The sequence below is a fragment of the Oncorhynchus gorbuscha genome, linkage group LG26 (assembly GCF_021184085.1).
Source record: "Oncorhynchus gorbuscha isolate QuinsamMale2020 ecotype Even-year linkage group LG26, OgorEven_v1.0, whole genome shotgun sequence".
Classification (NCBI taxonomy): domain Eukaryota; kingdom Metazoa; phylum Chordata; class Actinopteri; order Salmoniformes; family Salmonidae; genus Oncorhynchus; species Oncorhynchus gorbuscha.
This window is the reverse complement of record NC_060198.1, coordinates 3,358,347-3,429,157: the sequence shown is the minus strand read 5'-3', so window position 1 is coordinate 3,429,157 and position 70,811 is coordinate 3,358,347. Positions and strand designations below refer to the sequence as shown.

At 43.1% G+C, this 70,811-nt stretch overlaps 5 protein-coding genes across 9 annotated transcripts in view; 3 read left to right on the top strand and 2 right to left on the bottom strand.

Moving 5' to 3' along the window:
* s1pr5b (sphingosine-1-phosphate receptor 5b) overlaps nt 1–6,132 on the top strand; it is an 18,981-nt gene extending 12,849 nt beyond the window's left edge. Inside the window, exons 1-3 of one of the 2 annotated variants that reach the window (XM_046331843.1) lie at nt 17–173; nt 1,735–2,370; nt 2,541–6,132. In XM_046331843.1, the coding sequence (XP_046187799.1) occupies nt 2,064–2,370; nt 2,541–3,469 (1,236 nt within the window). In that variant the 5' untranslated portion in view covers nt 17–173; nt 1,735–2,063 and the 3' untranslated portion in view covers nt 3,470–6,132. Of the gene's footprint in view, nt 1–16; nt 174–1,734; nt 2,371–2,540 lie in introns of those variants that run through there. The other variant, XM_046331844.1, reaches the window with a different exon arrangement.
* A 6,101-nt stretch (nt 6,133–12,233) lies between these two features.
* keap1b (kelch-like ECH-associated protein 1b) lies at nt 12,234–33,532 on the top strand. Of its 4 annotated transcripts, none has more exons than XM_046330152.1 (9): nt 12,234–12,380; nt 21,555–22,900; nt 23,359–23,460; nt 24,953–25,198; nt 26,857–27,153; nt 27,770–28,149; nt 29,650–29,855; nt 30,132–30,308; nt 31,344–33,532. In XM_046330152.1, exons 2-9 carry the CDS (start codon nt 22,694–22,696, stop codon nt 31,619–31,621), a joined length of 1,893 nt encoding a protein of 630 aa, XP_046186108.1. In that variant the 5' UTR covers nt 12,234–12,380; nt 21,555–22,693; the 3' UTR covers nt 31,622–33,532. The 4 variants fall into 4 exon arrangements, with proteins under 4 accessions (XP_046186108.1, XP_046186107.1, XP_046186109.1 ...); XM_046330151.1 differs by lacking the exon at nt 12,234–12,380 and adding an exon at nt 12,878–13,025; XM_046330153.1 differs by lacking the exon at nt 12,234–12,380 and adding an exon at nt 13,547–13,690.
* Nucleotides 33,533–35,965: 2,433 nt separating this feature from the next.
* On the top strand, nt 35,966–46,832 carry si:zfos-323e3.4 (volume-regulated anion channel subunit LRRC8C). Its single transcript, XM_046331371.1, has 4 exons — nt 35,966–36,255; nt 38,998–39,146; nt 42,869–43,002; nt 43,271–46,832. The coding sequence occupies exons 2-4, from the start codon at nt 39,006–39,008 to the stop codon at nt 45,450–45,452; spliced, it is 2,457 nt and encodes an 818-aa protein (XP_046187327.1). The 5' UTR covers nt 35,966–36,255; nt 38,998–39,005; the 3' UTR covers nt 45,453–46,832.
* A 4,642-nt stretch (nt 46,833–51,474) lies between these two features.
* cdkn2d (cyclin-dependent kinase inhibitor 2D (p19, inhibits CDK4)) lies at nt 51,475–53,699 on the bottom strand. Its single transcript, XM_046331699.1, has 3 exons — nt 53,453–53,699; nt 52,958–53,127; nt 51,475–52,568 (listed from the first exon to the last, which is right to left on the bottom strand). Exons 2-3 carry the CDS (start codon nt 53,099–53,101, stop codon nt 52,176–52,178), a joined length of 537 nt encoding a protein of 178 aa, XP_046187655.1. The 5' UTR covers nt 53,102–53,127; nt 53,453–53,699; the 3' UTR covers nt 51,475–52,175.
* A 385-nt stretch (nt 53,700–54,084) lies between these two features.
* Nucleotides 54,085–60,842, bottom strand: ap1m2 (adaptor related protein complex 1 subunit mu 2). The gene is made up of 12 exons (XM_046332038.1): nt 60,641–60,842; nt 58,928–59,084; nt 58,635–58,702; nt 58,304–58,434; nt 57,246–57,393; nt 56,580–56,706; nt 56,345–56,487; nt 55,884–55,955; nt 55,646–55,804; nt 54,800–54,925; nt 54,523–54,598; nt 54,085–54,352 (listed from the first exon to the last, which is right to left on the bottom strand). Exons 1-12 carry the CDS (start codon nt 60,680–60,682, stop codon nt 54,327–54,329), a joined length of 1,275 nt encoding a protein of 424 aa, XP_046187994.1. The 5' UTR covers nt 60,683–60,842; the 3' UTR covers nt 54,085–54,326.
* Nucleotides 60,843–70,811: the final 9,969 nt, after the last annotated feature.

Here is a 70,811-nt window from a genome sequence, read left to right as displayed (position 1 = left end):
GAGAGAGAGAGAGAGAGAGAGAGAGAGAGATTGGGCTAAGACCAACCCCCCCCCCTGGATGTTTCAGTTAGGTTCTGCTGCTCCGGTGTCTTGCTTGTCAGTTCTCTCTTATGCGGTGGTTAGAGTGGATTCTCTTCAACGCATTGATAAGATCTCTACAAATAATATTCAAGGTAGGTTTATTTCTGTATGCAATGTCGCAGTGCTAGTCTATGTTAATAGAATGCGTTTGACCAAACACGCGGTCATTGGATGCGTTGCTTTTACGCGCTGGAATTGCGTCTTACTTTATATCTGTTGTAAAAGATAAGGGTGTCTGTCTGCAGTGTGCCGAATCTCTTCTCAGAACATGTTTGAATTCGGTTGAATCCAATTTCACTTTCTGTTTATTAGATTTCGTTTGACATGTATGTAGCCTGTTGTGTGGAATGCACAAGCCGTTAACTTATTTTTGGTCTGTGGACCGTGGGAACTTTACAAACCATGCCCATCGCAATGAGACGTTATTGGGGTAATCAGCGTACGGCAATTAGGCTGGATTTAGACAGGCAGTCTTTTGACCAATTAGATCAGTTCTGATAAAGATCTGATGTGATTGGGGTAATTACCGGTCAATGGGCTGAATTGGAAATGTAGGCATATGAGCACAAGACGTTGAAAAAACGTCTGAACCAATTTTGCTTAGTGAGATGTGATTCCATGGCAATGTGCAGTGAGATCCAACAACGATCACTATATCATATTTTTAAGAACAGTTAGACTTCTCTATATGTATCCAGGCTATATTGTGGAATTTGTGTTGGCTATGCATTTTTTAGTTGTCTGTTTGAAACATATACATCATTAAATTGAGTAATCTAATTCCTAGCAATTCTATAGTTTGAACCTTGAAACGACAAATGTGTTGCCCTAATTTCATTGGCTACAGATTAGATTCGAGTTAACGTTTCCAGACAAGGCCATTTTTTAAATCTTACCATATGACTCAAGGCAAGAAAAAAAAATCCATTCTCAAAACACAAGACTCAAAGGAATGCGACCCGGTTGACACTTAATGGGTTTCTTACATAAACATTATCTGATCAAAGACATTCTCCACTCTGGTTTCGATTTCTTTTGACAATACATTATTTATGAAAGTATATGCATTCCAGATTAAATTCCATACATTTTACATTGATTTCCTTCTGGAAACTTGAGCAACTCAAATTTACTCCAACCTACTGACATTTCACCCCGACTGTGCTATGACGAAGCTGGCAGGTGAAAGTGTCCGCGTGTGCCAACTTTACAGACGCACTGTTATGACGCTGAATGTCTAATATCGTTAACGTGATTAACTCACTCTTTAAACATAATCAAGGTAGTTAAGGAAAGAGCTTGAAACATTTCACATGGCCTCTTTAGGTACTCGCTAACTCAGTCAAAACCTTTACCCCAAGTGGTCACTATGTGTTTTAAACTAAACGCATGTGTCGCTATCTCAATGTCGACTCTGCTCCACACTTCCCATAAGCCCAATGTTTTAATAAAAAATGAATCACTATAGCAAACATTTTAGGGCAACGAAATAAAGATTGCTTTCAATAGGCTCATTTAATTAATATTAAAATGTAGATAAATGTTTTTAGTTATTTTTTAAAATGTGTTTGTTTACTTGTTTTTCATTATGTGTTTAATTAGTAATACTGTACTGTTCTCACCCTAATGTCCTCTGTATTATTTAATTCACAGGAGTTGGACAATAAGCGGCTCAGTCAAGACCCCTTCAAACAGAGCACATGAGCACCCCCTGGTGGCATTGACAAGCATAACACCTGTGATCAGAGACGTGGGGAAAGAGAACCACTACTTGACTCAGCTGCAACTAACACCTTCTTGTCTATTGGATTATAGTTCTGTCATTCTATGGAGCGAAACTCACAGAGAGCCCCCATACCAACTGGTATTGATTGGTAACTGAAGCATGACAAGTTAAACTATGCGTTAATTAATACCTAGAATAAGGTATTAAAAAGTCAACCAAAGAGTTCACTAAAGAAGACTTAACAAACAACAGAAACATGGAGATGGAAGCCTCCCGTGCTGCTTACGCTGGGACCTTCCCCACTGAATCTATAGGCTCTCTACCCACCAACACCTCCTCTCCAAGCCTGCTCCATTTCTTCTGGGATTACCAGAACAATGATGTCATTGTGACGCACTACAACTACACAGGCAAGCTCCAGACAGACCGGTATCGTGAAGGGTTAAAACCTGAAGCCATAGCCTTCCTGGTAGTGTGTCTTCTTATCGTCCTGGAGAATGCTGTGGTTCTAATAGCCATCTGGACCAATAAGAAGTTCCACCTGCCCATGTACTATCTCCTAGGTAACCGTTGTTGTTTTTGTCCTACATCCACCCCCCTTTCTTCAGAGGACAACTTGACTATACTATATTGACTATACTATATATAACTTTTAAAAAAATGTTATGTTACAATATAATTGTAAAAAATCCACCATATGCAATTCCATTAATTTTCTATATTTTCTTCCTAGGTAACCTGACTCTGTCAGACCTCCTGGCCGGTGTCACCTACATGGCCAATATCATCATGTCTGGTCCTAATACACTGAGACTAACTCCAATACTCTGGTTTCTGAGGGAAGGAGGCGTCTTTATCACATTAGCCGCCTCCGTCATCAGCCTATTGGCCATCGCGATAGAACGCCACGTTACCATGGTGACAATGAAACCATACCACGGGGCAAAGAAGGGTCGGCTGCTGGCTCTGATCGGGGGCAGCTGGGCGTTAGCAGGGCTGCTGGGGGTGCTCCCCGTCCTGGGCTGGAACTGTATGGGTCGCCTGGACCGCTGTTCCACGGTTCTCCCGCTCTACGCCAAGTCGTACATCCTGTGCTGCGTGTCCGTGTTCAGCGGCGTGCTCCTCGCCATCGTCGTTCTCTACGCCCGCGTCTTCCGTATCGTGCGCACTAACACCCAGCGCCAACGCCTCGGAGGAGCAAAGGGAAGCCTTCGCAAAGGCCTCGCCAGGAAATCCCAGAAGTACATGGCGCTCCTCAAGACAGTCACTATTGTACTCGGCGTCTTCATCGCTTGTTGGTTGCCGCTCTTCCTCCTCCTCGGCTTAGACTCATTCTGCCCTGCCCGCCGCTGCCGACTGCTCCTCAAGGCGGACTACTTCCTGGGCGTTGCCATGGTGAACTCGCTCCTCAACCCCATAATATACACCCTGACCAGCAAAGACATGCGTCGCGCTATTTTAAAACTGCTCTGCCGCCCGTGTCTCATGACCAAGGACGGGCAGGTGAAGAGGATGGGGGTGCCGTTCCTGGAGTGTAGCTTCAGTAAGACAGAGGTGGCATCGAAGAAGCTGGAAGGCCTGGAGACGACGATCTCCTCTGGGAACATCGTCACGGCTCAGTCACCCATAAAGACTCTCTACCCCAAGCTCTTCAAGGTCTAAAGAGCGTAATGTGGATAGCTCTGTGATGGACAGGGAACTAACTCCCTATGGAAGATGGACAACATAAGTTCTCCATATGGCCTCCTGAAAAGACAGACCTGAAGGACCCTTTGGGCAGCTCTGTGTTTAAGAGAGTAAACCATAGAATTACGGGCTTTGTCCCTTCCAGTAATTGTATTTCTATGGAGTGAACTTCATATTGAAGTGGTGGACAACAGGAGTGCTCAATTTGGCCACCTGAAAACTGCATTACTTCCTGTTTGGCAACTCAACTCCAATGGCCTCCGGCAGACTAGCCTACATCTATAGCTCTCTTCTGGCCAATGAACTAAGCCTACGAGCAAACCCTCAAAAAGACAGGTGAATGATCTATGATTGCGACAGATATAGCTACAGGTGTTTTTAATGAGAGCATCAAGTTCAGACATATCTCTCTTCAGCAAGTCTGTAGTGGTGCACTTGCAGCAATATCACCACATCAAAAGACTGATGTTGTAAGAATGATGACTAAACATCAAGCCAGGTGGAAGAAATGAAAATGTGAATTAAGCAACTCTTCTGGTATTCACAAAAACCTTCCAGAACTGATTTGCACTAAGTTAACTCTTCATTGAGAGCCATGGATTAAGATGGGACATTCTGTTCTAGAACTAAGACTGTAAACTGGACATTCTGTTCTAGAACTAAGACTGTAAACTGGACATTCTGTTCTAGAACTAAGACTGTAAACTGGACATTCTGTTCTAGAACTAAGACTGTAAACTGGACATTCTGTTCTAGAACTAAGACTGTAAACTGGACATTCCAACCATGTTGAGTTGTTGTGGCGAGTGCGCCTCGGTTTACTTCACCCAAAGTTTTCTATGTTGTTGTTGTTGTTGTTTGAAATGCCTTAAAGAAGGAATAATATGGACATAATAATAATATGCCTGTGGACACCTGGACTTCGCTGGCTCGAAGGTCCATGGTGTGCCTGCCTGTGTCCCAAATGGCACCCTATTCCCTATACAGTGCACTACTTTTGACATTTGGGGTACACTCCGAGACGCCGGTTGTGATAACCCCATACAGCTACACAGTGTGCCCAAACAGAAGCCTATACAGGAAGTGGATGCTGTGTCGTTCACCCACCAGTTGCTCTTTGAAACACAAACACACAATGGAAACCTACGCATGCACCTAAACATTGTGGTACCTGGATGTGGAGGGAGATGTCAAACAATATTAAGATCACAGGATGCTGGTGAGGGGAGGACGGCTCATAATAATGGCTGGAATGGAAAAAATGGAATGGTGTTAAAAGTCATATAAACGAAGTGTTTTAAACCGTTCCATTAATTTTGTTCCAGCCATCACTATAAGCCCCTCCTCCCCAATTAAGGTGCCATGAGCCACCTGTGACTAAGATTATAATTTGAGTAGAAAATCTCCACACTGTTTTAGTGGCATTGTAGCTGTAGCTGTTGTTCTGGGCTTACTCAGTCAAGTAGAAACTATCTGTTAGTTCCTGATTCGAATTCATATTTTAAATGCCATCACACACACTACAATACAAAAACACTACTATAAGAAAGCCACCATGAACCCAACTACCTGCAGCTCTAATCAGTGATGGACTTCTTCCCCAAGCAAAGGACTTCATGCAGTCCTTCGTGTTCCTCTTGTGTTAGTTATTGTATTGATACGAACCGTCTGTTGCACTTGGGGGTCTCTGTTTTGAAGACCGTGTTATAACTGATGAAACAACAGATCACCAGGTTACCATCCTAACCTGCTAGTCGGCATCATCCAGCTGCATTGGCTGTTTGGTAACGTTAGACTAGAACGTGCTTGTCGGCTATAAATCAAGATCAAAGTGGTAAGATACACAGATGTATACAGTGGGAAGATACACAGATGTATACAGTGGGATGATACACAGATGTATACAGTGGGAAGATACACAGATGTATACAGTGGGAAGATACACAGATGTATACAGTGGGAAGATACACAGATGTATACAGTGCAATTCTAAGTTACAAACCCATTGACACATCTGTTATTTCTGGCTTTAGAGAGGCTTTTCCTATACAGTCTATGGACCTGAATGTATATTTTTCTACGTTTCAACTGGTAATGTCATGTAGCAAATCCAAAATAAATTGTGTTCTGTATTTGGATGGATGAGAAGGTGCACCATACGTTTGTACTGCGTGTTGTGTATTGAGCAATTTATTTTTGTATTTCTAAAGGAATTTGTTAGGGCTTGTATTTTGTCTTTTTGTATTTGTCTTTTTTTTTACTGTCTTTTTGTACTACCAAGGTTCTACCATTATTAAAACAACTGTTTTCTGAAAAATCTGATTATAAAGTAGGTGTTCACTCTGCAGGATTATGCACAGGTGTACAGAGCCTTCAGAAAGTATTCAAACTCCTTTTCCATATGTTGTTGTTACAGCCTGGATTTAAAATGGATTCAATTGAGATTTTGTGTCACTGGCCTACACACAATACACCATAATGTCAAAGTAGAATTATGTTTTACTAATTCATTCCAAATGAAAAGCTGAAATGTCTTAAGTCAATATGTATTTTACTCCTTTGTTAAGCCTAAATAGGTTCAGGAGTCAAATTGAGCTTAACAAGTCACATGGACTCTCCAATAAAAGTGTTTAACATGATTTTTGAATGATGACCTTATTTCTGTACCCCACACATCTGGAAGGTCCCTCAGTCCAGCAGTGAATTTCAAACACAGATTCAACTACAAAGACCAGGGAGGTTTTACAAAACCTCACAAAGAAGGGCACATATTGGTAGATGGGTAAAAATATTTAAAAACAGAGGAAAACCTGGTTGTCTGCTTTCCAACAGACACTGGGAGACACATTTACCTTTCAGCAGGACAATAACCTAAAACACAGGGAGTTGCTTACCAAGAAGACAGTCAATGTTCCTGAGTGGCCTAGTTACGGTTTTGAATTAAATCAACGTGAAAACCTATGGCAAGACTTGAAGATGGCTGTCTAGCAGTGATCAACAACCAACTTGACAGAGCTTTTAATCATTTAAAAACATATGTAACCTTTATTTAACTAGGTAAGTCAGTTAAGAACAAATTCTTATTTACAATGACGGCCTACACCAGCCAAACCGGGACGACACTCGGCCAATTTTGCTCCGACCTATGGGACTCCTAATCACAGCCGGTTGTGATACAGCCGGCCGTAAAATATTGTACTATCCAGTTATTCAAAGCTCTTAGAGACCTACCCAGAATGACTCACAGCTGTAATCACTGCCAAATGTGATTCTAACAGGGGTGTGAATGCTTATGTGACTGAGATATTTATGTATTTCATTTTCAATTAAATTTGCTAAAATGTTTGTAAACATGTTTTCGCTTTGTCCTTAAGGGGTATTGTGTGTAGATGGGTGAGAAAAACAACAATTGAATACATTTTGAATTCAGGCTGTAACACAAACCGTAGATAAGTCAAGGGGTATGAATAATTACTCAAGGCACTGTATGTGTGTGTGTGCAAACCTGCGTGTACTTGTGCGTTGGCGTGCATGTCCTCCCCTCGTGGAAGAGCTGAGTGAGTGAAATAGCATTTCTTCGAGAACTGTGGCAGGAAACAATCTCAGACCCCCCCCCCCCTCTCCAACATCTGTTAATAACATTGGTCTGGATACTGTATAGCTTCTGACATGATTCAAATATTTCCGTCGTCCAGCTCCTGTCTGACTGACTGCGAACACACAAAGAGCCTATTCTTCAAAGCCAGGCCCCTGACACATGTCCTTCCTGTCTCTCTTAACCTGTCATACCAGGGTCGTATTAATACAGTACCAAACAGGAATAAAAAAAGACTGTAACAGGAAGGGATGACCACCTGAGCTTGTCCAATAAGAAAGGCTTGTTTTCATGATCCTTGGCAAAAAAGTGTGGTGCACTAATGAATACATTAGTTACATGTAGACATAATGAGGTGTTGTTTCACCAGGCTGACACATAATCCCAGCTCGTAACTCATCCAAGGCACACTAGTCTTGTCCTCTGGTTGTGCGTCATAGATACGGTCCAGAAATGGACATACACATGTATGGTAATAAAATGGTTATAGGTTTCTAAAGCTGCACTCCAGTCTCCTTTCCAGTTCATTTGTTGACTTAACAAAAGGCATTTCTCAATAGGTGGTCCAGGGATCCTCATGACATGGGCAGGCAGGCCTTTCCTCTTCTGTTTTCCTTTGCAGATGACAGAGGGCACCATCAGACCAACTCCTTGAATGGCCTCCTCCATGAACTAACACTTGTGTCTAAAAAAACACCATTTTAAGTACAAATTCTGTCTGTTCAATAGATTAGGTTTACAGTTAGGATCATTGAGTTGCCTCCTTTACAGTGAATAATATGTTTCACCCACAATCCCATGAGATCTATTTACTGGACATTTAAGTAAATCCGAATAATCTACCCGGGTTTAACATGTAAAGATCATTAACCCCGTAGAGTGAAGTGTCTTTTGTTAGTATTGTGAGACTTTAAACACCTCTGGGTTATCTGTTTCTATAGCGATGGCTTTCACGGTTCACAGTGAATAACACACACACACCAGACACGTGTGGATGATTTATGAGTCTACTATAGAAGCAGCGTAGTGTACAGCATACAGTAACATAATACCAGCTGGACTGAAAAAACTAATCTATTCAATACTAATACCACACAGTGTACTGTACATACAGTTTACCACAAAACAGATCAATCATCCCCCTCTCTGTTTCTCTCTCTCTCTCTCTCATTGTCTCGGTCTCTCCCTCTCTCCAGTTGTTACTATGGCTCTTAAAACATGAGAGAAGTATTGTGTGGTTGTAACCTGCAAGGTGATCTACGAACTTGGATACATAGATACATAATCTGACATACAGGTTTTCCACGATACGATGACCACCTAGAAGACCAACAGCAAACTTGGATACATAGATCAAACACTACCTTCATGAACATGACCATGTTCTGAAAGATGTCAAAGGTCGGTGAACCCTAACGTTAGCCTCCTTCCTGGGGCACTGACCCCTGTGCTGCAGGACTGTAAAATCGATTCCCCGCAGCTGTTCTAAGGTCTCTTATGCACAACAAAGGAGCAAGTTGTACCCAGGGTAGATGGCGAGGTAGAGACTCCCATGAATCTGTCTCAGGAATACCCAAACACTGGCCCTGGGCTACCTTTCCTTCCTGCAGTGGAATGGCAGAATGGGCCATGGATAGACTGAATTCACACAGATGAGTTGCTAGTGTCACACAAATTAAAGCTGATTTCAGAATTGTCTCCCAAGGCTCAATGTGATGTTATTGGTATGAAGGTGTATTGTTCATCACTAATGAAGTGTGAACATTCATTTTCCTTCAAGCATAGACATTGACATTTGGAATTTGGACATGAATGAGTTTCAATATGGTCTCTGCTGCAACATTACGTTTATTAAAGGTCCAATGCAGACGTTTTTATCTCAATATCAAATCATTTCTGGGTGAAAATACTGTGATTGTTTTCAATTCAAATGGTCTTTACAGAAACAAAAATAGCTTCTTAGCAAAGAGCAAATTCTCTAGCAAGAATTTTGCTAGGACTGTCTAGGAGTGGTCTGAGTGGGGAGGGGAAATCTGAAAACTAGCTGCTATTGGCAGAGAGGTTTGGAACTCTTTCTTAATGGTTTATTAACTAATTTACCGCCTGGCAGGAAAAAACTCCATCCCACCAAAACATACTTTTCAAACAGCTTTTACACTAAAAGGGCATTATCATGATTTTTACAACTTCAGAGTATTATTCAACCTAATATTGTTTAATTATATATAACACAGGGAAATCATGTTTTTGACTGCACTGGGCCTTTAAATACCTTCTCTGCAAAGAGTGGTTTCAATCACCTTAGCTCTGTGGTGGTTATTGCCAGTTAAGATGTTCTGTCTCTGAATGATCAACAGCATTGATGTGCAATTCATGTCTAAGACATGTTTTTTCCCCCTCGTAGATCCTGTTCCTAAAGGCCCCAGGTAATTGGAGAATGGAGATATGAGATAATTGGATGTTAGTCGAAAATAGGGGTGTGTTGTCAAACTTTTGTTTTGCTTTGGGGAGGATTGTGTTCTGTTTTTTTGGGCTGGGGGAGGGTAGTGCGTTTTCTTCCTGGTTTACATTCGCTCTTTTGCAGGTTTTACTACATCATTTCTTCCATCCAGCCAAATGTCCTAATCTGCTTGCCTGCACCTCCCCTCTATCAAGGTGTTTTGGTACTCCCCTTATGCATACGCTTTTCCGTGTGCTAACTTTTACTATACCACAGCTAAGTATAGTCTACCAGTCTAACGCTCTATCCTGCCCTCTATCCACCATTCATAGTGAGAATAGTGGATTGTTTAGAACCCTTTCCACAGAGGGTTCAACATGGAACCCAAAATGGTTCTACCTGAAACCAAAAAGGGTTGTTCTATGGGGACAGCCAAAGAACCCTTTTGGAACCCCTTTTCTCTAAGAGCGTAGACTCGCCTATAACACAATGAATAATTGCGTTATTGTTTTCAAGTGAGTACAACATTCTAGCCTACTCTGTGATCTGAATGTTTCATTTGATTTGGATCAGTTGTGGTTCTACTCTCGACAGTTTATAAGGTCTAGAAAGGCACAGTAGCAGGCCAGTCTGGCTTTATTTTGTACTTCTGATATTGAATGCCCTGTCTGCTGCAGATCATCATTCTCCCAAGTCATCCTATAATAATGTGACCATATGCTCCCGGCAGGCCCAGTTACTCAGGAAAGTTGAACACATGCTCTGCCTCCTCACGAATCTGAGCTATTCCTTGCACACCTAGAACCTAACGCTTCAATATATTGTGAAGAATAGCAGGCTAAGGCCTAGTTTTCTTTGACATTTTAGTGACAGAGTGCATGGCTAGGAAGGCCCCACTAACACACACACTCATGAAGAAGTTTCACTTGCACCCACGCACGAAGCATAAAGAAGAAGGAATATTGAAAGAAAATGGACATGGACTATTGGAAGATATTTATTAAGATGATTATTGAATGTTGAATGTTAAAGTTTGAATGTTAAAGGTTGAAAAATATGTTTCCGGAATTTTGAATAAAATTGCTTTATTGTTCTGAAACCCTGTGTCATCAAATATGAAAAGGCTGTTGCCAGCTGTTGGCTAAACAAAACCATCAGTGTGCCTGGAGTTGAAAATGCAATGGAAACTCAAAAGGGATTTTTATTGTGCATTGCGTATTTACACACAGACTTTCATCTGCAACAAGTCAATTCGGTGGAAACACAACTCTGATGGGAAAATGCTCCAGTTTTTTTTTGTAAGCAGATAAATAAAATTGTAGCAGGCCAAAATTGTCCAGCAGAGGCTGTCTATCATAGCCTACACCCCCAAATGTGCGCTTCAGCACCATTCTCTCCCGCCTTGCTCGCAGGTGCGCCTGCTGCTGAGGAGAGAGAGCAGCAGAGGAGCCTTGGCCTCAGCTACTGTTGATTGTCAAGATGGAGGCATTTTTCATTGAAGTAAAACAAACGTTAGAGGGAAAAGAGTATACCTATAGTGAAACGCCAACAAGGGGAATTTAATATAAGTTTTAATATTGAGGTGGACTAAGATGGGAGTAATACAGGCTACTGCGCAATTCCCTATTCAGGTAGGATGATATTTTGGAAGTTACATTATTTATATTAATTTGTTCGATTATCATTATTATTATTGTATGTCATTGTTATTATTTGAGTCATTTTCTTTGGCCGACAGATGAATCTGGGTTTCGTGGATGCCAGGAGAACGCTACCTGCCCGATTGCATAGTACCAACTGTACATTTTGGTGGAGGAAGAATAATGGTCCGGGGCTGTTTTTTAAAGTTCAAGCTAGGCCCCTTAGTTCCAGTGAAGGGAAATGTTAACGCTACAGCATACAAAGACATTCTAGACTATTCTGTGCTTCCAATTTTGTGGCAACAGTTTGAGGAAGGCCCTTTCCTGTTTCAGCCTGACAATGCCCCTGTGCAAAGAGAGGGCCATACAGAAATGGTTTGTCGAGATCGGTGTGGAAGAACTTGACTGGCCTTTACAGAGCCCTGACCTCAATCCCATCGAACACCTTAATGATGAATTAGAACGCTGACTGCAAGCCAGGCCTAATCGCTCGACCTCCCTAATGCTCTTATTGCTGAATGGAAGCAAGTCCCGCAGCAACGTTCCAACATCTAGAGGAAAGCCTTCCCTGAAGGGTGAAGGCAGTTATAGCAGTAAAGGGGGGACCAACTCCATATTAATGCCAATGATTTTGGAATGAGATGTTTGACAAGCAAGTGTCACGGTGTTCACATACTTTGGTAATGTAGTGTATTTTATATAATTGTAAATATGGCATCAAAATGTTGGAAATCTGATTTCCCTAGCTGATCTTTCATTGTCTGCAACTGTAGTATGAACATGTGCTACGACGCAATTAGACAATAACAACCGCCAATTCACTCTGTAGAACACCAGGCAGGATCAACTAGGAAATTATCGTGTAATGCGAGCACCCACGTCCTGGGGTTGTGGATGCGAAGAATAAAATATTTGGGACAAGGAAATGGGGTACGTGTATTGTGTGCCCAGCATAACAAACTAAGCTTTTAGTGCCACCTTGTGGCTCTGTTCTGGAATTTACAGTACTTGCTGGATTACGTATTTTCTCGAGGCAGAACACTGCCCAGGGGAGAACAATATGTATTGGTGTGTCAGCACCTTCCGCACCTGGAACAAGCAGTATATATTACGTGTCCAGTTGTACAATAATCATATCGTGATATCGTGAAATTGAATGGAACATGTACCCAAAGGTTCAAATCCATGGGAATATGAAGTGAGCTATATCAGGTGAGCCATATCATAATATGTTATTATGGGGTTGTTGAATGTAACAAAATGTATATTTTCATATAGGCCTATTCAACTGAACAGCTGTCCATTTCAGAATGACGTCATTCATTCAAAGAAAAATATGCATTGTCAGTAAAATATAGCTCCATTCATTCAATCTACTGTAGCTTATTGTTATGATTCATTCCGTTTTCCCTGTGCTTTGTTTCTGTGTGAACTTGTAACTCAGCTTAATTGGAAAGTGCATAGCCAGCACTTCATTCAAAGCTTTATTCCTTATTTCTGTAAAGTGCACACACGTTTATTTAACAGATTGTACAATTTCGTCGAATACTGCTTTCTAATATATATTTTGAGAAAATTGGGCTAATTGTGTCAATATTTGATTGTCAGAAGCGCGTTTAGGTCGATGCAGAACTAGTCCCGCTTCCTTTATTCTAAGAACTCCTCTTCCGTAAAAGTCCCCTCCCTCCGCTCGCGGTTCACCGCTCATGCATGTCTATGGAGGCCAGCAGACTCGTATTGAGGCCCACTCTTATTTTGGCAGCGAGAATCCGTTTCGTACAATGCTTAGTCATGGTGAGTTACAGCTTTCCCCCGTTCCTATGTGGCGCACAGACAGCGATGGAACTATTCAGCTATGTGAGTCTATTTTACTATTAAGAAAGCAGATCACGATTGATTTTGAAGATATATAATATTAGTGATTTTGTCGCGAGAATGTTAATGTTCATGAATGATGTTTCCGATTCCAATCGGCAACCGTTTTTCCCACGAATCGAGTCGACACCAATAATGCCAGGCAGTTACTGACAGCGAAGCTAATTTTGATTGTCTGACAATGTTTTTCACGGCGTTTGCTTTTAATATCCGTGGTGTTTTGTTGCTATAGCGTAATAGTACATCGACTGGTTTCCTAATGGTCATATTTGTTGTGAACGAGTAGTGAAGTATTAACGTCCGTGCATGCCAACACTTCAATGTGTTTAGCTATAACTGTTACAAGTGTGACTCACCAAGCAAGCTAAATGTATCACTGTAGCGTATTTGTTGGGAAATCGCCATCCCTTTGTCTGAAATCTGTAGCAAAATCATACGGTGCTATATAATTGCGCGGTAAGCACTTTCTTTATGTCCGTTTACATAAGGGACTCTTGACTTCTGGGTCATGTTTTGGTACACGCAGTTCCATCATTTGCTCCCTCGTCACAGTCAGTTACAGTCCACGATAAGATGAGTCACTGGCGAAGGCGCATTGCCAGTCCCCTATCAATCTGGTTTGAAATAAGCCTTCGTTCTTAATACAGGTGGGTATTGTTTCAGATAGTTTAGGAAAGGTTAGGGTACCGGTAGTCGATCGGTTTTGTCGTTCGTCTTTTGTCAATATCTATCCAAATGTGCAATGTCTGTCTAAATTAATTATTTAAGAAGCGCGAGAAAGTTATGGGATCGAGTTACTAGTGTAACTCCGATTAAGCAACAATACAGATTTCCCCAGCCTATCCAGCAATTTTGTAGTCTACATTGTTGCATGTGCGTATCTCTTATGTCGTACATCAAATTGAAACCTATAGTCGTTCTCTGCGAAGGAACGTTATCGTATTTGGCGCGGAGAAAGTGACCACTTTAGGCCGGGGACTGTAGGCCTGTTGAGGGATAGCTGTAGTGTAAATCCCAGTAATATGGATATCTTCCATACAGGGTTCCAGGGTGATCTGCCCAGAAGTGTGTAGCCTACCGCCTATAGACGTATATTGACTACGAGGGCAGTTTATCATTTAATAAAGTGGTCCCATGAATTACAAAGAGATATGGGATATTAGAACCCCGTTGTCTTAACATTGTAATCTTCAAATCTTCAACCTACACGTTAACTAGCTGGCTAGATGTTTTTTTGTTGTTGTCTTGCATTAGCTTCAATTGCAAGTTTTCACCAACCTTATGATCTGCTTCAGACCGCTTGCGTTCTGCCTAAGCAGCGGAGCTACTATGCTTGAGCTGGTCCCGTGGTTGATTCAGAGCGGTAGACCCTTTGCATTATTGTGACTCCATTGTCTTAACCTGCCTATCTTAAACCTAAGCATGGGTACACTCAACATGTGACAGTTAGTGGAGGCTCCTCAGTGGAGTGAATTTAATAAAAAAAATAGCGAAACATTAAAGGTAACCTTTTTAGATAACACTAAATATATTCACGAAAATGGATTAAAACACACCGTTTTGCAATGAAGGTCTACAGTAGCATCAAAAGCACTCTGTAGAGTAGCGCCATGGTGTTACCGAAGGACAACTAGTTTCCGTCCTCCTCTGGGTACATTGACTTCAATACAAAACCTAGGAGACTCATGGTTCTCACCCCCTTCCATAGACTTGCACAGCAACAACTTCAGGTTGGAGGACCTCGTCCGATCAGAGCTCTTGAAGCATGAACTGACATGTTGTCCACCAAATGAAAGGATCAGATAATTCATCTGATACTGGAAGCATAAGCTACAGCTAGCCAACACTGCAGTGCATAAAATGTGGGGAGTAGTTGACTGAAAGAGAAAGACAATAGTTGAACAGTTTTGAACAAATTAATTAAAAAAAAAATGAATAAGCAAGCGAGAGCTAGCTATATTTTGTTGTATTTTCTCCACTTTCACTTACTTAGTTAGCGAATGCAGCTAGATAGTTTAGCCTACTCAAACACACGGCTCAAACAGAGAGGGATGCCATGTTAGCTAGCAGGCTATGGCTATCCAACACTGGAACTTTTTTCCAAGTCAAGGTATAAGCTTTTGGTTTGATTAATTTATTGCCACTGGAGCCGGCAGGTGTAACTTCTAGACTGCTTGCTGACTGTACTGCATGATTTGTAGCGATTAATATGCGTTAGTTCTAGTAGCTATGTTGTTTATGAGTATGATGTTCGCTAATATGATGACAAAGATGTAAGCTGTGTGTAGTGGTTATGATAGAAACTAATTTGCAACTGTTGGAGTAATGTTTACACCCTAAATCAGCTAGATGCATGCAAGAGAGTGCAAGGCGGTATTGAATGTGTCAATGTCTGTAACCTTGATTACTCAAAATTTTCTCTCGACTTGTGCTCCCTACATTGTAAACTTTCATTCATAGGCTAGTCTGTAGCAACCTCATGATGGGTATAGGGACATTTTGAGTATCGTGTAGTAACCTGAACCTATCAATGTTACATTGAGCTGGGTGAATGGAATGTGAATGACAGTCATCCAATATGCTGTAATAGAAATAAGGCTATGCTCATTAAAAAAATAATTGTCCTCCCTCATCATAAATGGCACCGACAGCCACTGCTGCCAGTCCACCCATTATGACTTGAATGGGGACGCCCGTTCTATTCATTCTATTTCTATGGTACCACCACAATTCATGGGACTGATATTAGCTTTTTCTGCGCATAATGTTCAAATAATTTATTTATAAGTGACTTTGTTGAGCTTCACAATCAATTTGAGATATTTTCCCCTGATGTGAATGGGATTTGTGCCACAAATACTAAAATGCGGAATGTGGAACCAGTGCCAGGGAAACTAAACTGAAGCATGAATTGCTGTCATAACTTGTCCATAGACTGCTTACAGGGTAAGGAAACCATTGTCATTTTATCATTTGGGTCAACTAACCCTTTAATGAGTTCCCTTGTACCTATTGCTGCGTTCTTGTGCTAGTCGGATCAAAGAAACGGACATTTCCAACTTGTTAACTGCTTGAACGCAGCACGTGTATAACTACAACCAGTTAGCAAGTCGGAAATTGTGGAGTTTCCTAGTTCCAACTAGCACGTGAACGGGTCCTTTTTAACTGCAGGCTTTTCTTTGGGTGCTGAAATCTGTCGTTTTTTTTATTAAAAACGTCATTTTGTGTGACGTCTGTCAAATTGCACCCCGTAATCGACAGTCTTTCGATGGAGTAAGAAGTTACGACTTCAAGCGTGCACCACAACACGATACTTTTATCCAGTCTTTAACGCTTACTGTGTACCTGTGCTTGTCCTGATTGTTATAGAGTTGTCAGTTGAATTTGGAATGCATATTTTGATCAAATTGCATTCTATACGTCCGCTTCCAAAACTGAAAGTCTGTCCGGCCATGATGGGCTGCACCTTATCATTTAACAAGTAGCTCCCCTGGCAGGGTTTATGTAAAATGCTACTTTTATAAATAAAATACAGATCTGAGTCTTTCACTCATTATTCTTGTCACGCCTTGGTCATTGTATTTTGTGTTTTCGTTATATATTTGGTCAGGCCAGGGTGTGACATGGGTTTATTGTTGTTGTATTTCGTATTGGGGTTTTTGTATTAGGGATCGCGGCTGATTAGGGGTGTTGTATAGGCTTGGCTGCCTGAGGCGGTTCTTAATCAGAGTCAGGTGATTCTTGTTGTCTCTGATTGGGAACCGTATTTAGGTAGCCTGGTTTCGCTTTGTATTTGGTGGGTGATTGTTCCTGTCTCTGTGTAGTTTCACCAGATAGGCTGTAATTAGGTTTCACGTTCCGTTTGTTGTTTTTGTATTTGTTTAGTTATTTCATGTTACTCATGTTCTTTAATGAAGAGAATGAAGATACAACTACGCTGCATTTCGGTCCGACTCACTTTTTCCACAAACAAAGAACGCCGTTACAATTCTTGTTAAACAGAAACCCCAAACATATGGCAGCAGATCCACAAGGTCTGCCATGAGAGGTGACTTAAGGAAAAGCACCTTTAGTAAATCCGCTTTCTCTGTGAGAGCTTCCCATGTCTGGAATACACTGCCATCAGACACACATAACTGCACCACCTATCACACCTTCACAAAATGTATGAATACATGGCTAAATATTAATCAGATTTGTGATCATAATTTCTAGATGTGTATTGCCACTTTCCATGTTGTCTGTAGCTTGTGAGGTGTGGAAACACTTTGTTGCTTTTATGAATTTTGCCTTGCTGCTTTTTGTTCTGTTGCTCTGTCTGTCTGCCATGTCTTGCTTGTCCTATGTTGCTCTGTCTGTATGCTACGTCTTGCTTGTCCTATGTTGCTCTGTCTGTATGCTACATCTTGCTTGTCCTATGTTGCTCTGTCTGTCTGCCATGTCTTGCTTGTCCTATGTTGCTCTGTCTGTATGCTACGTCTTGTGTGTCCTATGTTGCTCTGTGTGTGCTCACTGCTCAATGATTGTCTATATTGTAATTGTTTTTAATAACCTGCCCAGGGACTGCGGTTGAAAATTTGCCGGCTGGCTAAAACCGGCACTTTTACTGAAACGTTGATAACTTTGCACTGTCCCTGTAAAAATAAAAAAACTCACTCAATAGTAAACCAAGAAAAGCTTGCAGCTACACAGAACAAACAGGTACAAGGAAACAATTAAATAATTTACATTTTTACAAGTATCGACTGATGGTGACTCGATGTAGTTGGAGGTAGCCTAGAGTCCACCTACACTCGTCGCAACTCGACTCCATCGAGATGTACACTGAGTGTACAAAACATCAAGAGCACCTGCTCTTTCCATGACAGATGGACCAGGTGAAAGCTATGATCCCGTATTGATGCTGCTTGTTAAATCCACTTCAGTCAGTGTAGATGAAGGTTAAAGACCAGAAGGATTTTTAAACCTTGAGACAATTGAGACATGGATTGTGTATGTCTGACATTCAAAGGGTGAATGGGCAGAAGACACAATATTTAAGTGCCTTTGAACAGGGTATGGTAGTAGGTTTGTGTCAAGAACTGCAACCCTGTTGGGTTTTTCACGCTCAACAGTTTCCCATGTGTATTAAGAATGGTCCACCACCCAAAGGACATCCGGTCAACTTGACTCCAATGCTTCTCACAGTTTTGTCAACATGGGCCAGCATCCTGTGGAACACTTTTGACACCTTTGTAGAATCCATGCTTCGACAAATTACGGCTGTTCTGAGGGCAAATCAATATTAAGGTGTTCTTAATGTGTTGTGCACTCGGTGTATATATCATCGTTGAGTAAACACCGCTAGTTGAGGGGGTGAGTTCTTCCATGATGAGTACACTATGTGAGTTGTCAGAGGGAGTGTTGAGCAACAGGCTACTATTAAACTGTGACATTTCTTTCTCAGGGAACTGTGAGGGATAGGCCTTCCATGAGATTTCACACAACAGACACACAATATAGGTCTACTTACCACTAGGCCTACTACTGCTGCTCTGTAGCCTACATCTAGGTAGAACTCCTACATCTCCTCGTTAAGCTAGAACTCCTACATCTTCTTGTTAAGCTATATTTCCTAGTTAAGCTAGAACTCCTACATCCCCTCGTTAAGCTATACTTCCTAGTTAAGCTAGAACTCCTACATCTCCTCGTTAAGCTATATTTCCTAGTTAAGCTAGAACTCCTACATCTCCTCGTTAAGCTAGAACTCCTACATCTCCTCGTTAAGCTATACTTCCTAGTTAAGCTAGAACTCCTACATATCATTGTTAAGCTATAATGGGCAACTATACATTCCTACAATGCAGTGCCTTTTCTTACCCCAGGAAGTATCACTTCTTCTTTAGTGTAAAATGTGGAATCCAAAAGGATTTAAATATAAGGTCAGGTGTCCTTTTACCTTAAATATGGATATTGAAACTGAATTTGAATGCATTTGGAACTGTTTTCCTAGTGGATGTAGGTGTTTTGACATCTCTGGGTGTTATTCATCAACTTCCACAATAAATATATGCCATAAAATAATATTTCTATAGTCCTAGTTAAATTCTCTCAACAATGTTTTTTTCATGATTATTGTATTTTATTAAAGATTGTCTGTGTGTCCCTGATATCCCTTTTCACCCTGTTAGTTTGTTGTAATTCTCCATTTAAGAAAACAACCCCTTAATTTGTTTGGTGAGGGAACAACAGCGCAAAGCTAAATAAATATAAACACTCAGTTGGATCTATTTGTATATTGTTTCATGTTAGTCTATGTCCAACTCATAAATGTCCACCCTGTTAAAATATGTTTGATGTAGAAGTAATTTAAGCTCAATCTTGCTCGCTCACAGTGCGATGGCTAATTTAGGCTCAACATTTCCACCCTGTTAGGATTATGCTCCTAACCGGTTAAAAAATAGTAATAATTAAGTGCCTGAGCTTGACCAATATGTTTATCTGAAAGTCAAAAGTCCTTTTTCCAAACTTTTTTCTAAAGTTACAAGGTCCAAAAGGCACTGCATTGTAGGAACGACCCAACTTGACTTTAGTGAGGCCTACACACTGTAGTAATATATCAGACCGTGTCCAATGTAAGCATTGTCTTCATTACAGAGAATGGTCCAACCACATAATATTAGTCTAATCTTGGTTTCACTTCAGTGAGTTGTACAGGATTTCATGTGATCTAGAGGGAGGGTAGTGTAATTACCTAGATGGAGCTGTAGGTAGGCAGACCATACAACTAAGGCTGCGCCCAAATGGCACCCTGTTCCCTACACTTTTAGAAAAAAATGGTTCCAAAAGGTTAATTCGGCTGTCCCCATAAGATGACAACCTGTTTTTGGTTCCAGGTAGAACACTTTTGGTTCCAAGTATAACTGTTTTGGGTTCCATGTAGAACCCTTTCCACAGAGGGCAATACATGGAACCCAACATGGTTATACATGGAACCAACAAGGGTTCTTCAAAGTGTTCTCTTATGGGGACAGTCGAAGAACCCTTTTATATTCTAGGTGGCACCTTCTTTTCTAAGAGTTTACATAGTGCACTACTACTAGAGTCCTATAAGCCCTGGTCAAATGTAGTACATTCTATAGGGAATAGGGTGCCATTTGGGAGGCATGTAGAACAGGTAGGCCAGAACTTGTCCTCCAGCCCTTCAGTTCAGCCAGTCAGTTCTCTTATCTGCTTGTACAGGTAATCATTATGTGCAAAACGTAACATTGCAGTTATGTTACCCACTCAGGCCAGAGCAGCTGCAATAACACGATAACAATTGTTGCTGAGTAACTATGACTCTCTATAGTGACTTTTTTGTATTGGCCTAGTTGTGAACGAACAGGCTTAACACCTGTATAGCCTGTAGCTTACTTATTCGTGTGTGTGTGTGTGTGTGTGTGTGTGTGTGTGTGTGTGTGTGTGTGTGTGTGTGTGTGTGTGTGTGTGTGTGTGTGTGTGTGTGTGTGTGTGTGTGTGTGTGTGTGTGTGTGTGTGTGTGTGTGTGTGTGTGTGTGATGGTTATTTTCCTACTCTCCACTGCTGTAGCCAGATTGGTCACAGGACAGTCCAGGGAAGAAAAAAAACACTCAGTCACGATGACTAATTCAATTCTGCCCTAATTTAAGTCACTCACTCCGTCTTCCTCAGTAGGAAAGTACGTCACTCGGATCAGACTCTCGACCAGTGGTTGGGCTATCTTACCCACTCCCCGCCAGAGCTGGGTTCAGACTATTTTACAAACCTTTCAAATACGCTGAGCATTTGCTCTAGTCTGCCTGAAGAGCCAGATGGGTGGGGTTTGCACTTTTGAGACGTCTCTATTGGTTCCATTGCAGCAGGTACGCTCAATCAAGCATAGATGCAATATTTGAAATTATTTCTAATGGTATTTGAACCCAGGTCTGGGGGAGACTCTGCATTCCCTCGTGTGGAATCTGTGGAGACACCCAAGCTCTCCTAGAGCTGTGATGTTGTCTCAAAGCACATTGACTCTAGTCACAGTGACTAAGAGAAACTGTGACTCCTCCCAAGAGGATCCATGAGTGTGACTGTAAACTCTTTGATTACCTTAAAGGTATATCTATCTATGTTGTATCTCTTCCTGTTCTAGGACACTTTTGTTCTGACTGGAGTGATTGAGGTTGGATGGCTTTGGAATGTTATTTAGCTGAGTCATTCGCTTGTCGTAGAACTTACTAAATCACTCTCGAAAATGAAAGTTCTATCTGTTTTGATCAGACATGGAAATCAGTGTTAAAAACAAATTAAAGGAAGATGGTGAACAAGCTATGAAGGTAAGATACTGACATTTTGGTGCAGGTATAGCCAACTAGCGCAAAAATATTATTTAAATATTGTCAGTACGATATATCATCAAAATGTATATCCCGATATGAAAATGTATTTCTTTCTTTCCCCCATCACTATTAGATAAACCCTATCCACCCTAACACCTAACTGTCCTGTCTTTTCTCTCTTCTCTTCTAGTTGCCAACGGCACCCAGACCTTCCCAGTAAATACAACAGTGCAATTTGAGATTCCAGAGCGGGGCGACTTCTGGGAAAGCTTCTAGAGTGGAGCAACTGATCAACCAAACTTAACTGAGCCCCCCCCCCCCCCCCCCCCATTCCTGAATCCTCAGGGCTCCTAGCTTTACGCTGACAACATTTTTGGCACCTGCTCTTTTTTTTCTCCCTCTACAGAGTTTTAGGAGTTTCCACCCCTCTACTACCCTATCCTTGTCCCTCTTCTACCCAACTCCTGGCAGAAGTGTAGCTCCATGAGCTAAGTCCTGATTTATTATTATGACCATTGACGATGCAGTAGTATATCAGTGTCTGTTTGTTGGGCCTCAGAGCGAAAAAGGAATAAGCAAGTAGTTGGACTTGAGAGAAGATGTCAGAGTACTAGACACATCGGTCTGTTTTTCTGACTGTTGCGGACTCTCTTTTGTTCAGGAAGTTCCCCTTTAGGAGAAAAACATATCAACAAGCGGACGTGAATAACAGTAATTCCCTACTGTGTCTTTTCGGACTCGCTACATACCTCCTGCCAAAAAGACCATAAGTCTTGCTGTTCCTTTAAGTAAAAGAGAAAGAGAAGAGAAGTTTACTCAAGGGCAGGTGGGAGAGAATCTAGAACACTGATGTCATAAATCGTGGTGGATAACGATTGGCCTGGTTATAACATACAACCATGACTGGCAGTTCATGTAGAATACGTATTTTTTAAAGTGTTACAATAGCACCTGATTGTGCACTATGGCTGGGCTTGTGGAATAAGTAAGACTGTACGAAAAACTCATATAGACACAATGGCTGGAATTGAAGAATAAGAAGTAAGGGATAAGAAACCGTCTTTCGGACCTTTCTAAGACAGCCGATTTAGTACTCTCTGAACTCTACAGTCACAGACATACGTTCAACCAAAAAAACAACAAAAACCCTAGGAAAAGGGTCGTAGCCTTCCACAATCCCCCAATAGCTCCTCCATTTTTCAACATTTCCCTAGTGTCTCCTTGCCTCTCAGTGAGCAAGGATGTCCGGCAGCAGTCACTCGCAACACTGTTCTTAGTTGTTGTCACAGCTTCAACAGAAGCACCAGGAAGGATCCTTCGTCAGTCAGGATGTCTAATGAGTGCCCGACGGAGTGCAAGGCGGTGGTGACGCCGTCGACGCGCAACGGCCACCGCGTCTTCAGCTACACGCTGGAGAGCCACACGGCGGCCGCCTTCGCCATCATGAACGAGCTGCGGCTGGACGGCCAGCTGTGCGACGTGACGCTTCGTGTGTGCTACAACGACCTGGAGGCCGTGGACTTCGTGGCACACAAGGTGTGTAGCATTGTGTCAATAACGGTTATGCTGTGGATGGAGTCGGGTGTAGCGGTAACGCTCCTGACTTCGGACTACTCGTGCCCCCTTGGCGATAGGGGGGTCTGTGCCCTTCTCTTCTAGTCCTCATGCTTTGTCTATCCTCAGATGTGTTTCTGTCTGTGAAACTCCCCCCAAAAATGTCGGGGGGAAAATTATGTTTGGCACTCCGATCTTTAAAGCTCCAATGCAGTTGTTTTTTAATTTATCTCAAATCGTTTCTGGGTAACAATTAAGGAACTTACTGTGATTGTTTTCAATTAAAATTGTAAAAAAATAAACAAAAATAGCTTCCTAGCAAAGAACAATTTCTCAAGCAAGAATTTTGATAGGACTGTCTGGGAGTAATCTGAGTGGGGAGGGGAAAACTGATACAGTTGATATGTTTGCGATATTAAGCTGACAGTTCACGTCTACAGGTGGTGCTGGCATCGTCCTCTCCGGTCTTCAGAGCCATGTTCACCAACGGCCTGAAGGAGTGTGGGATGGAGGTGGTGCCCATCGAGGGGATACACCCCCGGGTGAGTGTTACAACACATTTTATAAGACTTGCCACAGGCATGTCATAAACCTTTCTAGCTGTTGGTCTAAAGTAAAGTGTTAACCAATTCTATGGAAACCAACTGCATTTTCATGTGAGTAATAGTAGTGAAGACTGGATAGATGAGGGAGACCTGCATAAGTAGGCGGGTGGGAAGGCTGCCTTTCATCCAGGCGTGTCGGTAGAGCTGACTTTTAGAAGTCCCAATTGTAATTACCCACGTTGCATTCAAGATAGGAAGGCAGTCACTCCACGTTTTCCTACGAGGGACCAAAGACTGACTCCATAAGAAAGACAGTTGTGTTTCAGTGGTAAAAATATGCGCTCGCACACACACACCTGCTTTTATCGCTGGCTGCTTTGTTCCAGCTGGTGCGTACAGCCCCACTGAGTTCTCTCCCAGAGATCGTAATCATGCCGCTGCCTATAGACACGCAGACACACGCAGACACACCAGGCTCACAGAGAGCGCAGGATTAGCCATGTTGACTAATGAGGGAACTGATGAACTAGCAGCTCTCTGACTGCTCTCTGTCATAGGCTAACTCAGCACTGTGCCACAGTGCCACGGCTTTGATAGTATTTATTGTGTTACGATTTTTATTTGCGAATTGTCTTACTTTGTCTAACTCTGCATTGTTGGGAAAGGGCTCGTAACTAAGCATTTCACGGTGAAGTCTACACCTGTTGTATTCAGCGCATGTGACAAATACAATTTGATTTGATTGGTTTTATTTGATTGTGTAGTTCCTCAGTACTGAGGCAGATTGTCAGTCTGGAACCTCATGCCACAATAATGATGTAATTGAAGGGCCTCCCGGGTGGCGCAGTGGTTAAGGGCGCTGTACCACCAGAGACTCTGGGTTCGCGCCCAGGCTCTGTCGCAGCCAGCTGCGACCGGGAGGTCCGTGGGGTGATGCATAATTGGCCTAGAGTCGTCCGGGTTAGGGAGGGTTTGGCCGGTAGGGATATCCTTGTCTCATCGCGCACCAACGACTCCTGTGGCGGGCCGGGCGCAGTGGGCGCTAACCAAGGTTGCCAGGTGCACAGTGTTTCCTCCGACACGTTGGTGCGGCTGGCTTCCGAGTTGGATGCGCGCTGTGTTAAGAAGCAGTGCGGCTTGGTTGGGTTGTGTATCGGAGGACACATGACTTTCAACCTTCGTCTCTCCCGAGCCCGTACGGGAGTTGTAGCGATGAGACAAGATAGTAGCTACTAAACAATTGGATACCACGAAATTGGGGAGAAAAAAGGGGTAAAATAATCTATATATAAAAAAAAAAATAATGATGTAATTGACCCTTTCTGTCTTCCTGTCTCTTCTAACTATTCTAACTACTCTCATCTCATTCTCTCTCTCCACATCCCTCCTTCTCTCTCTCCACATCCCTCCTTCTCTCTCTCCACATCCCTCCTTCTCTCTCTCCACATCCCTCCTTCTCTCTCTCCACATCCCTCCTTCTCTCTCTCAGGTGATGGGCCGGCTGATAGAGTTTGCCTACACGGCCAGCATCTCTGTTGGGGAGAAGTGTGTGATCCACGTCATGAACGGCGCCGTCATGTACCAGATCGACAGCGTGGTCAAGGCCTGCTGCGACTTCCTGGTCACGCAGCTGGACCCTAGCAACGCCATCGGCATAGCCAGCTTCGCCGAGCAGATCAGCTGCACGGAGCTCCATCAGAAAGCTCGGGAATATATCTACATGAACTTCAGCCAGGTGTGTGGTGTAGATACTGTCTTCTGGATTTGAGCAAATATCTACTTCCCCGGGGTCGGATGACCTCATGGATACTATTTTTATGTCTCGGCATCTAGTATGAAGGAAGTTGGAGGTAGTTACGCAAGCCAAAGCTAACAAGCATGTTATGACCTCTAATATCCTTCATACTGGACACAGAGACATAAAATGGTATCCACGTGTTCATCTGACTCTGGGGAAGTAAATAACAAGCTTCATCGCCAACATCCCGAAGTATCCTTTTAAAACAGTTAGCTGTAGCCCCCTCACAACTGATTCAGGATCAGCTTTAACCCCCTCACAACTGATTCAGGATCAGCTTTAACCCCCTCACAACTGATTCAGGATCAGCTTTAACCCCCTCACAACTGATTCAGGATCAGCTTTAACCCCCTCACAACTGAATCAGGATCAGCTTTGCCTAACCTCGTTCTTTGGGTTTTGCGATTCTCCAAACCATAGCGAGAGAGAATCCTTTTAAACTCATGAGGGGAGTGAACAAGTACACACTTCGGAGAGAATGATAGTCTCTTTTCTCCCCCCGAGTTGGAAAAGTTCAGTATCCAGAGCATGCTCACTGTTGATGGTACGAAGTGTTTCACCATGACACTTTGCTCCTTGACCTTTCGATATGCCCTATGGGTTCCCCCAGGAAATAACCACGTCGCCTGACTCCGATCAGTTGAAATAATTCAAGCGGATACTGTGCGTCTCTCCTTATCTTCATTTGATATGGATGAGTCATTCAGTCAACCTTATCGTTAGTGTCACCGTCACCGTCAGGCCATTCAGCTGCTATACAGATTCATGGCTTTTCTCAGATCTGTAGTCTCTTCCTGTAACTTGAAAAGCCAGAGTCCGTTTCCTCAACTGACTCACTGTGTTTAGTTAAGGGAAACGTCAAGGCTTTGCGAGGGTGGAGCACCACCACCTGCACCACAGCGTGTCATCACTGAACAAATAGTCTCAGCTGTTACTTTGCACCATCTTCGTTTCTTTTCTTTCTTTGGCCCTTGAACCCTCAACATGAATAATCCTACTATTGTGTGGTAGTGGGTTAGGTGAGTGTGTGTTGGGTTAGTTTTGTGCGTGAGTTGGGTGAGTCGTGTGGAATCAGCGCGTTGTGTGGGCGGGCTCATGGGGGTTTACCTGTATGTTCAATGTACAGGCAGTCAGTCTGCATGACTTCACAGGGAGTCAGACTGAAACTGTAACCATGGAAGAGCTGGTTAACAGGAAGAGATGTCTCGTATATATTCTGCAAAGATCACTGATTGTCTCTCTCTCACACACACACACACACACACACACACACACACACACACACACACACACACACACACACACACACACACACACACACACACACACACACACACACACACACACAACCAAAGGAATGATCATGAGTCATAATAAGATGAATACCAAAGGTGTACTGTGTGATTCAGTGTACTCCATTGAATAAAAATGTTTTCAAAATGCTGCGTTACTCCCCCTTTTAATTCTAAAAGCCTAACGATTGCCCATGAACCATATCCAACAACCCCTTGTTATTCTCCATGACTTCATTTTAGACTGGCAACCAAGTGATGCCTTTCTTAGAACAGCCTCCTTCTCCTCCTTCTCACCTTTAGGTGGCGACCCAGGAGGAGTTCTTCAACCTCTCCCAATGCCAGCTGGTCACTCTCATCAGCCGCGACGAACTCAACGTGCGCTGTGAGTCGGTGGTCTTTCAGGCTTGTGTGGCGTGGGTCCGGTACGACCGGGAGAACCGGCGGCCCTACGTCCAGGCCCTGCTCCAGGCCGTGCGGTGCCACTCCCTCACCCCACACTTCCTCCAAGCCCAGCTGCAGTCTCTGGAGTGGGACGACCAGTGTAAAGACTACCTGGCTCAGATCTTCCAGGACCTCACCCTCCACAAGCCCACGAAGGTGAGATGGTTGGTTGGTATTTTGGGTAATAAAACCTGTTTACAGTTAAAGTTCTAAACCCTCCATTGTATCTGATGTGCATCAATGACCTTGCTGTTGTATCTAGCACTTAACGTCCAATACTGATGCCAATAACCCTGATTAAAGTTTTTAGAAAACTACAAAGCCGACCTCCCGAGTGGCGCAGCGGTCTAAGGCGTCACTACAGACCCGGGTTCAATCCCAGGCTGTTTCACAACCGGCCGTGACAGGGAGTCCCATAGGGCGGTGCACAATTGGCCCAGTGTCGTCTCTGTTAGGGGAGGGTTTGGCCGGGGGGGGGTTTACTTGGCTCATCGCTCTCTCGCCTGGGCTCCTGCAGGCTGACTTCGGACGTAAGTTGAACAGTGTTTCCTCCAACACATTGGTGAAGCTGACTTCCGGGTTAAGCGGGCGGGTGTTAAGGAGAGTGGTTTGGCGGGTCATCGACCTTCGCCTCTCCAGAGCCCGTTGGGCAGCGATGAGACAAGATCGCAATTGACATTGGGAGGGGAAAAATATATATTTCCAATGTATTTGTCTCCAAGGTAATCTCCTGATGGATCAATTGATTGATACATTTATGTGGTCCTCCTAGGTGATCTCGTGCCGCACGCCCAAAGTGCCCCAGCTCATCTACACGGCAGGGGGATACTTCCGTCAGTCCCTGTCCTATCTGGAAGCCTACAACCCCTGTACTGGGGCCTGGCTGAGGCTAGCTGACCTTCAGGTCCCCCGGAGTGGCCTGGCTGCCGTGGTCATCTCTGGGCTGTTCTACGCTGTCGGAGGAAGGAACAACGCTCCTGACGGGAATATGGACTCCAACACGTTGGATTGTTATAATCCCATGAACAACTGCTGGTTGCCTTGTGCTCCCATGAGTGTACCCAGGAACAGGATAGGAGTGGGGGTGATTGACGGGATGATCTATGCTGTCGGAGGGTCGCATGGATGTATTCATCATAACAGCGTGGAGAGGTTCGTGGAACTGAGATCTGATTGGGTGGTTTGATGAAGGGAGAGGGAGATGTGTTTTTGTGTCCTTAGGTTGGGGTTATGATTGGTTAGGTATGTAGGATTGGAACAGTGCCCTTTGCGCCATTGGACTTGGTATTTTCTGTGCGGAGCAAAGTGATGTCATACAAGGAAGTAGCTCAGCAAAAAAAGAAACACCCCTTTTTCAGGACCCTGTCTTTCAAAGATAATTTGTCAAAAAAAATCAAAATAACTTCACAGATCTTCATTGTAAAAGGTTTAAACACTGTTTCCCCATTTGGACAGCTGATCATCCTCGCAGTGGCAGACCACATGTAACAACACCTGCACAGGATCGGTACATCTGAACATCACACCTGCAGGACAGGCACATGATGGCAACAACTGCCCGAGTTACACCAGGAATGCACAATCCCTCCATCAGTGCTCAGACTGTCTGCAATAGGCTGAGAGGCTGGACTGAGGGTTTGTAGGCCTGTTGTAAGGCAGGTCCTCACCAGACATCACCGGCAACAGTGTCACCAAAGGGCACAAACACACCGTCGCTGGTCCAGACAGGACTGGCAAAAAGTGCTCTTCACTGACAAGTCGCAGTTATGTCTCACCAGGGGTGGTGGTTGGAATCGTGTTGATCGTCGAAGGAATGAGCGTTACACCGAGGCCTGTACTCTGGAGCGCTGATCGATTTGGAAGTGGAGGGTCCGTCATGGTCTGAGGCAGTGTGTCGCAGCATCATCGGACTGAGCTTGTTGTCATTGCAGGCAATCTCAACTCTGTGCGTTTTAAGGGAAGACATCCTCCTCCCTCAAGTGGTACCCTTCCTGCAGGCTCATCCTGACATGACCCTCAGCATGACAATGTCACCAGCCATACCGCTTATTCTGTGCATGATTTCCTGCAAGACAGGAATGTCATTGTTGGCCATGGCCAACGAAGAGCCCGGATCTCAATCTCATTGAGCACATCTGGGACATGTTGGATCGGAGGGTGAGGGCTAGGGCCATCCACCCCCAGAAATGTTTGGGAACTTACAGGTGCCTTGGTGGAATCTCACAGCAAGAACTGGAAAATCTGGTGCAGTCCATGTGGAGGAAATGCTGACTGTTACCCCCCCCTTCCCCCTTTGTTCACAGACACATTATTACATTAGTCACATGTCTGTGGAACCTGTTCAGTTTATGTCTCAGTTGTGTGAATATTTGTACCAAGATTCAACATGTTAAGTTTGCTGAAAACAAACGTAGTTGACAGAGAGGACTTCTTTTTTTGCTGAGTTAATATACAGTATATATATTTTTTATCTCAAGGAAAGTATTTGTTGTTTGTGCCTAAAAATAAACCAGGAAGAAATTACTTTGATGTCACGATTTTCCAACACACTAAATATAGTCCAGTTGGTTGATTTTGTGGGCGTGTCTCTATCCTGCTCCGCAGGTTTTGTCAGTGTGTTTGACTGAATGTGTCTATCTCTCCCCTCCTCAGGTATGACCCAGACAGGGACCAGTGGCACCTGGTGGCCCCCATGTTGACACGGCGTATCGGGGTGGGCGTGGCGGTCATCAACCGGCTGCTGTACGCGGTGGGCGGGTTCGACGGCACACACCGCCTCTCCTCCTCAGAGTGTTATAACCCAGAGAGGGATGAGTGGAAGAGCATGGCTGCCATGAACACTGTGCGCTCTGGGGCAGGTGAGGAACAAAGGGACCACGTTGACTTTGGACAGAATTTACGGCCTGATTCTCTATGCTTCTCTCGACGCATGTACTTACACACCCCTTAAGGCATGGACAGGAATATGGTGGAAACTCTCCAGCCATGCTTGCACAAATCCAATGTTTTCAAATCGATTTTAAATGCATTTTCCTGGGTAAAGGGTGGAGATTCAAAGTGAAACCTGCGTGTAGGCCTAAAGTTCCACCTGTGTCAAGAAGGCCCTTCTAATAATGAACTTTGACCCATATCAGGTGTGTGTGCGCTGGGGAACCGTATCTACGTAATGGGGGGCTACGACGGCACCAACCAGCTGAACACAGTGGAGCGCTACGACGTTGAGACTGACACCTGGAGCTTTGCAGCCTCCATGAGGCACCGGCGCTCTGCCCTGGGGGTCACCGCGCACCATGGGAAGATCTATGTACTGGGTGGGTATTGTAAAAGCAGGTTCTACTGCAACAATGCTTTAGCGTAATTATGAGTTATTTGCTTCGGGGGCAAGAATTCTTTCTTTGAACACCATAAACAAAACCCCGGAGTCCTCCCCAAATACCCATTTTGTTTTTTCTATTACATTATGACAGAATCAACCCCCATATGATGTGCAGTATTTAGTACCACGTTGTTTAGGTCACATTTAGTTTTCCAGTGTCGAAGTGACAGAGAGAAGCATATCTTATTGTTTTTATTTATTGATTTATTTAGTTGATTTATTTTATTTATTTTTTAAATTCATTGGTCGAGAGACCTATCTGGTGGTGTCTCACGGAATTGCAGGACTGATTATTGGCAAGTCAGTTTATAATTGGCAGCTAGCTCCATTTGAATGATACAGCAGCAACACCTGGTCAACAGCATCGGCTTTTAGGCCTCCTGCTCCGGCTCCTAGAGGGAAGCGGTGTGAGGTGATGCAGAGGCTCGCCTCGTAGGGAGCTTTTAGGCCTCCTGCTCCGGCTCCTAGAGGGAAGTGGTGTGAGGTGATGCAGAGGCTCGCCTCGCAGGACGCTTTTCAGGACTACTGCTGAGGTGTGGTGGTCTTATTTGCGCTTTTACAGTCCCCGAAGCATGACCCAGGTGGGTGCTACCAGCCTGATCTAGAGAGGAGGAGCTGTGAACATCGACAGACGAGTTATTTGATGAAGAGCTCCATGGCCTGTCTTGTCAGATGTCTCTACCTCCCTGCCTGGCTGTTCCATCAATGCTTCCTCCGGCCACAATACTACCTTTCTGAACTGCCCATGATGAAAGACCTTCGCCCAATAACTACCAGATCCTCCTACATTTTTTGTTGTTAAATTGTTTTGTTTTTAAAAGCAACTTTGCGATTCAACATGTAATGAAAAGCACCATATAAAATGCATGTATTATTATTTACATTTGAGATACAATTCTCATGTTATAAAAAGTGTTATAAATCCCATCCTATGTCCTAAAGAGTGCTTCTCTCCTCCTCCGTTCTACAGGAGGTTATGACGGGAACACGTTCCTGGACAGCGTGGAGTGTTATGACCCGGAGACGGACACGTGGTCAGAGGTGACCCGCATGATGTCGGGCCGCAGTGGCGTGGGCGTGGCCGTTACCATGGAGCCCTGCCAAAAGGACCTTGCCCAGTGTCTGAAGCATGAGAGGACGGAGGTCACTGGCGGTTGTGAGGGTGTTAGTTTGGGGTGTTCAGGGACAGGAGGGGACTCTGGATCGCACCATAACTCCAGACACGGTGCCTTCGGCAAGGGGACTTGAGTCGTACGCTCTCCACCATCCCTGGCTCAGTCCTCTTCAGTCTTCCATGGAAAAGCGCCCCGCCTTGAATAGAAGACAGAAACACGGGTCTTCTGAAAAACACAAGATCGCAGAGGCCCTCCCTAGCCATGTTGGTTTCACACAACTTCAGTCATATGTGACAAGTTGTTTAATGATAAATTGTATATAGTTTATGATCTAGCATGTCGATTCACTCACTGTTCCCGTGAAAACAATGCAGATTGGCAAAGTCATAGAAATAGGAGTTCTAGATCGTTTAATCTGTTCAAATCTACTTCTATGTGCTCCATCCCATACCACCACAGTAGCACTATAGCGCCCTCTTGGACTAATGTTTCCCTGGTCTACACCAAGAGGAGAAAGGGCTGTACAATATATTTGAAAGGCTACTAACTAACCTCTGTCTACTAAATTAGTAGTCACTTTTTTTCTACTTCAAGACCAGCCTGTGCAGATAAACCAAATATTTTGGGGAGGGGAAGAAATATACAAAATTGCATACCTTCAAACAACAAGAAAGTGTAAGACAAAGTACCTTTTGCTGAGAATTTTCCTGAACAGCAGTAAATGCAAACTTGTAGTGTATTCAAGGTTTAAAAAGGCTTCTAAAGTTTGAATTTTCCACTAAAAATGTTAGATTTGATTTTACCTAATGAAAAATGTATCAACCCTACACACAAATGTCCCTTAATTATAATCCACATAATTCACATTTCCTGTTGCTGAAGGATTATTTTCCTACTGTAGCAACCTGGCTCAAATTAAAGATCCTACATCTGTAGTACTTTTGGCAAAGTCTATGGACAAATGGGGAATTTTAGGGTTTTCCTAATATAAGTGCCATTACTATGCCTGCTGGCATGATTACCACCATCAGTATACAGACCACTCTCTGGTGGCAAGAAAGCACGTTGGTGCTTGGGCCAAGGGTTGGAGACTTAGCCTACAGTGGTCGAAGTAGGCCTAGAGAGCCCCAAGACTGAGTCTAGATACTATCGGCTCAGTGGCGTCGCAAACCAACCATAAAGAATTTGTGGGACGGGAATGTACTGAAAAGTGTTTAGAGTAGGGAACTCACAAGGACAAAAGAAGTGTCAATTAATTTTCAAACATTACACACAAATATATCTCCAATCTCCCCCCTGCGATTGCTTTTGGGTTTTGACACCCGTACACACATCTGCCCAAACCACGGGTCAAGTGACCATTGTTGTGCATTAAGTCACATTTGATAATGTCACTAATTGGGAAGATGAGAAGAAAAGGTCTGAATCCCAAATGGCACCCTATTCCCTATGTCGTGCACTACGTTTGACCAGAGCCCTATGGGCCCTTATCAAGAGTAGTGCACTAAATATTTCCCGATGACTCGTACTGAATTGAATTCCGCTGCTCTCTCGATGGAGAAGGAAGGTCAGTGGGCCGGAGCCTGCCAAAACTAAATTGGGAATAGAGTGCTATTTAGTACAGGCTACTTAAAGAAATGTATTTGTAACAGCGGTTTAATTAAACTACAAAGGTTTTTTTAAGTGATGTTTTGTACATTGATATTATATTCCAATGGAGTCTTGTACAGAAGAATTTAAGACCTGAGGTTTTTTATTTATTAATTTTGTCCCTCTTTTCTTGTTTGCTTTGACTGACTACGACTTTGTATTACAATTGGACTCTGATATTGTTTTCCTGCTAATGAGAAGCATGCATTGTATTTAGGCATGCCTGTTGAATGCCTACATTTGTAAAGAAAGGTTGCCTCTTTTGAAAGGGACTTTTTTCCTCTTCTTAGTAGTTAAAGAAATAGAATATTTAAAGAAATGCTTTGTACATTTTTCAGCAAACAAACACTGTACAAAACACATTGTATATTAAAATATGTTTATTTTAACAGTGGCATATGTTTCTTTGTCGAAAAATCCCAGTTCTGGGCTCATATTCACAGTCTGATTTAGAAGTGCTGATATAGGATACGTTTTTGCCTTTTCGATCAAAATGAAGAGTGTGATCTGAGCCTAGTTTAGCAATACTCCAATTAGCATTGAGAGAAAAGCACCTGGATCCGGTTCGTTAGAACCATCGATGAACTTGGCCTTACGATACTTTCGGGAAACCGGGCCCTGATCAGGGAGTGTCTGCACAAAGACTACTATGGGCAGAAACTGCTTCTCCAATAGAAATCCCCGATCACGCTCGTAGTTGATGTCTTGGCGACTTTGGCTGGCTAAGATCATGCGCAGAGACAAAGGCTTGTTAGTGACTGTCTGGTTCTAACAATTTGTAAGTCGCTCTGGATAAGAGCGTCTGCTAAATCAAATCAAAGGCATGCCTTCGATATATCGTTGTTTTTGACGAACATGAGAACTTGTCAGTTTGTCACTTTCAGGAGGTTAGTCATAACATGCTCAGCTACTTAAGACATTGTCTCGAATCTCGGTTGTGCCTTTCAGATTTCCAAAACGTTTACAACCAAGGAATCATTTTTCCACTTCTCTAATTTACTTTTCGAACGCCAAACTCCGGCATGGTCTGCTTCACAAGCGTCCCCAGAAGTCTGGCAATATTGCACCTCTGGGTTTAGAAACTCTGTGGTCTGCATCGTGTTGCCACAAGATGGCGCCTAAACACAGATTTTCGTCATACCACCAGATGGCCACGATATCACAAGTTATTGATGATAACATTGATGATGTGGATTTTTGATTAAATTTGCAATATTAAAATAATAGTTAACATATTTTACTATTAAGGGTTTGTTTCATATTTGTTCAATATTATTTCTTATTTTATAATAGCTGTAGGCTGTAAACCAAGTAATTAATTGTACATACTGGCCATTCATGATGACTTGACATTTCACATTCCCTTGGTGAATCTGGCAGCGGAATGCAAAATAGGGACTGGGCTACAGTAGATTTAGATAAGTAGCCTAAACTGAACTCCATATACACTACATGACCAAAAGTATGGGGACACCTGCTTGTCGAACATCTCATTCCAAAATCATGGGAATTAATATGAAGTTTGTACCCCCATTTGTTTCCACATCAGTCTCCACTCTTCTGGGAAGGCTTTCAGATGTTGGAACATTGCTGTGGGGACTTGCTTCCATTCAGCTACGAGCATTAGTGAGGTTCGACACTGATGTTGGGCAATTAGGCCGGGCTCGCACTCAGAGTTCCATTTCATCCCAATAGTGTTTGATGGGGTTGAGGCCAGTCAAGTTCTTCCACACAGATCTCGACAAACCATTTCTGTATGGACCTCGCTTTGTGCACGGGGGCGTTGTCATGCTGTAACAGGAAAGGGCCTTCCCTAAACTGTTGCCATAGAGTTGGAAGCACAGAATCATCTAGAATGTGATTGTATGCTGTTGCATTAAGATTTCCCTTCAGTGGAACTAAAGGGCCGAACCCGAACCATTATTCCTCCTCCACCAAACTTTACAGTTAGCACTATGCATTGGGGCAGGTAGCGTTCTCCTGGCATCTGCCAAAACCAGATTCCTCAGTAGTACTGCCAGATGTGGAAGAGTGATTCATCACTCCAGAGAACACTTCTCAAGAGTCCATTGGAGGCAAGCTTTACACCACTCCAGTCGACGCTTGGCATTGCACATGGTTGTGTTATTGTTATTGGGTGCTGCAATCTATAGTTTTAGCAAAAAATAGCATTTTATGTGATGCCTGTCAAATTGCGCAGCGAAATCCAATAGAGTTCGAAGTTTGCCACTTCAAGCATGCACTGCCAGTCTCATGGATAAAGATAAATTATTTAACGCTAACTGTGTACGTGTGCTTGTCCTGATTGTTATAGAGTTGTCAGTGGGTGTTGCAATCCATAGTTTTTTATATATATATTTTTTTTAAAGAAGGCATTCTATGCATCCCCTGCCAAAACTAAGCTGTTCCTTCTCTGTTAACAATGGCTCCCTTGGTGGAGGTATTTGATTTTTTTTACTACTGGTTGCAGCACCCAAAGAAAATAACTCAGTTACACAGGCCAAACAGTTACAAGGTACACATTAAAGAATGTTCAATTCTGCAAGTATCGACTGATACTGACTCAATGTAGTCGGAGGTACACTTTGCCGACCCTCATCGCAACTCGGCTCCCTTGAAAAGTATACAGTTGAGTTATATAAATGACTATACAGACCAAGGAAGAAACAAAAAATGCTGAATAATAATGATGATGCACTTCTCTTCATTCTAGATCAATGTCAAGGTGACATTCCTATTTAATAGCCTATGTAAGCAAAAAATAGACACATCCGTATATATTTTTTTGCCACACTTTCACTGGGTGGGCCAGTCAAAGGAAGATTAAGCGTCGGCGCGTCGTACGTATTTTAGAAGGCGGAAGGCTTGCATTACCTGTATGGACTTCGACAATCCTGTGTGGCGTGGTAGGCTACTGAACGACACCTCACACTCAAACAACTATCTCAAACTTAAACTTGGGTCCATGTTGTCATCGACTAAAAGCCGAAAACAATAAGTATTTCCCCGCCTCAATAGCCAATTGACTTGACTGGCAGCGATGGGTCAGAGTTCTGATACTTTTTGTTAGGAGGACAACTCGCGGACTACCCCCCCGTGGATCTCGCACGAGCTCAGGTAATTTGCCCGCTCTGAAACAATTCATATCAGAAATATTTGAGAACTGTTGGTTCTTTAAACATATTATTTTTATTTCATACATTTGAACTTAAAAAATAACTCATTAATTGTTTTGAAAATATATTATGTGAACTCATACTTTTGTAAACGAAAATTGTGTATTCAATTTTGTCTGACAGATGCTTTTCTCACAAGGAATGGCAGGAGCCATAACGAACTGTGAATTAAATTGTCTCGTGCAATAAGATGTGTTTTCCTGATTCATCGTGTAGTGTACTGTAATACATGAGTCATAAAGTGTCCGTTTAAAAAATATATAGGATAAGTTATAGGCAGGCTACCCAATAAAAGTGTAGGCTACTTTCACAAAGCATGTTGAAATGTTTATGGTTTTGGTCAATATAAGTAAAGTTTTCAGAATGAAATAGTTGCATTCTCAGTCATTAGCTGGGCTATTTGCTTTAAATACACTGACAGGGAGACACAATTACTAAGCCTGTTGTGAAATGGTCATGTACCTCTTGAATTTAAAACACCCAAAATATGATTACCTCAACTGCATCACTTTCCTTAGAGACCTCTGTTGATCAGCCATTGTTGTCTTGTCATACCGAACAAAAATATAAACACAATATGCAAACATTTCAAAGGTTTTACTGAGTTACAGTTCATATAAGGAAATCAGTCAATTGAAATAAATTCATTAGGCCCTAATCTATGGATTTCACATGACTGGGAATGCAGACATACATCTGTTGTTCACAGATACATTTAAAAAAGGTAGGGATATGGATCTTGCCTAGTTAAATAAATAAATAAAAATGTAAATAAGAAAGCCAGTCAGTATATGGTGTGACCACCATTTGCCTCATGCAGTGCGACACATCTCCTTCACATAGAGTTGATCAGTCAATTGATTGTGGCCTGTGGAATGTTGTCCAACTCCTCTTCAATGGCTGAACGAAGTTGCTGGATATTAACGGGAACTGGAACACGCTGTCGTACACGTTGATCCAGAGCATCCCAAACATGCTCAATGGGTGAAATGTCTGGTGTGTATGCAGGCCATGAGAGTGGCCTTTTATTGTCCCCAGCACATGGTGCACCTGTGTGCACACATGTTTAATCAGCTTCTTGATATGCCTCACCTGTCAGGTGGATGGATTGTCTTGGCCAAGGAGAAATGCTCACTAACAGGGATGTAAACAATTTTGTGCACAAAATTTGAGAGAAATAAGCTTTTATTGCATATGGAACATTTCTGGGATCTTTTGTTTGAGCTCATGAAACATGGGACCAACACTTTACATGTTGCGTTTATGTTTTTGTTCAGTGTACTTTGGCCACTTTGGACTACAGTTCCGGCTACAGGCCGGCCCCTCATTTTCCCATGCAAGGCTCATAGATACTGTAGGAGACACCTCAGGAGAAAGATATTCTATTCCCTCCCCAACCCCTTTTGAAAACACAAAATAAATCTTTCTTCCTAAATTATAGGTTATTATCAGGTAGAGACATGTTGCTTATAATCCAGTCTTTGTGTCAGATGAGTTTTCAAAGCAGGTTGACATTTAGTGTCATGAATCTTGCCCTGGAAGTTAGTCACGGGGCTGTGGCTTGCTGTATAAAGCAGGCAGACAGGCATTCGAGGCATTCAGTTACTGTCTGATTGAACATTAGAATTGGCTAAACGAGTGAGCTAAGAAACTTTGAGTGTAGTATGATCGTTGGTGCCAGGCGCACCGGATCCAGTATCTCAGAAACGACCGCCATCCTGGGGTTTTCACGCATGACACTGTCTAGAGTTTACAGAAAATGGTGCGACAAACAAAATGGCCCCATCCTGCCTGGTATCAACGGTACAGGCTGGTGGCGGTGGTGTACTGGTGTGGGGAATTTTTTCCTGACAAATGTTAGGCCCCTTGATAGCAATTGAGCAATAATTGAACCCCATGCACCAAAAAAGTCAGACCGTTTGGAGGCAAAGCGGGGCCCGACCCAATACTCGATGGGTGTACCTAATAAATTGGCAATGTTTGTTACTCACATTCGTTACTCACCAAATTTTCGCTGAGCAACTATCTTCATTTACTCCCATTACGGCCGGTATGCAATTCCAAAAAAGGTTGCTTGTGAATGTTTACTTAGACTTTTTTGAAAGTACCTACTGGCCGTAACAGGGGTAAATGAAGATAGTCGCTCAGCGAAACTCTTTGGTGAGTAACAAACATATTTTGACATTACAACTCTTGCAGAATTGGTGAATAAGAGTTTGAATCGGAGCTTCCTGGGTGCTAGAAAGGTCTCTAACGCAGATACTGGGGCACCCTGTAGGCAGCTCTGCAGAGTGGTCACTAGCTGGCACAGCCACAAAGACATCAAATCAGATTTTAACCCTAACCTTGACCACACTGCTAACCCTACTCCCTAACCCTAACTTTAAATACAGACCAAAAAGCTCATTTTTACAATATAGTCAATTTTGGCTTTACAGCTTGCCGATATAGCACAAATCGTTCGGTTCTGCCTCCAGGACAAAATTCATGACAGTAAACGTGAACCTGCATCTTCTAATGTGGGGCAGGCTTACTATAACCTTAAACATGGATATTTTGTAATATAGTGACTATAACTAAAGCCATACATTATGTTGCTTATGATATGCTTATTTTTGGTTTAATCCTCAACTGGTCACTTTGTCATTATTTCTGCATTCTCTTCTTCCTCACTTTGCTACAGTGATCAGGATGATACCAGTAACTGAGTTCCGGAACTTTGCCTCATCACAGAACCCCGAGTTCCGGGTTCTAAAGCCATGGTGGGATGTGTTCTCGGAATACCTATGTATCGCCATGCTCATGATCGGAGTGTTCGGATGCACCTTACAGGTAAGACTAAACTCAAACAAACTAACCACCAATGAAGGTATACATTTTCATTGAACGAAGAGTAGATTTAAGTCAAAACTGGAACATTCACTGTCTTCTTGGTAAGCATTTAACATTTACATTTAAGTCATTTAGCAGACGCTCTTATCCAGAGCGACTTACAAATTGGTGCATTCACCTTATGACATCCAGTGGGACAGTCACTTAACAATAGTGCATCTAAAACTTAAGGGGGGTGAGAGGGATTACTTATCCTATCCTAGGTATTCCTTAAAGAGGTGGGGTTTCAGGTGTCTCCGGAAGGTGGTGATTGACTCCGCTGTCCTGGCGTCGTGAGGGAGTTTGTTCCACCATTGGGGGGCCAGGGCAGCGAACAGTTTTGACTGGGCTGAGCGGGAGCTGTACTTCCTCAGTGGTAGGGAGGCGAGCAGGCCAGAGGTGGATGAACGCAGTGCCCTTGTTTGGGTGTAGGGCCTGATCAGAGCCTGGAGGTACTGAGGTGCCGTTCCCCTCACAGCTCCGTAGGCAAGCACCATGGTCTTGTAGCGGATGCGAGCTTCAACTGGAAGCCAGTGGAGAGAACGGAGGAGCGGGGTGACGTGAGAGAACTTGGGAAGGTTGAACACCAGACGGGCTGCGGCGTTCTGGATGAGTTGAAGGGGTTTAATGGCACAGGCAGGGAGCCCAGCCAACAGCGAGTTGCAGTAATCCAGACGGGAGATGACAAGTGCCTGGATTAGGACCTGCGCCGCTTCCTGTGTGAGGCAGGGTCGTACTCTGCGGATGTTGTAGAGCATGAACCTACAGGAACGGGCCACCGCCTTGATGTTGGTTGAGAACGACAGGGTGTTGTCCAGGATCACGCCAAGGTTCTTGGCGCTCTGGGAGGAGGACACAATGGAGTTGTCAACCGTGATGGCGAGATCATGGAACGGGCAGTCCTTCCCCGGGAGGAAGAGCAGCTCCGTCTTGCCGAGGTTCAGCTTGAGGTGGTGATCCGTCATCCACACTGATATGTCTGCCAGACATGCAGAGATGCGATTCGCCACCTGGTCATCAGAAGGGGGAAAGGAGAAGATTAATTGTGTGTCGTCTGCATAGCAATGATAAGAGAGACCATGTGAGGTTATGACAGAGCCAAGTGACTTGGTGTATAGCGAGAATAGGAGAGGGCCAAGAACAGAGCCCTGGGGGACACCAGTGGTGAGAGCGCGTGGTGAGGAGACAGATTCTCGCCACGCCACCTGGTAGGAGCGACCTGTCAGGTAGGACGCAATCCAAGCGTGGGCCGCGCCGGAGATGCCCAACTCGGAGAGGGTGGAGAGGAGGATCTGATGGTTCACAGTATCGAAGGCAGCCGATAGATCTAGAAGGATGAGAGCAGAGGAGAGAGAGTTAGCTTTAGCAGTTCGGAGCGCCTCCGTGATACAGAGGAGAGCAGTCTCAGTTGAATGACTAGTCTTGAAACCTGACTGATTTGGATCAAGAAGGTCATTCAGAGAGAGATAGCGGGAGAGCTGGCCAAGGACGGCACGTTCAAGAGTTTTGGAGAGAAAAGAAAGAAGGGATACTGGTCTGTAATTGTTGACATCGGAGGGATCGAGTGTAGGGTGTAGAGTTGGCCAGTGTAGAGTTGGCCTTGTGTTTTATGTTATTGTATCTCCCAGTGCCTGGTGCAAAGCAGACTGAACCAGGTTTTCCTCTAGGGTTTTGCCTGTGCTTAGCTCCATTCCATTTAATTTGTATCCTGAAAAATCCCTAGTCCTTAACAATTACAAGCATACCCATAACATGATGCAGCCACCATTATGCTTGAAAATATGGAGAGTGGTACTCAGTAATGTGTTATTGAATTTGTCCCAAACATAACAATTTGTATTCAGGGCAAAAAGTGTATTGCTTTTCCATTTTATTTGCAGTTTTACTTTAGTGCCTTGTTGCAAAACATATGCATGTTTTGGAATATTTATATTCTGCATAGGCTTCCTTCTTGTCACTCTGTCACTTAGGTTAGTATTATGGAGTAACTACAATGTTGTTGATCCATCCTCAGTTTTCTACCACAGCCATTAAACTCTGTTTTAAAGTCACCATTGGCCTCATTGTTTTCTTCTTCTCCGGCAACTGAGTTAGGAAGGACGCCTGTATCTTTGTAGTGACTGGGTGTATTGATACACCATCCAAAGTGTCATTAATAACATCACCATGCTCAAAGAGATATTCAATGTTTGTTTTTTATTGTATTTTTACCCATCTACCAATAGGTGCCCTTCTTTGTGAGGCATTGGAAAACCTCCCTGGTCTTTATGGTTTAATCTGTGTTTGAAATTTACTGCACGACTGAGGGACCTTAGAGATAATTGGATGTGTGGGGCACAGAGATGAGGTAGTCATTCCAAAATCATGTTAATCACTATTATTGCACACAGAGTGAGTCCATGCAACTTATTATGTGACTTGTTAAGCAGATTTGTACTCCTGAATTTATTTAGGCCATAACAAAGGGGTTGAATACTTATTGACTCAAGACATTTCAGCTTTTCATTTTTACTTAATTTGTAAGAAAAATAACATAATTCCTTTTTGACATTCTGGGATATTGTGTGTAGGCTAGTGACCAAAAAATCTCAATTTAATCCATTTTAAATTCAGGCTGACCCACCTGAGAAAGTCAAGCATTCGTAAGGCACCGTTCTAATTGGAGGGGGGGGGTATTTTTCTTAGAATATTTGTAGTTTTTTTGTTGTGATTTATCAGTGGGTGCTGTAGCACCCTCAGCACCTTTACTTCCTGAGGCTATGGAGGCCGATGACATCAGTCAGGGTAATTATTGAAGTTTGCAGTTTTGTCTAAAAAAAATACTATTTTGTTCAAAACATTTTTTTTTACCCTTAAATGTATGTATATTACTGTATTTATTCTTGGGATATTGTTTTTCAACAGGAAAAATTCAAAAGATAGCTGGAGTGCGTCTTTAAAGCACATAGCAGGTTAGCCCCCGGGGCATCATTGCAACAGCTGAATGTAAGCACCTAATGGAACTGTTGGATCTTGACAGATGTTGTCGGTGTGTAGCCTGTAGCAATAAGAATAGGAGTGCCTACAGTATATGAAATAAAAATACTTGGCATTACTTACTTTATGTAAATGAAATATACTTTTACCTGAATAAGTTTACCTGTTATTAGTGATATGTGAGGACAACTTAAAAAGTAAATGAATGAACAATCACATGTAGAAAGCATTTGGCCCTGGATAATGAAAACATTTTAGATTGGATTAGTGTGTCCTGTTTAAATCTACTCCCTGTCACGTAACAAAGCATTCTTATCAGTGGTGGTGACCTCCAAGTGGGAAGGGAAAAGAGAGACACATTAACTAGTGTTTTCCCTATATGCATTTAGCACCGCCGCTGCTAAATCGACCAATGTTTCCCCTGGAAGCAGGTCACTAACTCCGTATTTAATATGTCATCTTCTCATCACACGATCCTAATCATTGGTTGATATCAGACCTGGGTTCAAATGGTATTTGAAAGAAAACAAATACTATTTGAACCCATGTCTGTTAGATATCAACTGAAACAGGAAAGAAATAGATCCCAAAAATCTAAGCGTTATGTTATGTAGGTGGCTACTCTGCATGTTGTTCCATTGCCTAATCTTTCCAATAGCACTCACTCTTCTTCTGTTTCTCTTTTTCCCTCCCTCTCTCCATCATAGCTCACCCAGGAGAAGATCTCCTGCCTTCCCAGCCATTTCTCCAGCTCAACTCCAGAGGCCATCGATTGCAGCCACATCCGCAGCCACGGCGAGAACGAGACATGGGAGCACCATACCTTAGTCAAGCCCGTCAGGTAGGTAGCCTAGAGGTAGAGGTTAGAATCCTAGCTCCTAAGGTGGGAAATCATTTGGCCAGATAAAGCAAAAAGACACATGTCTATTTGGATAGTTTGGATCTGTTGATAAGCAACTTCTTGCTAAGGTTAGGGTTAGGTTTAGAATAAGGTTTACGTTTAGAGTATAGTTTTTGGGTTAGAGCGAGGTCAGTAGATAGTTAGTTGAAATGTTACTGATAGTCTGTACAGCATCTACAGAGGGACTATCCAAATTCTTCTTTTACAGCCCTATCATCCGGGAGGTGTACGGACGCAAGAACAACCTTGACATCCACCAGTACGTCTTCGTCAACCATTACTGCTACGAACGAGCCGTGCACTGGTACGGCAAGTACTTCCCCTACCTGGTGGTAATCCACACATTGATCTTCATGGTGGCCAGCAGCTTCTGGTTCAAGTTCCCTGGAACGTCGTCCAAGATCGAGATCTTTGTCACCATCCTGGGGAAGTGTTTTGACTCGCCATGGACCACCCGGGCGCTGAGTGAGGTGTCTGAGGAGCGTGGCGAGGAAAAGATGGTGATTTGGAGGAAGAATACCATTTCGAAGTCAATGGCATCGGCGTTCGCTGCCTCGCCGGACAGTGAGCCAGGGGCGGAGGAGGAGATGGTGGGACTTCTCCGGCAGTCGTCCATCAAGTCAAATCCAGAGAAGAAGAACCCAGAACTACAGGCAGCGGATTCACTCTTGGACAGGAAGGAAGGGGAGCAGGCTAAAGCTCTGTTCGAGAAGGTGAAGAAGTTCAGAACTCATGTGGAGGAGGCGGATCTGCTCTATCTGATGTACGTTCTCCAGACCTCCCTCAAGGTCTTCAAGTTCGTCCTCATCACCTGTTACAGCGCTGCATTGGTCCCCAACATTGAGATTGTAGTTCGTTGCTCAGTTCCTCCGGAGCTGACTGGCTTCGAAATCTACTGCTGCAACCACACCAAAGCCCACCTCTTCTCCAAGCTGTGCTACTGTTACATCTGCTTTGTGGGAGTCTACGGACTTCTGTGCATCTACACCCTCTATTGGCTCTTCCATCGACCTCTTAAAGAGTACTCCTTTGAGCATGTTAGGCTGGAGACGGGTATCAACGACATCCCAGACGTCAAGAACGACTTTGCGTTCCTCCTCCATCTCAGCGACCAGTACGATGCGCTCTACTCCAAACGCTTCGCCGTCTTCCTCTCCGAGGTCAGCGAGAGCCGTCTTCGCCAGGTCAACCTCAACCACGAGTGGCCCGGCAAGAAGCTACGGGGACGCCTCTCCCGGAACGCCGACAACCGTCAGGAACTCCATCTCTTCATGCTCCCGGGTCTCCCCGACACCGTCTTCGATGTCCCTGAAGTGGAATCTCTCAAACTGGAGCTGCTAAACAACGTGACTATTTCATCCAGTGTAATCCAGCTAGGTTCTCTCCAGGAGCTGTCCCTCATCCACTGCCCTGCCAAGCTCCAGCTGGCTGCCCTGACCCACCTCAGAGAGAACCTCAAGGTCCTCCGGCTAGCCTTTGAAGGACTGGAGCAGGTACCAATGTGGATGTACACACTTCAGAGTCTCGAAGAGCTCCACCTGAGTGGCACTTTGACCCACGAACTCTCCCGCAGTGCAACCTTAGACTCCCTGAGAGAACTCAAAGCTCTAAGAGTCCTGACGCTTCGCAGCCGCCTAACCAAGATCCCTCCGAGTGTTGGGGATGTGGCAGTCAACCTCCAGCGTCTCTGCATCTATAATGAGGGCCTCAAACTACAAGCCTTCAGCAGCCTAAAGAAGTTGACCAACCTGGCCTCTCTGGAGCTGATAGGATGTGAGCTGGAGCGCATCCCCAGCGCGGTCTTCAGCCTGTCAAGCCTGCAGGAACTGGACCTGAAGGAAAACAAGCTGACGACAGTAGAGGAGATCTTGAGTCTACAACATTGCCGGCGCCTGGTAACTCTTCGTCTCTGGCACAACGGCATCACCTACATTCCTGAGCACATTGCTAAGCTGAAGTCCTTAGAGACGCTGAACGTCAGTTGGAACAAGCTCCGGAAACTTCCGTCACGTCTCTTCTACTGCACCAAGCTCCGGCACTTGAACCTGTCCCACAACCAGCTCACGTCGCTACCAGCCGAGGTAGGGATACTCCAGAGTCTCCAGTTCTTCTCAGCAGCCTTTAACTCCCTGGAACAGCTGCCGGAGGAGCTGTTCTCCTGCAAGAGGCTCAAGACTCTGGCGTTGGGAAACAACTGCCTGCTCTCGCTTAGCCCCAGGGTGGTTAACTTGGCCCAGCTAGTGCGCCTGGAGCTCAAGGGGAACAGACTAGACTCTCTACCTCCGGAGATAGGGGACTGTCCCCTTTTGAAGACCAGTAATCTTGTGGTAGAGGACAACCTGCTGGATCTACTGCCGTCAGATGTACGGAGCAGGATGAAAGACAGTTGAGAGACAGTTACTTTGCTTACTTGAAAGGGCCTTTTACTCCTCCTGGTGCATAGGCCGCTGACAACAATTGAGAGATAGGATAAAGGGTCAGGTTTGGTTGCACTTGATTGGTCAGAGATGTCAGCTCCGTGGGAAAGGATTGGACCTCTGAGTGGATTAGCAGTTGTGATGACATGAGGGATTCACTTTTTTAAAGGCAAATAAGAGCCCAAAATTACGAGAGGACATGTAAGGACGGAACTATGGACATACTATGGTATATAAGGTTCAAGAAAGGACCTTTTGGAGGAACATACAGTATAGCAATAGAATAATTAGCAAATATAATATATTTTGGTCAAATCCTTTTCAAATCATGTTCACCTACTTATTGCCAAGACTGTACTTTTAAACATGTTTTTTAATACAAAGATGTCTATCAAATTGTCCTTGATGAAATGTAATCCTTAAAGCGTATGTCATATGATGATTCTCTTTGTTCATTTAACTTGCTGGTGGCTTGGACATCGTTGCTCATGAAGGCTGTCTTGCAGGCTTGTTAAGGGCACTATTCAATCTGTATCACTGAAGTGTATTGCACACTAGAAATACTGTAAAGGTTATTCCCGATTGAGCTGACCAATGCAAAGTTTACCGTGAATGCAGCCTCCACTAACTCTGAATTTCCATGATATGGATTGATTAGAGCCTTAAGTTTACATAGAAACACTATCAAAGTGAGTTACTGTTTTATGCCATAGAAAGGATGGAGGATGATATGAACACACATGATACAAGGTAGTGGGAGGAAAACATCTAAGTATCAGTTTCTCCCTTCTCAAAGATTATACCTCCCTTGTTCAATTTATTTACCTGCTAGATTAGTGGTGTACTGCGAGAGGAATCATATATTTCTGAGATCTCTAAAGAGAGAACTTCAGTTGCATCCAGCCAGAGGGGAAAAGAGATGGGGATCCTGTATCCTGTTCAACTGGTTGTTTCATACAAAGGGTTCTTGTATCACTGTCATGGAGATGTGACAAACGCAGAGTGAAATCTTTTCAATGCCGGTGCCTTGGGAGTTTGACCTTTTCCCACATTAACTGAGTGACTTGGAGAGTAACTCATTGAATGAATGTTTTTCATTGTGTTTTATGCATATCAGTTGAAACTAGATGGAGGCCAATTCAACTAGCTAATCATATACAGTAATACTGTAAGCTTCATTATGATACACTGCAGTACATTCACAAAGTGAAACGTGTTATTTGACAATGTAGTACACCACAACAACACAATGATGACACTGGTAGGCAATGCAAAAATGTATTACACAACGTTTGTACAATCCACCTGTAATGAGTGAATGACGTGGACCCAAGTGAAGCTTCCTTATTCCTTTGTTGTTGTCATCCCTTTTTTGACTACCTTTTCAGCTTGTGAGTCACGCAACCAATGTTAGGAAATAAACTAAGGCTGAATCTAAGGTCAGCACTATAAAGGGTTGTACACAGTACTATACTGTAGTAATACTGTAGCAGTATGAGGAGTCAGCTGACAGTACTATACTGTAGTAATACTGTAGCAGTATGAGGAGTCAGCTGACAGTACCATACTGTAGTAATACTGTAGCAGTATGAGGAGTCAGCTGACAGTACCATACTGTAGTAATACTGTAGCAGTATGAGGAGTCAGCTGACAGTACCATACTGTAGTAATACTGTAGCAGTATGAGGAGTCAGCTGACAGTACTATACTGTAGTAATACTGTATCAGTATGAGGAGTCAGCTGACAGTACCATACTGTAGTAATACTGTAGCAGTATGAGGAGTCAGCTGACAGTACTATACTGTAGTAATACTGTAGCAGTATGAGGAGTCAGCTGACAGTACTATACTGTATCAGTATGAGGAGTCAGCTGACAGTACTATACTGTAGTAATACTGTAGCAGTATAAGGAGTCAGCTGACAGTACCATACTGTAGTAATACTGTAGCAGTATGAGGAGTCAGCTGACAGTACTATACTGTAGTAATACTGTAGCAGTATGAGGAGTCAGCTGACAGTACTATACTGTAGTAATACTGTAGCAGTATGAGGAGTCAGCTGACAGTACTATACTGTAGTACTACTGTAGCAGTATGAGGAGTCAGCTAAGAGTACTATACTGTAGTAATACTGTATCAGTATAAGGAGTCAGCTGACAGTACAATACTGCAGTAATACTGCATCAGGATGAGGAGTCAGCTGACAGTACTATACTGCATTAATACTGTAGCAGTATGAGGAGTCAGCTGACAGTACTATACTGCAGTAATACTGTAGCAGTATGAGGAGTCAGCTGACAGTACTATACTGCAGTAATACTGCATCAGGATGAGGAGTCAGCTGACAGTACTATACTGCAGTAATACTGTAGCAGTATGAGGAGTCAGCTGACAGTACTATACTGCAGTAATACTGTAGCAGTATGAGGAGTCAGCTGACAGTACAATACTGCAGTAATACTGCATCAGGATGAGGAGTCAGCTGACAGTATTATACTGCAGTAATACTGTAGCAGTATGAGGAGTCAGCTGACAGTACTATACTGTAGTAATACTGTAGCAGTATGAGGAGTCAGCTGACAGTACTATACTGCAGTAATACTGTAGCAGTATGAGGAGTCAGCTGACAGTACTATACTGTAGTAATACTGTAGCAGTATGAGGAGTCAGCTGACAGTACTATACTGCAGTAATACTGTAGCAGTATGAGGACTCAGCTCTTTCAACAGGTTGCATACCTTACTAAAGTATTATACTATAGTGATATTACTAGAAAGCAGGGATGTAGTCAAGTCACTAAACCTTGACTGAAAGTTCTTTATACTCGAGTCACGAGTTGAGTCACAAGTCCCTTGGTATTGCTAAAAGCTGCGGTTCAAAAAATGTTTAAATGTCAAAACTGTTAATATGTTGCACATTGTAAGGATAACTAGATAACACAGCTCTCTAACATTTGCTGTTGTAGCTAGTACAGTATGTTCAATTATGCAGCAAGAGACGTTTTCTGACAGTCACTACTGGTCGAGTCCAAGTCGAGTCACAGTCCTAGACTGGAGTACTACAACACTGCTAGGAGGTATCAGGGGGCAGTTTAGAACACACAGACATGTACAAAAGGCATCAGGCCATTGATCTGATTATTTACAGATGCAAATTACTGCACAATGCCACAATGGACTGGGTCAGACACAGCCATGTTAATACACAAACACCAAAGCGTTCCTATTGTCAGTGTGTTGTGTTTCTCCTCCTGTAGAAGGAGCCCAGTCTTGCCCTGCCTTTTGTCTCCATAACAAGCGTTCATATCAGCCAAGCCAGGAACATACATACCTCAGTAATACCTAATCACACAGGCCAGCCCACACACTCACAATCACAGACAAGGCCAATGGGGGGAAACTGCACTTCCCTGTTCATGCTGGAGCTACAGTAGGGGAGTAGGCTAGGTTGGAAGGTGGGGGAGTGGATAGAGAGAGAGAGCAGCCAGTGGAAATTTCCAAAGGTGTGCAGACAGCACTGTTTGTCACACCAGTGTGTCCTTGGTATGCACATGCACCCACACGCGCATCCCACTCTGCTCTGCCAATCATTTCCTTTCCCTTTCAGGCAGTAGTGTCAGTTAAAGGTTGATCTGGAGTTTGGAAATGAAGTCCAGGATTAGTCAGACACAACCCAGTTTAATAACCCCCGAGACAGAGCCATAGACAAGCCCTAACAGCTCGACCAGACACTCCGGTAGAGCTGATAGAATTCGATAGGTGCACAAAGTATGGTAATTGCTTCTTCTGGCCTTTTGATAGGCTGGGTGGAGTTCTTACTGTATTGTTTACACCTAACAAATCACTATCAGATCTACACAGGAGGGGCTAGGGATTGTTCCTGGAAGGAGTAATAGGTTGGGTGTTGACTCTAAACTGTGCTGCTTAGCAAGTAGAGCACGAGCAGAAGTCTCAATGCGTATCATGTTATGTTTGTTTCGGTGTGTACCAGCCAACAGGTCTGGTCATCCTAATGCAATATTTACACAAATAGGAGTTGATCTCATCTCCTCTAAGATACTTCCTCTATTTGCCTCCCAGCAATATAATTTAATTCCAGCAAACTTGAGAAATGTTTACCAATTGTGTGATTTAAGTTACTCAGCGTGTTGTATATATCTGGGATAGCCTGGTTCCAGATCTGATTGTGCTGTGTTGTTAATGCCTATGGTCATTGGCGTGATAATGACCATAGGCGTTGGCAAGACGGCACAAACAGATCTGGGACCAGGCTATATCTGGGAGGCAAGAACTGTGTCAATGTTTCCTATCCTAACAGATGTGATAAGCTCATAATGACTCATTATATTACTTCATCATGCATGCTAAATATACAGAAATTGAACCGGTATGATGGAAAGGTCTAGCATGGGTACCAGTCTGTTTAACGTTCCACTCATTGTTCTCTGTGTCATATGGCAAAGATGTTTTACCATGACAAGGAGTGGAAGGAGTGGAATGATCGCTGGTAGCCAGACTAGGAAAGTTCATTGTTATCATAACATTATCATTATGTCACCATACTGCTTAAGCACTATTTCAACCCCAAATACAGGTTACCCATAGGCACAGATTATTTCCACCCCATTCTCAAGATAACAAGTGATAAGGATGTTTTGTTAGGTGAATTTTGGCTTGTGGCACATACTGTAGGAAAACAACACATCCATTGTGCCAGGCCGTGCCCTTCTATGTGCCCTTCTATGCCTGGACTTGGGTAAACTGCCTGGACAGCTCTTAACCAAACAGGGCCTTCATTCATCCCTGTGTGCTTGCGCCCGTGCGTATATGTCCAGGTATCTGCCGTTACCTTTGTGTATTACATACCATTGTGGAGTCATTAGAAATGTCCTTGTTGACTCACCTTGGAGTTAACACTCATGAGTTCAAAACAGAATACAATGGACAATGTTACCTTAGGTAAAGTACTAGATCTAGAAGTGTACTCTATCTCTGTAGCCACATTCACACTGCACTTAGCCCAGGGCTAACAGCCTCCTTAGCCCAGGGCTAACAGCCTCCTTAGCCCAGGGCTAACAGCCTCCTTAGCCCAGAGTTAAGAGAATGCAGTGTCAAAAGGGCTCATGTAAGATGTTTCTTTTAGAAATGCCAATACAGTAGATTAATAACACAACTGACTGGGTTTACAATAGAAAGGTATGACAGTCATGAAGAGAAGACTCTTAAGCCTTAAAACATTTTCTGTCTATAATCATCTGAATTTGTGAAGGTTCTTGAAATTGCATAAAACCACCATGTTATCACAAAAGTGTTATGGGGACACCTGCACCTAGTCAGGTTATCCTGTAGAGATACAGAAGAATCATGGATATAAGCCGTTTCAGCATGAACATTGCCATTGAGGGCTCCCACCATTTTAAAGAAGCCCATGGGCTGTAGCTTCAATAGCGCTGCTACAGGTAGCCTAGTGGTTAGAGTGTTGGGCTAGTAACTGGAAGATTGCTGGATCAAATCTGCAAGTTAAGGTAAAAATCTGACATTCTGCCCCTGAGCAAGGTAGTAAACCCACTGTTCCCCAGGCGCCTTGGATGTCGATTACGGCAGCCCCCCACACCTCTCTGATTCAGAGGGGTTGGGTTAAATGCAGAAGACACATTTTAGTTGAATACATTCAGTTGGACAACTGACTAGGTACCCCCCTTTCCCGATCACAGATGCTATAATGACACAGATCTAAAGATAAGTCCATCTCTATGAGTTTTCCCTTCTTGGATTCTAAACTCTAGTTGGATAGTGACCTCCTGTGGCCACAATAGAGAACTGTACTTGTCATCAAAATCCTTAAATATGGACTTCATGCTTGTAATATAGAAGATTCTTTTGATCAGGATTCTGAATTTTAATAGTCAGACATAATTCTAATTGTATAACGTGTTGTAGCTATTTTACCAACAGTAACTCTTTAGCCAAGTCCCATAGAATAGAAACAAAAAAGGTCAAGTTAAACACTTTATTTTGTGCTTCAGTCTTCCAAGAAGGAATTAATACTTAATATTTTCAATAGTATTTGTATATAAATAACATCTCAAAAAAACAAAACCGACAATGTAGCTATTTACAAAAGTTCATAAGAATATTTTCAATAAATAAATACATGTAAAATTCCCAAAAATTCTAAATATGCCTAATAAAAGGTAAGTTTTCAAAGATAAACACAACTACCATGCAATGCAGTCATCATGGGATACACCATGTCAAGTCAAAATATCAAAGTTTGGAAGAAAATCACAAACAGTTCAATTTCCTTCACAATGAGGAATAATAATGCAATATAAGTCATCACAAACACTCAATAATAAAGCCATGTACAAGTGTGCACTCCTGAATCAAAGGGGGGAAGAGGTCAAATTTACCATCAAAAGGTGCTTTGCTCTGTGCAAAAATGGTGTCCAAATAATGTCCACCATACTTATTCTTCCATAAGCTGCCAAAACAGGACGGTAAACACAAGTCAACCTCGACCAGAGTTACTAAAAATCATACTTTACAAAGTAACGTTTACATCAATGAATTCAAGTCACCAGGTTGAGAGGAGAGTGTAGGTAAGGTAGGTGTAGAAGGGGAGTCTATGAACCATCCAATTTGGCATAGAGAGAGAGAGGGGGAGGGGGGGTTAGTGGTAGAGTCCATCTAACTCCTAAAGAGGGAGAGGTGGGGAGTGAGAGAACACTTTAGACTCCAGCTGTCTCTCTAGAAGCTCTACCATGTCCGGTGTACATGACGATGAGGCTCGGGCGAGGTCCACCGCTGTCTCTCCACTGGTGTTGGGGTGTTTCAGGTTGGAGAGAGGTGCAAGGAACTCAATGACGTCCCGGTAGCCCTCTCGGACAGCGATGTGGATGGGTAGGGTGCCGCTGTGGTCTGGCCTGTTGACTGACGCGCCGAACTCCACCAGAACCCGGAGTGTGTCCACGAAGCCAGTGCGTGCCGCATCATGTGCCGGTGAGACTCCTCGCCGGTCTGTGATATTTGGGTCGGCTCCGTGCTCCAACAGTAAGCTGGCCACGTTGGAGTTGCCCATCATCATCACCTAGGGAGAACAGAAGGAGACTTGACGTTAGAGGGCGTTATCAAATGTTATTCATCACATGATGCAGTGTTTGACATAGGCCTAGTGGGAGAGAGTTCATGGGATTGTAACAATTTAATTTTATGTAGGGTAATTATAAAGGATAAGTAGCTAGGTTAGGTACATTTGTCAGAACTCTGGTCAACTCTGGTTTTCACTGCATTTCATTCAAACAAGGTATAAGAAACCATTCTGAGGAAGCAACCATGGGCTGACAGCTCTGTTGTTGTCTCCCTCTCACACCCACATAGACTTAGTTAGCTAACTATACTGCATTCAAAGCAAACACAGTTTGAGTCGAAATATTACAGGCTAGGACACAATGAAAGTTCAATGAGGAAGTTGGTTACCTGTAGAGCGGTCTTTCCAAATTGATTGACAGTATCGGGATGCACTCTGCATTCCGGTCCTAGCATCCTCCTGACCTCGTCCGTATTTCCCTTGGCTGCGGCAGCGGTCAGGCTCTTGGCCGCATCACTCTGACTCAGGACCATTGTGGACGGATTTCTATATTTTCTCCCTAAAATAAGAATAGAAGAAATAGCTAGCTGAGTACCCAGTGTCGAATTGTAATCAACTGTTGTAGTCTATCAACGCTAGCCAGTTCGTCTCGTTAGCTAGCTCACTATCATTTATCCCCAACCAGCAAACGTTAGCAAGCTAGTTGCGAGTAGTTCAACTAACACATTATAGTGAGAAAAAAATAATATATATATAACACACTTCACAACGTTATTTCTTCGAAATTATGGAGCCCAATTCTAGCTAGTAGCGCAGGATAAGTATGCTAGCTAGTAGCTAGCAGTCTCAAAGGGCAATCAAAACTCATATGAAAAGGTAGTTACCGTGTCTGTTTTGAAATGATCCCGACCGTTACAGGCTCTTCTTTTCCGTCCCTTTTTCGAGATACTTTTGAAATAAATCACAGCAGGTAAATGTTGAATAACTTTGAAGGCTGCAGGACCTTTAATTTGCGCGCTGAGAACTACGTTACCGTTTACCCAACCAACATTTACAAACATTGGACAGAACGTATCTCGACCAATCAGCGCGTTGAATGGCGAGGTGGGTGGAGTAATGACTTGGTTGCCACCATACAGTCACTGGTTGCTACAGTATCACTGTGGTAACAGTTAAGTCGACCAATGAGAAGCCATATCGTAGAAGGCGGGCAATTTTGCGGACGTTGATATCTTCAAAGTACATTCATTCACATTTCTAAAATGTTGTAGTAAATGTCCAAAGTCAGACATTTGATAGTAAGTCTCCAAAGTCAAGTAGAAAAAAAGGCGGGTTATTGAAGAAATCATTCTCAAATGCCCGCGATTGACAGTTGTGTCATTAAAACGCGCCAATGGGATTTTATATACTTTCTGGCTAAAATAGCAGCTAGCATTTTGGATGATATAAAACAATACATTCATAGCTAAAATGTTTTGTTCATTAAATGTAATAATACACAAGAAAAACACCCTCATTACGGTATTTCAAGGCTATAGTTTAATATAAACATTTAACAATCTAAGAGACAATGAGTAAAGCAATTAAAAGCTCAAATTACATTGCATGACATAAAAGTTAAAATCACAAACAATTTTATACAGTAACATTATTAAGTAGAGCATTTCAATGAAATTCAAAGACATTTTCCTTTTTTTAGTGTGCAATTAAATTGAACAATGATCTCTGGAAGCAAAGGCAGAAGTTAGCCACCATGGTTTAGAAGTTACTCCGTAGTTGGTAATCTAAATGAAAGAAAATAGAACAATAAAAATAATATAGGATAAATACTAGTTATAATTTTAAAGAGTAAAAATACTTTATTCCCTTAAATTTGTCTCTCTCTATGACTAAATGATGGGTCTCTTTTTGCTATACATGAGTAAGCTATATCTAAAGAGCAAGGCAGTCCTACCTCCACTCTGTGTGATGTATCTGACCCAGGGCAAGGCCTGGTAACCACTCTTCTCTATAATTTTCATGTACCGCACCTTGAGGCACACAGGGTGACAGAGGAGAGGAGAGAGATCAGTGTAACTTGATATAATGGACCATTTGTTTTGCCTAACCAAATGAGGCACTTGTAGTCTATGCTAGTTTATGCTAAGTAAGTCACCACTTTGGTTCCGCATAAGCTTGTTTTCAAAGGTCAATACAGTATACTCACAGGCGCGAGCACACACACAGCTCACCTGTATCCCTGACACTGTGAAGTATGGAATCTCAAAGTTGACAGTGATGGGAGGTTTGCCCTCCATCTCATCATTCTCCACACTGGGCAGGCCAAAGCTGGCCCGCATCAGAAACTCCTTACCGCCCTGGAGAGAGAGAGACAGAGACAGACAGACAGACAGACAAAAAAAAGAGAGGGGGCGGATAGATACAGAGAGAAAAATTACAGAAAGAGTGAGATAGTTCATATAGGGCCCTGAGTTTTTTCGTTCTGATGATGTGTCCTGACCAGAAAAAGAGGCTGGAGTTTTTCCAGGTCAGGAGCCTTAATGTTCTAAATTCTAAGGTTCATTGTTGACCCATTTCCTGTCCGATGGCCACATCATGAAAAGTTGCACACAGTTCATAGTCCTAAAGGGGTTTATTTACATGGGAGTGGGATAAAGAATCCTCTGGCTTCAAATGCAGCGAGTGCAATTAATCAGATGGTTATCGTCTGATTACAACATTGTCATCAGAGGATTGATTACCTAGCAAGTTAGCAAGCCAGTGAGGCGAGGAAAGGTAAAATACCACAGCTAGGGCTAGATAAAGCCAGGAGAATAATATACTTGTTGAACATAGCTATAGCCATCAGTCTTACATGTTTTCATGGTCATCACTCTCTCACTGTTAAGTTGGTCAAGGTCACGACATCAGGGTTAGCTATCCTGCTTACAGAGCTTTTTGTTGCGAAGATGCGCCCGCTTCACTCGGACGGGACGTTTGCTTGTAAACAAAAAAATGGCTCTATATATTTTGCCTTGAGTTTCGTCGACAGGGAAGAACAGCTTGAGACAGAAGTGCTGCTTGGATGAAACACTTACAGGGAAGGACTTGATAGTCCACACAGCCAGGTTCTTCTCAGGGACGTATTTAGCGTGGCCTGTACTGGTCTTAAACTTGGGGGAGTCGGCGTCACTGGGGACAGGAACCCGCACCTCCACGTTGTTGGCTACTGACTGCTTCTTGAACTGCCCTTTAGCCTATGGAATTAGAGACAGGCAACTGTAGCATAGGACAATGCATAAGATTCATACACTGAGTGTTACTATATAACACTACCTTAACCATGATCTCAACTCGACTGTGAGAGAACTTCTCGATGACAGACTCGATCCATATCAGAGGCTTCACCTGTAGGGATACAGAATGTAGTTAGTTCTACCGTCCACTGGAAAGCCATTATACTACTTTATCAGTGATGTGGTGGTCGGAAAATAGGTAGGTAAATGCTGATCGCCGTTCGCGGTGAGTCAAGTAATACTCCCCTTACCCACATTTTTCAGGAAAAATGCATTGACAGTAAGTGCACACGCAAAATAAAAAAATGGTGCATGAAGTGTTTACCCTCCACTACACCCCTGTACTTGATACAGACAGGGCTTACAGCTCACTCAAGTATTGATTTCAGTACAGTAACAGTGCAGTGGAAGAGTGAAACTGAATGAGGGAGGGATGAGGGTATTTTAGGGAGGTCATGTACATTTTCAGAGACACAATATGAATGTATTAAGGTAACTCACATGAGTGTTGATGCGGTAGGACATGAGTTCAGACTCTCCGTCAGGAGGGATGAAGGAGATGGTGCGGTCACTCTCGAAACGGGACAGACGAACACACTGGTGGAACTTAACGTCCTCCATCGTTACAGTCTTCCCTTTGTCGCCTGAACACACACACACTCCTTTTCATCAACATCTAAAATGCAATTGCATCTGAGAAGCAGTGACTTTGTGTGTGTGTGTGTATTGTACATACGGCCAGTGAGGGCGAACAGCGCTCGGTCATTGAGTCCCAGTCTCAGCTCAGGCATGCCAGACAGCATGGTCTTCAGCTTGACAGTGCCCACGATGTCACTGCTCATCACACTGCCATTGGCATTCACCTGGGGTCAACGCATGACACAGGGGTCAACCTCTGATGGAGACTTTTTATACAGTAGCTAGTTGATTTAATGCTCAGTCAATTAAAGATCAAATCCACACTAGGGGAAACAGCATCAGTGTTCACCCCGGCATCTTCGGTATTGTTTTTGTTTTGTTGAGGAGATAGGGCAGAGGGGAGCACCCGGCAGCAGGGGAAAACAACTGCAGTAGGTCTACATATTCTGCTGTTCGCACGTGCAGTGATGTCTGAGGGAAGAAACTGTGTTCGTTGGTTCCCGTAACTTCTTTGTTGTTCTAATATCGCTAACAGGTGTGGCAGTTCCACCAATTAAGGAGTCCAGCTTTAATCAATTCAATGAATCAATTATTCAGAAAGAAAAGGTTATTGGTATTTTCAGTAATCAATATTTTCCTATGGAGATTAAAGCATTATATACACAAAACCAATTATGACAATTATTGATGTTGCCGAAACACAAGAAAATTAATTGCCGAATTGTATGTATCAAACCCAACATCCTTATGGTAAACCACTCACCAGTAAGTTGATGGACTCGATGACATCGATGAAGACCTCATTCTTCTTGTACTTGATGCCCTCTGACCTCCAGGACACAGCGTTGGTGACAGTGGTGGGAACCTTAGTCTTAGCCACCTCCAGCTTGGTGCCCTCCTGCGTGATGTACCTGGAGAGACAGCCAGTATGGACATCAGTAGCTTGATCTCAGATCTGTTTTGTAAGACAATGAATTACAAGGACCAGGAATTGGCAAGACAGCACATACAGATCTGGAATCAGGCTAAGTCAAGATAAAAGTCAATGTACCTGTAGTAGAGACAGACAGTATGGAGATCAGTCTGATTGGACTTTCAAAAGTCCCAAAACTTGTCCTTGCTTTATGGTGTTGGGTCTAGAACCAGTATCTGTCTATTAAAGCTGCATCTTTATAATAATAATAAATATGCCATTTAGCAGATGCTTTATCCAAAGCAACTTTCAATCATGCGCGCATACATTTTATGTATGGGTGGTCCTGGGAATCGAACTCACTACCCTGGCGTTAGAAGCGCCATACTCAACCATACTCAGTCCACTCTCTCCATTCACCCAGTACACGTGTATGACTAATTGACTATATTGTAACAGAGAACATGTGTATCAGTGTGTGTTGTGATTGGCAGGCTCCCCCACCGCCTTCCTCTGCAGATCCTTTATGGTCAGCTGAAGAATGGACTGAGGTCTGCCAAGGGGCAGAAGAAGCGCATCAAGGACCACAGCAAGACCTTCCTGAAGTGGAGAGCCTGCAACCAACTGCCATACCTGGCGTCCCACCTTCCGCCTGGGTGTCACACACCTCCAGGACACAATCCCAGAGAGGAGAATCGAAACGTCTTGCACAACGACACCAGCGTGCAGCGGGTACAGCCCTCTGAGGTGGAGAATTCACCTGCCCCTCATGTGGCAAACCCCGCGGGTCTCGAATTGACCTGCACAGCCACATGCAGTGGCACTAACGCAACTCCCCACAATTGGGAGCAGCGTCATCATCGAAGGACAGCCATAAGCAAGTAAGTAAGTGAGCGGGTGTCACTCACTCCTGCAGGATCTTGCTGTCGGTGGTCTGGGGGAAGCCAAAGTCCATGAGCTCGTCCAGTAGCTCATAGACCACCACAAAGTTGTCCTGTATGCTCTCCTCCTCCAACTCTGTAAAGTACTCTGTGAACACCTGGAAACAACACCACATCGATTGGCAGCTTCAGTAATAATATGGGAATTATCATCATGTTATGTCAAATGGGTAGTTGAGAAACCAGTAGACACATTATGCAGGTCTTTTGGTAGTGAGAAACACTTCTGACTCAGCCATTGGGGTGAAAATGACAGCAATGGAGTTGTTAAGACAGCACAGACAGACCTCTGACTCACCTCAACCACTTTATAGAGGAAGGCATAGACCAGAGAGGCGTTGGAGTTCTTGTTGGTAGTGGCCACCACTGTGAGAGCGTCAAGGTAGATAGAACACACAGGCCTATTCTAAGGTCCTAGTGTAATATGTTTAAGAAGTTCATTATCATCTTTACTCTAGGGAAAAATACATATTTGTCTTTGTGTAGGTTTGACTAGCATCTCATTAGTAAAGCTAACATGATTTATACAGGCTACAAAATGGTAATGATTAACTTTTAGCTGGCTAGCGACTAAAATCATTATAAGGATACAGTACAGGTTGGTGTGCTTGATCCACAGGAAATGAACGTTGCCGTGCGACATGATTGGACAGGTAAGCCCCTCCTCTTCCTGTGTCATGAGCAAAGGCAGGAAATGGTCAATCTCAGCCATGTCCACGTCGCCCTTGTAGTTCCGACATATGAGCACCTGCAGGGTAAGAGGGGAAATTAATAGGGAAAGAAAACAATAACCTATATGGGTCAAAGGTCACCCTTAAGGCACCTGAGTTTTTCCTAAGCATGTGACGTGACTAAAAAAACTCATGGTCCTACTAGAGGTCAACGGGTGAGAGAGGTAATGAGGTAATGTAACGTAGAGGTCAACAGGTGAGAGAGGTGATGAGGTAATGTAACGTAGAGGTCAACGGGTGAGAGAGGTGATGAGGTAATGTAACGTAGAGCAGATATGGGAAGAGTAGAACTAGAGATCATTATTCCAGCAACCTTCTGGATGTGCCAGGCGAAGAGGTGCTCATAAACGTTACACAATATTTCATGTTGAGTCCTGTACATGTTCCATCGATTCCATCTCTAAGGAATGCTAAATGAAGGAAGAACATAAGGGCTTGACAACTCTTTGCCTTGACAAGAGATCAGATGGCTGAGATTGGGCTCCAGAGCTACACCGGTCACTCAATCAAGGAGTTGCAGTGCCTACAAAGTTTAGGTGTACAGTAGTACCATGCAACAGGCTTATAACGGTGGTTATGGTGGCTTGTCAGTTGTTGTGTCAGCCTAGGCCAGGGGTTCGGCAACAGGCGGCCCAAAACCGTCCCAAGTGTTTTTTAGTAAAATCAACATATAATATATATTTTTTAGGATTTTAGTTTTTGTAAAAAAAAGACTAAAATCACAACAAGAATTCAGCTAGAATTGAGTTTACTTTAATGATCGTGTCTTAATGTAATCAAGGTATTCAAATATGTCTTTTTGGCTTAGTTGTGGTCAATTTGTAGTGTACAAATTATTATAATTATGTTCTGGCCCCTCGAACATAATCGGCCGGCTGCTGAATATGGTTGCCTAGGCCTACTCATTTGCATGTAGCCTAATACAACCTCTGTCCCTCTGTTGTGCCACCTGAAACCTTGTCCTCTTTCCCCTCCCATGACTTCTAGGCCTATTGTAGAGGGATGGAATCTTTTGATCAAATTACACCTCTAGCTGTGAGAGATTCAGGCTATACTGAATCTCTCACAGGATAAGAAACCTCAATAGAGCATTCTCTTCTGTTTATAACAGGAAGTACTGTGTTGTCTGCCCAACCAAATGTGATTTATAATGTGTTAATCTTGGCACTATCCTTCTACAATGTACACAAGATGACATGTGCCAGGCAACTTTGACTCACTTACTATATTCACTTTCATGTTTGGAAATATGTAATTCTTTTGTGGCAGCTTTTTTCATAACACCTGGTATAAGAATTTGTCAAGTCTAAAAAGGATGCAGCCACTGGCCTTATGACCTGTTTTTATCCGCTTGTGTCCGGAAGTGACTTGTGCAAGGCTTGAATGGAACTGTCACAGGCAACGAATTAATCTTTAACGACGTGGCTATCTATTAATGTTTAATGGTAAGAGCAAACGTTGAACAAACTCGATTTCAATCCTAAACAAAAGCGAGTTAAGGTCAAGTCAAGCTAAAACTGACATTGTTTATAGCGTTATCAATGGCAACAATCAAAATGAGAAGTGATCTTACCTTTCCTTTCAAGTCCAGAACGAAGACAGCGGAGGCAGACATTATCAGCACCAAATGGATCACTCCGCAAGTATTTCAACCACTACAAGCTTGTCCGCTTAAATTTTAAGCGTTTCCTTTCGCCAGTAAAGTAGTCTAAATGGGTATAAATTTACTCATGGCTTCCACGGGTCCTTTTCTTGAAGGGACACGTCAGATCTGACGTCACGGGCCTCCAGGTAAAACATTAACAGCATCGCACTCACCTGTATGGAAAAAAAGAGGCCTGGACGCACTGCTCGATTATTTCGCGAGATGGCGCAATAGATCCAGATATGCATGTTGGAACTTTTAGCGCAATACTCACGACTTCCACAAGAGGGCAGACGTACATTAGATAAGTAACGATTGCAAAAATCCACCGATCGATTCTGTACCATACAGCACAGGAGGCTGGTGGCACCTTAATTGGGGAGGACAGGCTCGAGGTAATGGTTGGAGTTGTATAAGTGGAATGGTATCAAATATATCAAACACATGGTTTCCATCTGCTTAATGCCATTCCATTCGCTCCGTTCAAGACATTATTATGAGCCGTCCTCCCCTCAGCAGCCTCCACTGCCATACAGTCTATAGACTCTATGGTCTGTAGGCCTGGCCTGCTGATAACAGTTTAATGTGATCTTGAATTTAAAATAAAAATATATATTTTCTGCTTCACATATCTAGAATTTACTTTAGATGGCTGGAGCTTTTCCCAACTAGATTTATTTTGACCTGGTGACCTTGACTTTTAACAGGCATTATGTCTGTCAAGATGTTTTGTAAGTTAATGCAGTGATATTTATTGCTCTGACGTCACTTTTGGAATCTTGCAAAGAACTGTCTAACAACAAACTCACATGTTTCTCCTCAAAGTCAAACTCACCCAAAATGATCTGACACTTTACTATTTCATTCCAAAACCCCTTTCATCGTTTACTGGTCTCTTTATCTTGACATCTTTATAAAGGCCTATAAGGATTTGGCTAGACCTGGGTTCAGATAGTATTTGTCTGTATATATATATATATATATTTATATATATGTGTATGTGTGTGTGTGTGTACTCTGAGTGTTTGATTGGGCCTGCATAAAGATGACAGATGGACAGAATTAGTTTGGACTTTTGGGACTATTCCATTCACTGTGCCAGTCGAGCTCAATCAAGCCCAGCTAAAGTAATTGAATACTACTTGAACCCAGGTCTGGATTTGTCATGTGCACTCCCTTTACAGCTTCTTAATCTGTTATAACCCCTACTTTACAAGCATCCTTCCCCACTGGTGTGTGTGTGTGTGTGTGTGTGTGTGTGTGTGTGTGTGTGTGTGTGTGTGTGTGTGTGTGTGTGTGTGTGTGTGTGTGTGTGTGTGTGTGTGTGTGTGTGTGTGTGTGTGTGTGTGTATTTAGGCTATAGGAAGGCCATGGCCAACAACAGACTTCCATGTAGGAGTTGTGTATGTTATGGGAGGGTTGGGACATGTGTCAATCTCAGTCAAATTATTGCTCATTTTGTCCAAAAGCTTTGTTTGCACCAGCTTGAAGTAGCCATATCCAACCCACAGATAGGAGAATTACTGGAGCTGTAAACTAGACAGCAACGCCTTGGTAAAACACACATGCTACATTCACAAAGGCTGTGGCCTGGCTATCAAATAATAAAGGGTCAGATGTGGGCCAATGGGTGACATGCAAACTAAGGAATGCTTTGTGTACCTTTCAGACACACACACTGTTTGTTTTAGTCAGTTAGTGCAGGTCTACTGCCATCTTTTCTAGCCACCCTTAACTTGACCTGTTTTTGGACACAATGTGTCAGGTGACGTTATGGGTGACGAGCAAAGATGACAGTTTATCCAAATCAAAGTTTAGCATCCTCCACCAATGTTTGATTTTAAACTTGAACAAATCTCCCCCACACTCCAAATCCAGCCTGGCATACAGGAAGAGAGGGAGTACTGTGACAAATGTAAACATCAACATTAAACCCCACGATTCTTAATCGGACCTCTTCTTCCTCCCCTGTTGTTGTGGCCTGGATGTGAAGCCAGAAGGAAAGGCCATCACCGCTGCAGCCTTGGGATGTGTCTCAAATGGCACCCTATTCCATACATTGTGCACTACTTGTCAAAAGTAGTGTACTATATAGGGAATAGGGTGCCATTTGAGATGCAGGCTTGACTGACTGCAGTAGCCTTCCCATATCCCCCATATGGGGTACTTGGATGTCCAACAATAACATATGGAAACGCTTTGTAGGTCAGACAGACTTCAAAGGAAACAAATGACTTGTAGGTCAGACAGACTCTAAACGAAACAAATGACTTGTAGTGCAGACAGACTCTAAACGAAACAAATGACTTGTAGGTCAGACAGACTCCAAAGGAAACAAATGACTTGTAGGTCAGACAGACTCCAAAGGAAACAAATGACTTGTAGGTCTAACAGACTCCAAAGGAAACAAATGACTTGTAGGTCAGACAGACTTCAAAGGAAACAAATGACTTGTAGGTCAGACAGACTTCAAAGGAAACAAATGATTTGTAGGTCAGACAGACTTCAAAGGAAACAAATGACTTGTAGGTCAGACAGACTCTAAACGAAACAAATGACTTGTAGGTCAGACAGACTCTAAACGAAAGAAATGACTTGTAGGTCAGACAGACTCTAAACGAAACAAATGACTTGTAGGTCAGACAGACTCTAAACGAAACAAATGACTTGTAGGTCAGACAGACTCTAAACGAAACAAATGACTTGTAGGTCTGACAGACTTCAAAGGAAACAAATGACTTGTAGGTCAGACAGACTCTAAACGAAACAAATGACTTGTAGGTCAGACAGACTCCAAGGGAAACAAATTACTTTTCCTCTACCTCTCTAGGTTTTACAGTAGGTCAACAAGTTAAACTGTTCAACAGTGGCTTCTTGCTACTATCTATCCCAGGGGTTCTTAAACTTTATCAGCTCAAGACCCAAATAAGAAATTGACCGTGACCCAAATTGCTCTCCAACAACTGATTTTAAATCTGATTTTAAACTAACCTTAACCACACTGCTAAACCTATGCCTAACCCTTACTTTAAATTAAGATTTTAAAAAGCAAAAACAAATCCATACATTTTTACCACTTTGCAGCTTGGCCATCTAGTGGGTCGATATGACTGTACATTCTATTGTTCCTTCAGTGCACTGCTGAGTGCCATGAAGAGGTAGACATATCAAATCAAATTTATTTATATAGACATACACAGAAACAGCCTAAAACCCCAAACAGCAAACAATGCAGGTGTAAAAGCACATACACAACAGACGACACATTGACGCAGCTGCTATTGTCATGACCTAGTTAAGAACACCTGTGCCGGTCAAATCATCTCCCCTTCACATGATTGATGGGTCAAACCATCACAAACTCAGTTCATTTAACCCTCAGACTTCACCATGGTATGTATAGGCCTGACCGGGGCATATGGAGAAATGTAATGGACCAGCTAAGTGGTGATGCTCTTGACCAGTCTTACTCTCTCTCCTACCCATTTTCAACAGTGTAGAGCCACCACTGAACATATCGATGGTAGAACTACTAGTGACTAGTTGGCCTACGACTAGTTAGCCTACGACTAGTTGGCCTATGACTAGTTGGCCTATGACTAGTTGGCCTACGACTAGTTGGCCTACATGTGTCTGGGTGTGTTTGAGTGCAGCAGTGTGTTTCAAAGTGTATCCTCCCCTGCAGCCTGGGAGGAAACATTTCTCTGGGTAGTGGCTGGTGTCTTTGGGTCTCTGAGACAGAGACTATTGTTATTTCTTATCACCAGACCAGTACAGCCAGTACCACTCTGTTCTGTTTGGTAAACTGGCTAGTGACCTGCTGTTCCTGTTCCTGAAGTGACTTCCTGTTCTCATGTCACAAGACACTCCCCCTCGTAGACTTTCACAGTGGTGTGATGTTCGGACCCCGCCCCTTTGTTACATCGCTGGCCAATGGGAGATGGCGGAATGGCAATATGTAAATAGTCAGGTGAGGTGACGATACAGGAGATAGTGTCTATGAGCCTATCCCCCGGGGACAAACATTGTTTGTCACCTGTGCTTCAGTGTGTATCTTAAAGCCATAGGGGTCTAGCACACTGTGGATCTAGACTCATTTGAATGGCTATAAAGGGCGATAGCTATGTGCATCTGTCAACAGTGATGCTGATGGAGTGTATGTGGATACAGACCCTGTGTAATTTCCATTGCTCTGCACTTTCACACGTTTTACCTGCAGGCGTCCCTTTACCCATAACACTATTATAGCTTAGCTTCCATACAACATACTGCATCTAACGAAGGGGAGTGAAGGTTAGGCCAAAAAAAACAACCCCAGAATTGCACCTCCAGCTTTGTATTGCAGTTATAGGTTGAATCCAAAGATTTATCAGAAGACTGTTGATCTACAGTAAAACTGTACTGAATGTCCCACTGGGGCCTCCTGGGGCCACCAGTACAAAAATGTATGCAATCACTTGTTATAAGCCACTTTAAGTAAAGGTGTCTGCTAAATGGCATACATTATTATAAATGTTGGCAAACTGTTTGCCCATGCATAGGTACCGCACAAAAACCTGACAGAAATATCACGAGGATGACAAGGCGATCCTATGTAGACTCCACGTGTAGACCACTCCTACTAAGGAATGTGGATGCTAGTTCCAGTCAGATGTTATTCATTGATAGAGAACAGGTCTGTCCTTGAGGAGTGGATAACGACATCACAGCTCATAGACGAATCTATTCATTCACTTCCTGCATAGCTCACCTATATATACTTTATATAAGTAAGCTAGATACCATTCAAATCAAATGTAAACTTTGTAAACAACAGGTGTAGACTAACAGTGAAATGTGTACTTACGAGCCCTTCCCAAAAATGCAGAGAGAAAAATAATAGACAGATAATAACACAAGGAAGAAATACACAATGACGGGGTACCAGTACACAGGGTACCAGTACAGAGTAGATGTCTAGGGGTACAAAGTCATTTAGGTAGATAGAGTGCCTTCAAAAAGTATTCACAGCCCTTGACTTTTTCCACATTTTGTTGTGTTACAACCTGAATTTAAAATGGATTAAATAGAGATTTTTTGGGTCACTGGCCCACACACAATACCCCATAATGTAAATGTGGAATTGTTTTTTTTTCTCAAAATTTTGACAAATTAATAAAAAATGAAAAGTTCCTAATTTAAAAAAAAACAGACATTTAATTTCCATTTGAGTTATTAATTACACTTTGGATGGTGTATCAATACACCCAGTCACTACAAATATACAGGCGTCCTTCCTAACTCAGTTGCCGGAGAGGAAGGAAACTGCTCAGAGATTTCACCATGAGGCCAATGGTGACTAAGACGGTTACAGAGTTTAATGGCTGTGATAGGGGGAAACTGAGGAAGGATCAACAACATTGTAGTTACTCCACAACACTAACCTAAATGACAGAGTGAAAAGAAGGGTGCTTGTACATAATAAAAATATGCCAAAACATGCATCCTGTTTGCAACAAGGCACTAAAGTAATACTGCTAAAAAATGTGGCATAGCTATTTTCTTTTCGTCCTGAATACACAGTGTTATGTTTGGGGCAAATCCAATACAACACATTACTGATTACCACTCTCCATATTTTCAAGCATAGTGGTGGCTGCATCAGGTTATGGGTATTCTTGTAATTGTTAAGGACTGGCAAGATCTTCAGGATAAAAAATAAACTGAATGGAGCTAAACAAAGGCAAAATCCTAGAGGGAAACCTGGTTCAGTCTGCCTTCCACCAGACACTGGGAAATTAATTCACCTTTCAGCAGAACGATAACCTAAAACACTAGGCCAAATCTACACTGGAGTTTTTTAACAAGAAGACAGTGAAAGTGGCCGAGTTACAGTTTTGACTTAAATCTGCTTGAAAATCTATGGCAAGTCCTGAAAATGGTTGTCTAGACATGATCCCCTACATATTTAAGAATGTTGAAAATAATAATGGGCAAATATTGCACAATTCAGGTGTGCAAAGCGCTTATAGACTTACCCAAGAAGACTCACAGCTGTAATAGATGTCAAATGTGTTTCTAACATGTATTGGTGAGTTGAATACTTAAGCAACGACTATATTTTGTTATTTAATTTCTATTACGCATTTTTCTTTCACTTTGACATTCCAGCAGTGGAGGCTGCTGAGGGGAGGATGACTCATAATAATGGCTGGAATGGAGCGAATGGAATGGAATGGCATCGAACCGTGTGTTTGTGGGATTTGATACGATTCCCCTCCAGCCATTTCCACGAGCCCATCAACCCCAATTAAGATGCCACCAGCCTCCTGTGCATTACAGTATTTTGTGTAGATTGTTCATTTTAAAAAATTACAATAAAAATCCATTTTTACCCCACTTTTTTAATTTTAATTGTACCTTTATTTAACCAGGCAAGTCAGTTAAGAACACATTCTTATTTTCAATGACGGCCTGGGAACAGTGGGTTAACTACCTGTTCAGGGGCAGAACGACAGATTTGTACCTTGTCAGCTCGGGGGTTTGAACTCGCAACCTTCCGGTTACTAGTCCAACGCTCTAACCACTAGGCTACGCTGCCGCCTAGTGAAGTGTCCAAGGGGTCTGAATACTTTTGCAAGGCACTGTATGTCCTAATATGTGATATAATAGCACACCTTGATGACTTCAAATGGATCACATTGACGGACATGTGTCGTATCTTGTGACTATAGTGAGAGGAAACATTGCAACATTGCTATCAGTCAGGATTAGTACTAGGAGGTACCATGCAGACAAGATTGTGTTAGGGAGTGAGAGAGAGTATTGGGTCAAATGAAACTCATCTCCATCATTTTGCCTGCCGTAATGGGATCCAAGCCCTTGGCTTTATCTACAGTACACAGAAGCATTCTCTCTTGTGTCTAGGAAGGAGATAAAGGGCTGTATGTACAATGTATCAGACGTCTCAGAGCAGGAGAGCTGTGAATGAATAAGATGGACGGGGACCAGTGGCAGTATTCACAAAGAGTCTCGGAGCAGGAGAGCTGATCAAGGATCAGTTTAGCCTGGTAGAGATTTAGTAGGATTAAATTGACAAGAGGGGACCTGATCCTAGAACACCACTCCTACTCTGAGATGCTTGACACATTCGGCCCCAGGTTGGGGGTTGATTGATCGACACTGGTGTCTGTATGAAGGACAGGCCTTGGTCTATTTGAAGGACTGGTATAACTGGACTCTTTTAAGTATCGCCTAGCTATGACCAGCCCCTAAAGGGAACATTCTTGTCAATTACTCTTAATGGTGTGCCTCTTTGCTTGTCAATGACACTGTCACTGAGGAGTGTGCAGTAGCGGTTTGTGGGCCAAATAACTGGGGAAGCCAGAACAAAGGCCATATTACACCCTATGTGTTGTGATAATTGCGTTGTTTGCTCTATAACCTGTTAGTTCATATGCCTTGACACAGTGATATATATATATATATATACAGGCCTAAAGCCGAGACAATAAGAAGACACAGTGGCAGAATAAATTCAACCACACCTTTGTTTCACCACAAAACCGAAGAGCAACATCTGTCCTGTGAAGTCCACAAAACATATTGCCTGTAACAAACAGTTACATCACCTACAGCAGTGGTTCCCAAACCTATTATAGTCCCGTACCCCTTCAAACATTCAACCTTCAGCTGTACCCCCTTTAACACCAGGGTCAGCGCACTCTCAAATATTGTTTTTTGCCATCATGGTAAGCCCGCCACACACGCACTATACAATACATTTCTTAAACATAAGTGTTAGATTCTGTCACAACCCAGCTCGTGGGAAGTGACAAAGAGCTCTTATAGGACCAGGGCACAAATAATCATATAATAATAATCAATCATTTTGCTCTTTTATTTGGCCATCTTACATATAAAACCTTATTAGTACAACAATTGTGAATAACTCACCACAGGTTAATGAGAAGGGTGTGGTTTAAAGGATGCACGTAACTCTGCAATGTCGATGGATGCTGCAGTGCACCCACGTGGCATCGAGAGCAACTGCTTGCACACACTTTACCACTTCCCTATGTCTCCCTGTCATGGCTTTTGTGCCATCAGTACAGATACCAACACATCTTGACCACCAACGTCCATTTGACGTCACAAAGCTGTCCAGCACTTTAAAAATATTCTCTCCTGTTGTCCTGGTTTCCAGTGGTTTGCAGAAAGAGAATGTCTTCCTTAATTGACCCCCCATAAACATAACGGGCATATACCAGGAGCTGTGCCAGGCCCGCCAGGTCTGTTGACTCATCCAGCTGTAACGCATAGAATTCACTGGCTTGTATGCAAAGCAGCAATTGTTTCAAAACATCTCTTGCCATGTCACTGATGATTCGTGAAACAGTGTTGTTTGATGAGCAAGTTCATGTTTCCGCCATTTTGGGAACTATTGATTTAGAACCACGAAGAGTTTACCGCTAGTCTCTAAGAAAACAGGTGCTGCCTCCACTATTCAGCACCATTTCACCTTCAACATGTCAACATCATCTAACCACCTATGCTTAATCTGATACAGTGACAACTAAAATATACCAAAAACATTTAGTCCAATCAATGTAAGCTACAGTAAATATGATGTGGCTGTCCATGGTTCTGGTGTGTGTGTGTGTTTTGACTCACCCTACTTGTAGACAAATGCCAATGCCATCCTCCTCTCTTTCATGTTTCCTAAATGGCCTATGACTCTGTCATACAGTACCATATATTTTGTTGTCCTAGCCTACCTGGCTAAAATGCTCGCTATCCTGACTTCCTTTCATGGGCAATGATGCGCCAGGCCAGCTGGTTAACATGAACCTACTAGCTACATGTTGAACATCCATCCTCTCAGGCCAGGGACACAATGTATGAATTTATGGTGGGATCAGAATCGCAATTATAATCATTTGCCAGTACAGATAATTAAGTATCCCAATCTCCATCCATGGCTAATTTAGGAAACAGACTATTCTAGCTAGCTATAGCCACCGGGGGACAACACAATGAGACGCAACAATTCAAGTTGTTTCTGTCAATGACGTATGCTCTCAATGAATTTGATAGGAGTGATGCCAAATCCAAACTGGCTTCCCTTGACACGTTTTAGGGGTCAAGGGAGGCCAAATGCTCACTGGCTTCCCTTGCATTCAACGCTACGGGCGGCAATAATGTCATACCCTTTTGGAACAGATTGAATCAGATAGATGGCCTACACATACAGAGACAGAGGGGCACACTCTCCGGTGAGATACATTCAGCCTCTTGCGAATTAAAGGAAAATTATGAAACACAGAGAGACGAAAGATAAATTATTTGAAAATAAATAAATAAATAATATGTAAATTTTTGGAGAAGCCTGGCTCCCCTGGGTATTCATGAATACACGACAACTGGTGGTGTGATCTTTGTTTGTCCAATCCCTGCTCCCTCTGGTTTAGGTTCCAAGTAAACGTCGCCAGCTGTTAAAGCAATCTTGAACCAAAGACTGTAATGTTGCTGAGTTCTCTTCTGATTTCAGTAGAGGGCTATAAGTGTAGATTCTCTTCCCACAACTCACTATGGTGGTTGATTCCACATCTTAATCCCCCTGTTCCGGAACTCTCTCTTTGTTCCATTATGCAAGTAGAGTGCTGAATGAGTCTCTGGTGTATAGAGGGAAGAGTTGGAGGATAGAGGGAACACCCATCATTATGGATGAATTATGGATGATGTTAAATGATGACAGGATGTTGTCTGTAGTTTGTTTGGGTGTGTCTGTATTTGAGACCATCTGCACTACAGACAGTTCTACAGTTAGACTCTAGAACTCACCCATGTGTGTAATTCCATGTTCCGGGGGAAATGTATGGGTTGTCTCAGCCAGATCAATCCAAGTTTTTTGTTGTTGTTGTCTGATCTCCACAACTTTGTATCACATTATGCATTTTATTATCTGAAGTCTGGATGGAAATACACTTAGATTTGTAGGTCTACTGGCAATTCCTCACAAAACCCGAGTTAAAAGAAACACCTTTATACACACCGTATCTACACCCTGGAATACGTCCTTACCGATCACATTTTCCATTGCAAAGACAAGTGATGACTC

Bases quoted from the DNA above. Each gene is read 5' to 3' on its own strand.
- keap1b (XM_046330152.1), top strand. From the start codon at position 22,694: ATGTCTAATGAGTGCCCGACGGAGTGCAAGGCGGTGGTGACGCCGTCG. The intron at 23,461-24,952 runs GTGAGTGTTACA...TCTCTCTCTCAG, and splicing joins TCGAGGGGATACACCCCCGG to GTGATGGGCCGGCTGATAGA. The intron at 25,199-26,856 runs GTGTGTGGTGTA...TCTCACCTTTAG, and splicing joins TCTACATGAACTTCAGCCAG to GTGGCGACCCAGGAGGAGTT.
- ap1m2 (XM_046332038.1), bottom strand. From the start codon at position 60,682: ATGTCTGCCTCCGCTGTCTTCGTTCTGGACTTGAAAGGAAAG. The intron at 59,085-60,640 runs GTAAGATCACTT...CTTACCCTGCAG, and splicing joins TTCTGGACTTGAAAGGAAAG to GTGCTCATATGTCGGAACTA. The intron at 54,353-54,522 runs GTAGGACTGCCT...TCTTTCATTTAG, and splicing joins ATACATCACACAGAGTGGAG to ATTACCAACTACGGAGTAAC.
- cdkn2d (XM_046331699.1), bottom strand. From the start codon at position 53,101: ATGGTCCTGAGTCAGAGTGATGCGGCCAAGAGCCTGACCGCTGCCGCA. The intron at 52,569-52,957 runs GTAACCAACTTC...TGTTCTCCCTAG, and splicing joins TTGGAAAGACCGCTCTACAG to GTGATGATGATGGGCAACTC.
- si:zfos-323e3.4 (XM_046331371.1), top strand. From the start codon at position 39,006: ATGATACCAGTAACTGAGTTCCGGAACTTTGCCTCATCACAGAACCCC. The intron at 39,147-42,868 runs GTAAGACTAAAC...TCTCCATCATAG, and splicing joins TGTTCGGATGCACCTTACAG to CTCACCCAGGAGAAGATCTC. The intron at 43,003-43,270 runs GTAGGTAGCCTA...CTTCTTTTACAG, and splicing joins ACCTTAGTCAAGCCCGTCAG to CCCTATCATCCGGGAGGTGT.